This window comes from Sorghum bicolor, chromosome 5 (genome assembly GCF_000003195.3).
Source record: "Sorghum bicolor cultivar BTx623 chromosome 5, Sorghum_bicolor_NCBIv3, whole genome shotgun sequence".
Taxonomy (NCBI): domain Eukaryota; kingdom Viridiplantae; phylum Streptophyta; class Magnoliopsida; order Poales; family Poaceae; genus Sorghum; species Sorghum bicolor.
This window is the reverse complement of record NC_012874.2, coordinates 14,503,121-14,572,250: the sequence shown is the minus strand read 5'-3', so window position 1 is coordinate 14,572,250 and position 69,130 is coordinate 14,503,121. Positions and strand designations below refer to the sequence as shown.

The 69,130-nt window shown below is 41.0% G+C and overlaps 4 protein-coding genes and 1 pseudogene across 16 annotated transcripts; 1 reads left to right on the top strand and 4 right to left on the bottom strand.

The window, feature by feature from the left end:
* LOC8071583 (putative disease resistance RPP13-like protein 3) lies at positions 272 to 7,002 on the top strand. Of its 4 annotated transcripts, none has more exons than XR_002453419.1 (5): positions 273 to 916; positions 1,245 to 1,354; positions 1,493 to 2,431; positions 2,907 to 5,075; positions 6,578 to 7,002. XR_002453419.1 is itself a non-coding variant. In XM_021461366.1 (4 exons), the coding sequence occupies exons 3-4, from the start codon at positions 1,656 to 1,658 to the stop codon at positions 5,020 to 5,022; spliced, it is 2,892 nt and encodes a 963-aa protein (XP_021317041.1). In that variant the 5' UTR covers positions 272 to 916; positions 1,245 to 1,354; positions 1,493 to 1,655; the 3' UTR covers positions 5,023 to 5,160. The 4 variants fall into 4 exon arrangements, 1 of the variants encoding a protein (XP_021317041.1); XR_002453420.1 differs by having other exon boundaries at positions 1,245 to 1,381; XM_021461366.1 differs by lacking the exon at positions 6,578 to 7,002 and having other exon boundaries at positions 272 to 916; positions 2,907 to 5,160.
* On the bottom strand, positions 8,499 to 12,677 carry LOC8071582 (annotated as a pseudogene).
* LOC8060023 (histone H3.v1) lies at positions 19,135 to 32,558 on the bottom strand. Of its 4 annotated transcripts, XM_002449284.2 has the most exons (9): positions 32,464 to 32,558; positions 30,994 to 31,533; positions 25,164 to 25,307; positions 24,215 to 24,808; positions 23,942 to 24,110; positions 23,740 to 23,826; positions 23,064 to 23,329; positions 22,812 to 22,980; positions 19,135 to 19,663 (listed from the first exon to the last, which is right to left on the bottom strand). In XM_002449284.2, the coding sequence occupies exons 2-8, from the start codon at positions 31,437 to 31,439 to the stop codon at positions 22,812 to 22,814; spliced, it is 1,875 nt and encodes a 624-aa protein (XP_002449329.2). In that variant the 5' UTR covers positions 31,440 to 31,533; positions 32,464 to 32,558; the 3' UTR covers positions 19,135 to 19,663. The 4 variants fall into 4 exon arrangements, 2 of the variants coding, with proteins under 2 accessions (XP_002449329.2, XP_021317142.1); XR_002453462.1 differs by lacking the exons at positions 19,135 to 19,663; positions 23,064 to 23,329 and having other exon boundaries at positions 22,897 to 22,980; positions 24,043 to 24,110; XM_021461467.1 differs by lacking the exons at positions 19,135 to 19,663; positions 23,064 to 23,329 and having other exon boundaries at positions 22,897 to 22,980.
* LOC8071576 lies at positions 51,397 to 52,914 on the bottom strand. 3 transcript variants are annotated; one of them, XM_021460733.1, is made up of 4 exons: positions 52,618 to 52,914; positions 52,251 to 52,355; positions 52,022 to 52,103; positions 51,397 to 51,832 (listed from the first exon to the last, which is right to left on the bottom strand). In XM_021460733.1, exons 1-4 carry the CDS (start codon positions 52,646 to 52,648, stop codon positions 51,796 to 51,798), a joined length of 255 nt encoding a protein of 84 aa, XP_021316408.1. In that variant the 5' UTR covers positions 52,649 to 52,914; the 3' UTR covers positions 51,397 to 51,795. The 3 variants fall into 3 exon arrangements, with proteins under 3 accessions (XP_021316408.1, XP_021316410.1, XP_021316409.1); XM_021460735.1 differs by having other exon boundaries at positions 52,251 to 52,362; positions 52,618 to 52,863; XM_021460734.1 differs by having other exon boundaries at positions 51,445 to 51,934; positions 52,618 to 52,862.
* On the bottom strand, positions 58,233 to 59,542 carry LOC110435296 (helicase SRCAP-like). Of its 5 annotated transcripts, none has more exons than XR_002452922.1 (4): positions 59,217 to 59,542; positions 58,968 to 59,074; positions 58,683 to 58,824; positions 58,233 to 58,506 (listed from the first exon to the last, which is right to left on the bottom strand). XR_002452922.1 is itself a non-coding variant. In XM_021460730.1 (4 exons), the coding sequence occupies exons 1-4, from the start codon at positions 59,224 to 59,226 to the stop codon at positions 58,467 to 58,469; spliced, it is 354 nt and encodes a 117-aa protein (XP_021316405.1). In that variant the 5' UTR covers positions 59,227 to 59,542; the 3' UTR covers positions 58,233 to 58,466. The 5 variants fall into 5 exon arrangements, 3 of the variants coding, with proteins under 3 accessions (XP_021316405.1, XP_021316407.1, XP_021316406.1); XR_002452923.1 differs by having other exon boundaries at positions 58,998 to 59,074; XM_021460730.1 differs by having other exon boundaries at positions 58,913 to 59,074.

Sequence of the window (69,130 nt, the reverse complement as noted above, 5' to 3'; positions counted from 1 at the left end):
GAGAGCTAGTTGAGCATTTTTTGTGTCATTAGGTCAAATTTGATACATATCTCAACATCGATATGGTGTCAACATGCATGGCGAGATTCAGTTGATTGGCCCCGCCATGCATGGTGGCGGGGCCAAACGGGTTAGTCTTAGAAATAATTTCGAAACCAGGTCAAATTTGAAATATATTTCGAATTTGGGCTAAAAATAAAAAAAAAATCCCGGTTGATGTCAGCGAGATTTAATTTGACAGGCTCCTTACACCAATGAGTTCCCTAATGTTGTTATCACTATCAGCGAGTTGGATATTTGTCGAAGTCCCTTGTGTACAGAATTTGTGCTTTGTTTTTGCTGCACATTGTTTTCTTTTGTTAAGATATTTTACTCGTTGACAGTGATAGGGACTTCATATTGCTGCATATTGGTTCATATTATATAAATCTAGTAAAAGTTAAGATATTTTGATAGGGAAAAGGAAGAAGACAGGGGTATTGTTGTCCTTTGTTGAAACTTTAACGGTGTTAGCCCTCCCCCTCACTGAACCAAGAGACCATCATAGCAAATGAGTGCTTTCTCCCCCAAGTCCAGTCAAAGTCTCCTCCCTCACCACTTCACTGGCGAGCTCCAGCTGCAGCACAACTTCAGCAGCCCGCTTTCAATCGATGAGGCCTAACTAAGCATCGTGTAGCTGAATTACTTCATAAGCTGGTTTAGATTCTCCTAATCTGATTCTGGCACAGCTCTTATCTTAGGCGTATTGTGGTGTAGTACTGCTCTGTTTTGGAGTCTTCTGCCGTGCTGCTCATCTAGATCGAGATCTCCAATCACTATTTGGTCATCGGCTCTTTACCTTATCCATTTGGCAACAAACTTTTGCCCTTTTGATCGGTTTGCATCTTTCCGAGGGAATTTCCTCAATTATTATAAGGTAAAGATTTTTTTCCCCACTTGATTCAGCCCATCATTGGTTGATTCTTAATGAGTATCTCCCACCAGGGCTTACCTCAGTATATCAGTTACATCCCCCTCCACATAGCACAATTTCATCTTCTTCCTCTTTCCTCTCTGCATATACAGCAAAAACAAAGCTTTTTTTCTAATGATTTATCCTGTCTGCATATACAGCAAAAACAAAACTTGAATTAAACAAAGCTGGTGTCCCTTGTACACAATTTGGGCTTATCTCAGTATATTAGTTTTTGATCCACAAAGCTTGTTTCTAATGATTTATCCTTGTCGCAACTTTTTGTTTCAAGGGTTATAAAGGGTGAATATCAGTGGTCATACCGATGTATCAGCACTGCTATAATTTCTTTGGAAATGTTCACTACATATAACCTCTTCATTTGTGTGCTGGACTCTCAAGGTAGTACTGTCTTTTTTTGAAAATAAGGTAGTACTGACTAGTAATTTAATGTTCGTATTCTGCATTTATATGACAAATTTAGTGTAAAAAGTGCTGCGAACAATATTAGATATGCTAACAAATGCTATTTACTGTCAGATGAAAAGAAGGATGTGGTCATCTCCCATGCTATAAGATGCTCCTTAAGTTTAATGTGCTCTCTTGTCAGTTTTATTCTACACATCGTCTGTATGTGCAAAGGTGGGTGCACTTCATCTCCACAACACTAGGAACCATCAGCGCCTAACAACCATTGTGATCGATGGAGGACCCGGGCCTGTTGAGCGCATTTCTAGACAACCTCGTGTCAAGATTGTTCTCGCTGGCGGAGGAGAAATACAAGCTCTACAAGGGCTTTGATGGAGATCTGGCTTTTCTGAAGAGTGAGCTTAAAATGATCACTAGTGCCATTGATGAGCAGCTCTTGGGGCAGGATGGTCAGATACTACGTCTGTCCGTTGAAGAGTTGCGCCAGCTAGCTCATGAAATGGAGGACTGTATAGACCACATCATGTACGATGCGTCATGGGAACAGCAACAACCATGGTACTGTAAAATGGTTAACACTGGGAAGAAGAGAAAATCACGTTCACAGATAGGCGAAGAGATGCAGCAACTAAGGTGCAGATTGGAGGAAGCACTCCAACGACAACAGAGGTATTCAGTGTCCCGTCCATCCACATTTCAGCCAGCAGAATCATCCTTGAATCAGCATATCCTTCCAGCTGAGTTGGTTGGCATCAAGCCACCCCTTGAGGAGCTTCTGGAGCAGTTGAATGAAATTGAAGGTCAACCCAAGCAGTTGAAAGTGATCTCAATAGTTGGCTTCTGTGGATTGGGGAAGACCATCCTTGCCCGGGAGTTGTACAACAGCATGATCGGCAAGCAATTCGACGAAAGGGCATGGGTTTCTGCAGTGCATGGGGATCCGAGCAAGCTCTTAATAGAGTTACTCAAGGAACTGCATAAACCACCACCGGATACCTCCGATGTCTACCAGCTTAGTACTGATCTAAGGAACTTCCTAAATAACAAGAGGTAAGAAATTTTCAACCACCCCTTAGACAACAGAAGACAGTTGCCTACTTAATAATTTTATGAAAATCTTTCTCTAAAGCCAACTTTAGACAGCATGCAGAGACTTTAGTTACAAGAAAGAGATCCTAGTCAGATAGTTTTGCCGTAAAAAATGTATTTGTGGATTCACAAATGATTTAGTAAAATTATTCAAATATGTAAGTAATTTTACCTACAGCTCTTATAAAACTAAGGAGATTAATAAAAGAACTGCAAAAGCCACTCTTGGAATTGTGGCCTCCATATATACTGCACATGCTAATATATATACCACAATAAGGAGCAATTACTCTTTTTAACTGTAGAATACATGTATTTATTTCTGAAGGAGAACGATGTCAAATGAAAATAAATGATTACCTTTCCTTCACGCATTGATCACTATGGTGTTGGCGGTTTTTGTTGATTTGTGTATTCTCATTTCACAATATTCCAGGTATTTCATTGTAATTGATGACATGCGGTCAGATCAATGGAGTACTATAAAGTCTGCCTTTCCTCGAGGTGTTAGCAGCAGAATATTGGTGACAACGAAAATCAAGTCAGTGGCTAAAAGTTGCAGCTCGACCAACGGCTATATTCACAGAATGACAAGACTTGACAAGAAACATTCAAAGCAATTATTCCTGAAGGAAGCTTGTCCGGTGGAATATTCAGAGTACATGGGGCCTGATTTGGCAGCAATTTTGAAGAAATGTGATGGTCAACCACTCGCTCTGACTACCGTTGGCCAATTCATGGGAAAAAAGAGTTGGCCAACAGGACATGACTGTGAAGATGTGTGCAACCAGGAACGGTTTTACCATCTGCAGAGTGGTGACGATACTTTGGACAGAATGCATAAGGTGCTGATCCATGACTACACCAGTCTGCCTAGCCATGCTCTCAAAGCTTGCTTTCTGTATTTTGCTATGTTTCCAAGTGATCATCCAGTAAGGGCAAAAAGGCTAAAGAGGCAATGGTTAGCTGAGGGATTTCTGCAGCCAACAAATTTATGCACTGACCTTGCAGCTGAAAATTTCGAGAAACTCTTGGACCAGAACATCATCGAACCCATTGATGTGAGCAACAACACAATTGTGAAAACATGCAAAACTTATGGCATGATGCACGAGTACATTACGCTCAAGTCTCTCTATGAAAACTTCATCACTTTGTTTGATGGAGGGGAGCTCCACCCTAAAAATGCCCGTCGTGTTTCTCTCCGTCACAACACTATTACAGATGATGCCACTTTGAACATTGATCTCTCTGTTATCAGATCTCTGATAGTATTTGGGGAGGCAGGTAAAACTATGTTGAATTTCAACAAGTACCAACTACTAAGGGTCTTGGACCTCGAAGACTGTACAGATTTGCAAAATGATCATCTCAGAGAAATATGCAACTTATTGCTTCTTAAATATCTGAGCCTAGGAGAAAATGTTACCATCCTTCCCAAAGAGATAAAACAACTGAAACTTTTGGAGACACTCAACCTAAGGAGAACGAATATAAAGATACTTCCAACTGAAGTTATTCAGCTGCCCCATATAATTCATCTCTTTGGAAAATTCAAGCTTCCAGATAAAACCATAAATGATGAACTGCAGAAATTTCTTACTTCAGCCAAATGTAAAGTGCAGACACTGGCAGGATTTCTTGTAGATGAAAGTGACGGATTTGCAGAACTTATGGGTCATATGAAAAAATTGCGGAAGGTAAAGATCTGGTGTGAGTCATCTGCAACTAGTAGTAAATTGACCATTCTTCAGAAGGCCATACAGGAGTTCATTCATGACGACAAGGATGCAAGCAATGATCCTCGTTCTTTGTCACTCCATTTGGACGGATGCTCTGAAGACTTTCTGAAAGAACTGAAAGCTCCCTGCTATCTTAGGTCGCTGAAATTACAGGGCAGGTTACTAGAACTCCCTGGGTTTGTCACGGCACTGCGCCGACTCAGGGAGTTATGCCTTCAGTCAACTAAACTTACAGCTGATCTTCTCTCAGCTTTGACAAATTTGAAGCATCTGCAGTACCTTAAGCTGATTGCTGATGAACTTGAAGAAATCACCATTAAGAACAAGGCATTGCCAAGGCTGCTCTGCCTATGTATTGTGCTGCAGCATCCAACATTCCCAAAGATCGAAGAAGGCGCCTTGCCATTTCTTGAATCTCTTCAGCTGCTTTGTAAAGAGATGGATGGCCTCTCTGGAATCCAGATTAAAGGTTTCACACGGCTGAGGGAAGTAACTCTTGATATTAGAGTCAACAATAGTACTAAAGTGAACTGGGTGAGGGTGACTAAGGAACATCCGAACAAACCAAAAGTTCTGCTGCTCAAAAGGGCTGTACCAACTGAAGTTTATCTTGGAGGAGCTTCTGCTTCATTTGGGACAACTGAGAATGGAATTGTAAATTGCTCTGTTCTGTCAGAGGGACAACAAGTACAGGAAACTGACACCCAAATGCCACATGACGAACCAAATTCTGTTTTCAGTAATATAGGACATCCAGTGGTTTGTGCAGCTGGTTCGTCCATTGCTGGCAATGGCACAATGGCTTCTTAATTTTTCATTTCTTACATGAATGATGACGATCAGATCATTGAGGGAGCATCATGGTCAGCTTTATGTCCCTTCTCTTTTGCATATCATGTCCAACCATTTTTTCACCAATAAACATCCAATATACCATGGACTTGTTTATATCCACTAGAAATAATAGTTATTCTAATGGTCCGAATGACAGGTCACTCTAGTTTTATCTTAAGTCAAACCAATATTTATGACACCAAATTAATATAATATATTTCCATTATATACTTGTTTGGTGTCATAGATGCTAGTACTCTTCATTATAAGGTTTGTCAAACTTAATGTAGTTTTACTTAGAACAACTCAAAACTTTGATTTATTTTGGGACAGTTTTATACAAAAATATTATTTTTATACTAAGGAAAATGTTCCCTCCAATGAAAATGACTTTTTGGCTAGGACATTTTAGTGAAATATGTTATAAGATGAACCTTTATGAAATTTATTTTCGAGTTCAATATACTTGTATTATTTGAATATCAGAACTCCATATAAGAAATTGGTAACCATAATTTGAAATAGTTGACAGAGCTAAGCCAAAACAATCACTTATTTGTGACTGAGTATTAGTTGCTAGAAGTTATTATTTGCTTTAACAAAAAACTAACAAAAACAGGTACAGGAATCTAAACCTTACAAATCATGCTCATCTAGTTGGGGAACAGTTAAAACTTTCTCTGTTCTTTTCCTCGATGTCATTTGCTTTTGGCAATCATTGATGTAAAAGATAGAAAACATATTTTTGTAAGTCTATACTACCTGTAATTTTGAAAATGAAATATTATCGTAGTAGTTCTCATAGGAAACCTAGTTGTATAATTAATCTGCATCCTGTCAATGATAGTTCCAAACAAACAAATGGTCAGATTTCAGAGTTTGACCATGTGGACTATAATGAACAAGAACATAAACACATCTATGATATGGAGCAAAATACTACTACTTGTGCTTTGTAGGAGTACTGACAACTTAGTTCTTGTTTCCTGAAAACATCTTCTCAATTGCTCTTGTGTTTCCTATCCAAAACCATGATCATTTGCATAAAAGAAAACCAAACGTTCATAGAAATTGCATTGGTTATACAGTAGTGATGTGAGCTACCTTTGCCACCTGATATCACCAAATAATGTTAACGAAACTATTGAGTTGTATAAGTCACTATACATTTGTATCCATTGTAGTTGCCACTGTTTTTTTTCCAAAACACCCACTAGTTGTTTGGATTTAGAGATAGGGGCTTGGGCTACTTGTTTCCTAATTAAGGTTAGGACTATCTGACTTCATGTGCAAGCTGTAATCCTGCCCCTTATCAGAAATAATGTATAAGTGGGAATTCTTGTTTTAGTCTTGTAAAACAATTATTCTAGAATTAGCAATTTATCTTTGTAGCTACCTGGATTTCGTAGTACTATGACAAAATAACTGCAAATAAAAGAGATGAGAAAATAAAAATTACTACAAATTGCTCACTGTACTTTTACCCAAAGATAAGTCACTACTGTTTTATGATGTTCATTTCTGTTTTCAGCATGAGGTGAACAATTCAGATCAGGATTACTATTAGTGGGTAGAGTTGCTACTTCGGTTTGTCAGACAATGGTGAAGAATGTTCCATTTCCTGATGGGTGGAATAAAAAGGAAAAGCTATTTATGTGGACACGAACTAAACTGTGCTCCTGATGCAAGTCCTCCATTATGGAATCTCTGAACTATCTCATCTAATAATTTTGTTTTACTCCAACTGTCTAAATGGCTCCACTCTAGAGTCATGGCTACAATCATTTGCCCATTGTATCTGAATTTAGTACTCAGCTCAAAATGTCAAATGGTACGTACACGCAAGTGGTGTATTCACGTCCTCCTAGATCAGGAGTCTTTCCTGCAGTCTGAACTTTGTTTTCCCTTTAGAATCTGTATAATAAATGTAGATGGATCCTTTGATGATTTGCTCTAGAGATTTGTGATGAACAGATTGACATTAGAAAAGCCTGACACCTTCTACGGATTACTAATCACTGCAACATAATCATGAGTAACGAAATTGGGAAACATTGCCCTTTTGCTTGGGCAAAGCCGCCACGGATGGTTTGGAGATTTGTTCTGGGAGATGGTTCTGGGTTCAGTAGTGTTTAATTGGAACCAACGCAAAAGGAATTATACTGGAGAGACCAGAGATGGGAGTTGGCAATCACCTGAGTTCCAAGCCATGGGGGTTCAGCGTCGGTGCTATGCGGCACGCTTGGCCGCCTGTCGTTCCAGTCCCCTGCTGCCAGCCCGGCGGCTGCGACGGCGGCGATGCCAGTGCCCAGCGGCTCACCCCATCGTCCCTGCGTCATCCTCTTCCTCCGTGCGCGTAATGTCCCCGCCACAGAGCCATGCGCCGACGCCCCTCCCCGCCGTCTCCTCCTTCGGCATCAAGGGCTTCTTCTCCAAATCCAATGCTAGAGGTGCAGAAGCAGAACCTGCAAGCGGTGAAGACACCTGACGGGTGACGGCGGCGGCGGCAACCGCGCGGAAGCACCCCCGCAGGCATGTGTGCCCCAGCCCCCAGACTCCCGGCGCCATCTTGGGCCGCCGCTATTGGGCGCCAGGAGATGTGGTAGCCTCGTAGGTACAGTGTATCACCGACTCGGTTCTTCGACAAAAAAGGATACAATATAGAATCAGTATCATTTTTCTTCGAGGAGTCAAAACGGTTTAGAGTTTAATAAAAAATTATATAAAAAGTTATTCATATTTTTAATAAAAAAAATTAATAACATTAAATTAATTATAAAATATAGTTTAGTTGTAAATCTAGTTGAAAACATAAATATTTTGTGGCGCGCAATATTAATACCATTTAGCTTGTTTGTTCATGAATTGCATATAGTTAGATTGATTTGTATAAATTTCATAGTTATATTATTTTGTAGACCGAGGGAGTAACTGGTTAGATCGTTTATTCATGAACTGCGTACAAAATATTGGTCGCAGCAGATTAAAACTGTGTTGTTTTCAGGTCGCGTAGGAGATAAGCTGATAAGGTAATGCGTGGTAGGTTGGTAGCTGCAGTTGCAACACTAGAGCCCAACGTACATTTTTTAATACAAACACATCGAATGAGAATCTATATTCCTTGCTGCTGCTACTACTACTACAAAAGCATCATCTAAAATTTTGTAGCCTGAGATGCACGAATTCAACATTATCCGTTTCGATAGATTTTGAAACAAAAATTCAGCATTGTATTTCAATAAATTATAAGAAGAGCTCAAGCTTTCCCCAAAACTTAAAATGGTCAATAAACACCAGTCAGCACTCTGCACCCAAGCCAATGTATCACCAATATGATTTTTTTTCCCGTTCTCATATACAACATAGTTCTAAGCCGATCAGACATGTGATGATATGGGAATCCATAATATCTATAAGGCATGTAAAAAAATCAAAATGCATGGCGATGCAAGTTTGATCATAACATCATTTGCATAAAGTTCAATACAGAAGGCAAATGTTTCGAACGAACAAGTATTCTTAAAGCAACAGAACCAACACAACGCAAAGAGTACATGGGTCCAACGAAGCAACTCAAGGCAAGCATTTGAGTCTACAAGTAAAATCCAGATATAACAACAATTCATCATGGCTTTAATGGAAGAAAAAATGATTAAAAAAGTACAAAAAAGAAACATAGTACAACAATTTACAGACACACCATACAAGCATAGTACTGTAGAAATAACCATCGTCCTAGAGGCGAATCTCTGGAACATGCTGCATCTTCTGGTGCATCCCATTCGTTAGCCACTGTGTTCTAAACTCCCTGTGCAGGTACAGAAGCCAAAGCCTCTTGAGGGAGAGAAGCGATTCGATGCCTTGAGGGACCTTATCCAGCTGCGTTAAGGAGATGATGTACAGACCTTCGATGCATGGAAGAGCACCATTTCCAATCTCCAGCTGCTCGACGTTAGGAATTTTCTTCAGGACGAGTGTTTTCAGGTTAGGAAAGCACCTTGCAAAAAGAACCAAAGTGCTTGCACTCTTCACCCTGTTAAAGCTCAAATATGTGAGGTTTGGCACGTGTGGAGCAAGGACCCCCAATGGATCTTCACCAAGCTGACACCAGCTAAGCGCTAAATATTTTAGATGTTTCCCATGGTGGAGAAATATTGGATATTCCAGTGTCTCATCAGCCCAGTGCCCCCTTACAATTAGTCTGTGGAGCTTGGAAAATTCTGGTGCAAGGGCTTCAAGGCAAAGTGTCTCATTCACATCTCTTGCAGAGATTAGGAGGCTGGAAAGAAGTGGCATTGTCGAAAGGGTTGCAAAAAGATTAGCACAATCTTCAGTACTAACATTGTCGATCCATAGGGTTCTGAGCTGCATCAGTTTCTTCAGCTGCTCAGCCAAGTCCTTGCTTGCCTGCACTGTCTCAAGAGTCTGTAGTTCTTCAAGGTTCAGCAGACCTTTAGGTGCTTCCACTCCAATGAAATATCTGAAGTCTGACTGCTTCTCATCTGCAAACCTGTCAGCCAAAAGGTGCCTTAGTTTCTTGACCTTAACAATCCCTCGTGGCAGCTTTTCTATTTGAGTTTGTTTAATGTCCAGAGTGTGGAGGTTGAAGAGCTTCTCGATGGACTCCGGGAGTGACTTGACTTTGGTGCGCCTTAACCAATATACCGAAGGTTAAAGAGGTTTCCTATAAAAGTTGGAACCTCAGTGATCTCAGAATCTTGCAGCTCAAGAACTGTCAAATAGCTTGATCGAGACATAATTGAGGATATCATGTCAGGGGAGAATGAAATTATTCCCTGAGCCACAAGAGTTCGAAGACATGGAAATTTAACCTTAAGTGCCGCATTAACATTCCACCCACATAACGACAAGCGACGAACATTCTTGTCCACCTGTATCAGTTCACCATACTCATTTGCAGAACCAAACTTCTCTTCTTTGGCAACACAAAGTGCCAGGTCCCGCATGATATCATGCATCTTGCAAGTGCTAACCCTGCCAAGCTCATCATAGTCTACAACTTCAAGCATATTACGGTGGATCAGTTCCATGAGATTTCCCTCAGCAACCTCCTCTGGTGTATTCTTTTCTTTACTCAGAACAAAACCTTCTGCAACCCAAAGCCGCACAAGGGTTTCGCGTGACATGGGGTAGTCTTCAGGAAACAAGCTGCAATACAAGCAGTTTCTGAGGTCTCCAGATAGGTCATGGTAGCTTAGATTTAAGATTGCTCGGACATGATCATTAGTTGACAACTCACTCCGAAGCTGGTTGTATGTTTGATTCCAAATGTTTATTTGTGGTCTTGATGACAACAAGCTGCCAATTGTAACAACTGCTAGCGGCAGACCATGACACCTTTTCACTATTTCAACAGCAACTTCCTGAAACTCCTCGGGGCATTTGTGGCCCTTCTTGCTGTGAAAAGCCCTTCTACAAAAAAGTTCAAATGCATCAGGCCCACACAACGGTTGGAGCTCAAGATGGTGGCCAAAGGAAGCAATAGCACTAACATGGTCCTTCCGCGTTGTAATGATGATGTGGCTTTCTTGGAGCGTCTGGAAAACATCATGTATTTTGAAGTATACTTCTTGCTCCCAAACATCATCCAATACAATCAAGCATTTTCTATTCTGGAGTTTTCTCTTTATTTCTTCCTTCAAGTCATGTACATCCATTTTGTCAATATCTTTTGGCACTGGTGGTTCCATATGCCCAATCTTCCAGAGTAGCTTTCTCAGCAGAGACTTGACTGTGTAGATCTGTGACACAACAATCCAAGCATGTACCGGGAAGTTTACCTTTTCACGTTCATAAATATTTGTAACCAGTGTAGATTTTCCCAGTCCTCCCATACCAGAAACTGTTATCACTGTGCTAGCCTGCTCTTCTGAGTAAATCCATCCAGTCAGCAATTTCCTATTTTCTTCAATTCCTACTAGATCTTCATTTTTGACAAATTCTGGGAAGCTGTCTTGGGAACGCTGTCTTTCGATCTCAGCGAGTTGGTCACGGTGAGGGACAAGCTGGGATGGCTGCAACCACTGATCCTTCATCTGAATAACTTGCTCAATCTCCCCTTCTATCTCTGCTACCTCATCAACAATTTCACTGAAAACACAAACATAGTGGGTACCCTTGACGAAATACTTCTTCAGGAACCCTTCTTCCTCTAGTTGAAGAAGATGGTATGAGTATTTGTCTACTACATCCTCAACACGGTAAGCCACTTTCCGGACCTCCCCAATCCAACTCTTGACAAGCTCATCTGTAAGGTAGACTGTGCCAATCTGCTGTATAACTTTGCTCATGATTGTCAGTTTCATCCTTATTTGATCCACTTTCCGTGGGAGTTCCTTCAGAGCTTGAACTTTTTCAGACAGCTTATTTATAATGTCCTTGGCAAGTTCATCTCCAAGAATGGAACCAATCTTAGTGACTGCAAGGAGCACTGCTTCTGCCATAAGTTTGTGCTGAACAACAAAGACAGCAGGTCATATTGTAGGTAAAGCAAATTTAAATTGAAAGATACCAGCTGAACTCATGCAGTCACTCATAGGTTAAAAAAAACAATTCCCCTGTTCTTGTTGATTCTACTCTGCCTCATTATTTTTCAGCAAATGGGTTTTATGTTGGCAAAACATAAAGCATATATGACAGGAAACCTTAAAGTATAATGTATTGCACATGCAGGTAACATGTATCAGTACCATATGCAATTTCCAAATGGGTAAATGGACCTCATCAAATATAATTTGGCAAAGAAGAGAGATGTTTCGCTCATTTTCCTGAAGAGGTAATGAAAATAGCAGAATCTAATAGTACTTACTCTTTTTAATATAATCTAACATGTATATCAGCATATAGTATATCTTTTTGATATAATCTAACATGCATATCAGCATATACTATAAATGAAACATTGTGCAACCAACGGGTCATATAGCAAGGCAAAAACCATATAAAGAGCCACTGGCAGGACGCAGGACACTTGGACAGAAGCTCCAGTTGCTACCCCATTTTCTAGACATCCTCAACTGTAACATATATGTTTATTTGCTCCCAAATTTTCTGAAGCATAAACAGATCCCGGCAACCATGGAAGGGCCATCAATTGATGACCGGGCTAGTTTCAGATCCAGGGCGACGTTTCCTAAAGTTTCTCCCAGCCTAGTGCCTAGACTCAGTTAATATGCGATCAGGAAAACTGAACTCAACGTGTCTAACAGAGAGCGTAAAGCTAGCCCAATAGGATTGCTGAGAACATGGTCCCTAATGTGCATCAAAATTTGCATCCACAAAAAATAGGGATAGTGTTGGGTTGTTTTACAAGCCAATGCGCACCTGCTGGAACCTTAGCCCAGAGCGGGAGCGGAACGACGGGATGGATCCGGCAAACCTGCGGCATTAAACAAGATGACGGAGGAGGTGAGCAGGCAGCGAAAAGTGTAGAGGTAAGAAGAGTAAGACGCGATTAGGGCATGAGAAATGCATGCAATCTCCGGCTCTCCGCTATCATGTATACATTTCCCTTCGACGCACGCGCTTGGCCGCGCCGGCGCGCAGCCGTAGCCCATTGGTCTCGGCGGCGCATTTCGTCGACCAGGCGCAGCAGGCACCGGATGAGTGGATGACGCAGGAGTAGGACGCCAATCGGCAAGGATGCTCATCATGTGGGCCAGCAAAGAGCACAAGGGCCTGATTCGGCCCATAGATGGGCTGCCACAGCACACAGCTGACCAGCAACGTGCGCCAGTGCGTGCACTGCACTCCCACACGGTATCAAAGTATCAATTACTCGGGATATTTAACTTTTTTTTCCACGGTTATAGTTGGCACGAACTCATTTGCCCCTGTTGTAATCTTAATTTTTTGCCCCAAAATTGATCAAAAGTTCTCGTTTCTAGTCATTTTGGCTGTAGGACACGTCCAATCAGCTTGCCAGCGTGGCGGGTGCAGGCAAGAAGACATCGCTGACCCTTTCCTTATACCTTAACCTTTTGGGCTCGTTCCCCATATCCCCCACTCGCCCCCGTTATGCTTCTTCCTCAAGCAAGCAGCTCGATCGAGCTCGCAGCACGCGAGATCTAGCCCAGCCGCTCGCGTGCGAGCAAGCAGCAGCTCCAGTTGGTGGCCGGTCGTGGCCGTAGGCACGTGTGTGGGAGATGGAGATCAGATCAACCAGGCCGGTTGACAGTTACCTCTCTTTGTGCTCCTGGATGTTCTTCATCTACGAGCGATAGTGGTTCTCGATGAACTTCTTCGCGATGGCGACGCGCTCCATGGTGAGGGTGGATCCCACCACCTCGGCCGCCTCCGCCCCCGCCTCCCCTTCTCCTTCCTTCACCACTGCCACAAGCGGCTCGTCAGCAGGGATCACTGCCGCAACCGCCACGTCCGCCATCTCGGTCTCCACCTCCCACCACACCCTGCACCGCTGGCGGTCCCTCTCTCTCTTTCTAGTTGTCCCTCTCTCTTTCTCTCTAAGCAGCGGGTGTTAAGGGATAAGAGAAAGGGTAGCAAGGTCTTTTTGCATGCACCCACCACACTGGCAAGCTGACTGGGCGTGCCTTGTCGCCAAAATGACTAGAAACATGAACTTTGGATCAGTTTAGGGGCAAAAAATTAAGACCGCATACAACAGTGGCAAATCAGCGCGTGCCAACCATAAGAGTGGCAAAAAGGTAAATATTCCCAATTACTCTCTCTATTTCTAAAAGCTAACTTCTAAAGTTGTCCAAAGTCAAACTTTTAAAATTTTGACCAAATTTATAGAAAAACACTAAGATTTAGTACCAAATTAAGACCATTAGATTTATCATAGAATATATTTTTATAAGATACTCATTTTATGTCATAGATATGAATGTTATTTTCTATAAAGTTGGTCTAACTTAAAAATTTTGACTGACACATATTCTAGGAGGTGAAGCTTTGAGGATAAAGGGAGTAGTATTTAACTAATTTAATTTAGAGTTTCTAAAAAACTAATTTAATTTTGAACTTCCCCATTAAATTAGAGTTACTTTATTTCTAAGCTAAACTTATATAACTTTGACCAAGAAAATAAAAAACACATCATTAACTACATCATCAAATTAGCTGCATGAAACCCATAATAAAAATATGTCTTATTACCTAGTAAAAGTTAGAAAATCTCAGGTTAAGATAAAACTAAATCAAACTATTCCAAACAGATAGTTTTAAAAAACATGTATCATTGGCAGATGCGTGCAAACCCCATTGTGAAGCAAAAAAATATATGGCATAAAAATATATGTGATTTTGAGCAATATATTGCATGACAGCTACCGTTCGCAATCAAGGTCGAAAGGGCAGTGATCTTGAAGTCAGATGCGGACCGTGATATGCAAAAGTTGTAGACTTTGCATTAGAGGACTAGGCCTTGTTTACTTTAAATTTTTTTGCAAAATATGAACAGTAATACTTTCATTTGTATTTGACAAATATTATCCAATCATAAACTAACTGGACTTAAAAAAATTCGTCTCGCAAATTATAAATAAACTGTATAATTAGTCATTTCTTTTACACTAGTACAGAGAGATATTATACAGGCGGTTCGCAACTTCTTTGTACATGCGGATTGACGAACCGTCAGTGGCTATAGGCCTGTGGAAATAAATGTTTTCACAGGCGGTTAAATGAGAACCGCTTATAGAAATGCATTTCTACAGGCGGTTCGGTTATGTGAACCTCTATAGAAATCAATTTCTACAGTAGAAATCAATTTCTAGAGGCGGGTCTCATAAACAGGCGCACCGCCTGTGGTAAGATTTTCTAATTTAACCCAATTTCTAAATTTTTCCTGCAAACCCTATTTTTAATATGGAAACGGCTAACGCACGGCCGACCGTGCTATAAGCATGCGGAACGCACATTCCATTTACGCAAAGCATATATTACAAGTTAATAACCATTTCTATTTTTAGTAAATTTTCTTTTTCACTCGTTTTTTTCTCTCTGCTTCCCCAACAGTCTCGCCGCTCTCTTAGATTTATGAGGCATCTTTTCAGTCCACATCCCACATATTAAAAAAAAATGGATTCACTCAAGCAAACGAAATCAAGTACAAGTTATTCATCACATGTCATTCTGGGCATCTTGAGATGTTTTGTATAGCATCTCAGACATCTTAGAATATATAGGCAAAAAATATAAAGCATTTTAGAACATAATGACAGGCAAAAATAACACAGAAAAATCATGCATTAGGCAACTTATATAACACGAAGTGACAAGCAGGAAAACAAAATATCATCAGCCTTAGAGCAAAACACACAAATATAGAAGCTAGTTACACAGAATTTCATGTTGCCAAAAAATTACACAATGATTAGAAATAGAACAAAGCAGATTTGTTCTTACTAGTAATACATTATTTTCTATTACCTGATAAGCAATTCAGATTATGCTCTTACTAAAGATCTATTATTATTACTATCATATGTTGTTCTTACTAGTTAATATGCATATGTGAGGTACTACTACTCCTGTAGATACACATCTTGCTTCAGTAAACCTCCTTGTTTTGTTAACATATCTACATCCTGCTCCACCATGCATCCCGTGATGCTACACATGGTTCTCTTTGTTCATTTGATCCCATGTTGATGCTTAAGACCATCACACCTGCAATTAAAATTGTTGACAGATTTAGGGTTGCAGCAGTCAGATGTCATACAACATATATAAGCACTGAAACTTGGTGTATATAAATGCATTGAAACATGAGGCACATAATAGCATGTTGCTGAACAAAAAATTGCATAACCTTGTACTTTTTTTTTGCCTAATTTAGTACAATATTATTGCCTAACGGGTTTAACTAAGTTGCCTACATGTCATGATATAGCAGCACACATTTGTACTTATTATTTTGCATGCAAGGAATCATCATATAGGTGTCAAAGATAGATCTTAATGAGCTACCTCCAGATTTGCAAAAAAAGCTAAATTGCCTATTTAGAAGCACATTGTTGCCTAACAAGTGACACTTAAATTGCCTAACAAATGATACTTACATTGTCTAAGAATATCATATTGTACAGCAAGCTTATAGAGACGACATTGAACTTTAGTGATTATGATCTTCCCTTTGACAAAAAAATTATATAATTAACTACACAACTATGAGACAGACAACCAATATACCATAGCCCATATTTTACCTTGCAAAGGCCACAAAACTTCACACCTCGAAACACAAAAATCTGTCAGCATGTGGATGCCTTGCAAATTCATTCATGCAGAGGAAGGCACCATCTCCATGCACCATAAGTAGTTTGCAATGGGCTGTGTTACACATAATGCCACAACAGCCAAATATAGCAAGCAGCTGCAGCCTCTGCTAAGCTATAGCAATATTGACAGAAACATTAAAAAAACATGCTGACAGTAGTTGTAGCCTCCAAGAGCAACACATGAAAGATAAATAACTTATACTCCACATCAGACACATACACACAGCGACAAGTAATTCTTTTTTTCTTATTGCTGAATCAGTGAACATCAAATCAAAGAAACATAAGGTGCAATCTTTCTTACATGTAAAGCAAAGCACCAAAGTAGCCTCAACCGAGATATGCATCCAATCCAGGCATGTCTGCGTATTTGACAGAACAGATAAGCATCTGAACAAAAAAGTTTAAGCAAGTCACCTAATATGAATTTGTTGTTCGATCATATATGTGATAAAGGCATCAACCTGCTATCATTTAGGATCCATATATATACACCAATAGCCCCCAAGTATGAGAGTTGCGAAAATCAAGATGAAACTTGTTGCCCAAAAAATACTAAGTTTCGGGGATTCAATCAAATCCGAATACACACAGATAGCTAACTATAGCGTAGCTTAAATTAGGTGACTTGCTTAAACTTTCTATTAATGGAAAAATGGCCTAATGATTTGATTTATGTTGCCTTGTTCTTGCCACAATATTGCCTGGTCATAATACATTTAGTTGCTTATTCCTAATGAAGTTTAGTAACTAATCAATGCACATGTACATTTTGGTTGCTCTAAATGCTGATTATTGACACTCACACGTACTAGCATTCAGTTCATGGAAAAATACAGTGAAATGACTTAAGGCATTCAGATAACTCTCACATGCTTAACTAAATTTACATGCACATTTTTTTGGTGGTACTATCCTGTCCGTCTACACTTTCATCTAACCTACTGGACACTCCACCTTTGCTGCAGGTCAACTTTGTTGTCTTCTCTATCTACAGTAACAACATGGCAGCAGTATGGTAAATAAGTAGTGACCGATCTCAGCCCGATACTACCCAACTGTAGCTAGTAGTGGCTACAATAGTAGCAGGTTCACTACAGAAACACTTTCATCTAGCCTGGATCAGGCTGTGCATCAGCTACTCGTCCACCTCGTGAAAGTAGCGTCTGTAGCGGTAGGACAGCCAGGCGTTGTTGACGAGCGCGCCCACGTCGAGGCCTCGGATGGAGTCCTTGAGCGCCTCCGCACCGGCCGTGAGCCCCTCGCTGGAAAAGGGAAGACGCAGCATGGTCTGGCAGGAGTGCGGGTATGTGAAATTTCAGTACACTGCAAGGTGCCGTCCATGGGCTACCTTTTCAAGCAACTCAATCATCTATGAAAGCATTGTTTAGCACAATTTGTCCTAGAAAAGAAAGGTGACTGGATATCAGAATGTCATTTGGTTGTATATGTTCCATTCTTTTGTGGACAGAGGGGGAAAGCATAGAACACAACTATGATTATCAAATCACATCGATATCTTGAGCTTTCAACTGTGTACATGACTACTTTGCGCCATTGACTTACACGGTGTACGACGTGCGAATTTAACAAAACTTGTTCAGGCACCAAGTAAGCAACCATCATCATGTCAATTGTAACAAAAGTTCCACCATGTAGGGTGGAAGCAGAGTAGAAAAGAGCTATACCTCAAAAGAAAGGCAGCTGAAGCAGCTCGTTCAGAGCGTTCCCCTTGCTCTGCTTCGACTCGACCTTGTTGTCCTTCTTCGCGTGCGGGAGCAGTGACAACATGTCCTGCATCAGATGCCGATAGCTATGCTGAGCACGCACGCGTGAATGGAATCACCCACCACAGGAAACGATTCACGGCACTGCAAAGGGGGGAAAAACAGGGAACAATCACCTGTATGTGATGCGGTGAGATCCTGTTCTAGAACGGCGCCACGACAGCATCGTCGCTCACGGAGGCGGGGTCGTCCTCGGGGGCCGGGTCCTTGAAGCCGAAGAGCATGCACTCCGGTCGCGGGCTCGTAGGGAGACACATCAGTGAGCGAGGTGCGGCGACGCCGATGCGAAAGTGGCGACCTCTGCCTCGGCGAGCACGATCTGCACGAGCTACACTCCCCTCTGAGTAAAAATTGCCTAGATCAATGGCCGCCTGTGCGACAGGAAGTAGGCGTCGTGGCTGCCTCCATCGCACCCCGAGTGGGTCACCTGTGTGAGGACGGGTTGCGGCAGGCCGGAGCTCTTGAAGAAGGCAATGACCTCCTGGCCGCTGATCCGGTCGACGCAGTCCAGATCCGCGCCGTGGAAGTAGGTGTCGATGGCCACCTCCATGACACCCAGAGCGGAGGCGTGGGGGCAGGCGGCTAGAGAAAGAGAGGGTGGATGAGTGTCGCCGGCGGTGAGGGCCTCCGGTCAGCGAGATCGGCAGGGCACGGGTCGATTGTTGTTGGGATGGAGAGAGGGAGAGGGAAGAAATGGATGGGAACGAAAGGAAGAGGAGGGGCATGGCTGCACGGGTCGACTGAGCGGTGCGCTGCGTAGATGGCCGCGTGTGCGTGCAGTTCAGTAAATGCACGGCCCGCCTGAAAGAAGTCATTAGCGGCTACCGGCTAATGCACGGCCGTGCATGCGTTAAGTAGACCGCACGCACACTCCGTATTAGAAAAAACCGAAGGCAACCTCGCACCCCGTCTAGACAAAAGGCCCACCATAATAACAGGCCCACGCCCACGCCCCCTCCCCTCTCCCCCCTCGCCTAGAAGCTTCTTCCCCTCTTCCCTGTTTTGCTTTTCCCTTTCAACCCTCAAAACAAAAGATGTCCATGGCGCCGCCGCCACCATCTATGCAGCTGGCAGATTCATCCAAAACAAAGGCAAGCTAATACATCCAAAAACAAGCAGGTACGTGTGATTGTGCAACAACTTTGTACTATCAGCTTCTTCTGCTACTACTTTCAACAAAAATAGTCCCAAAAAAATAGATCTAGCCAGATCTGTTACTAGAAGCAATTTTGTTCTCTTGAATCACCTAACTAGCCAGATCTGTTACAAGAAAAAGCAGATCTTATCCTGACTTTTGAGCAATTCACCACTTTTGCATAAGCAAGTCAGTTGTTTTGCATAAGCAGATCTTATCACATAGTACTATAGTTCCTACTACATTAGCAGATCTGATACTACACCACTGTACGTTTTGGTGCCCATTAGATGACATGGATATATGTTGTATGCACCACTCATGCAGATGTACATCTTTCTGCGTTGAAAAGCTTCTTGTGTTAGCTGCTGCACATGGTTACTCCTATGCATTAAACTTTCTTGTGTTAGCTGCTGCACATAGCTTCACACCTGCAAAAATTAAGTAAAAAAGTACAACTGATAAAATCAACTGAGTAGAGGACAAGCAAGCCTCAAATATCAAACTTTCTCTAAAAGGAAGATAACACAATGACACTAGATCCATAAAAAGTTGAAAAAAACTGAGTATGGAATAAACTACAAACCTAAAAAGCATGTACTGAATAAAGCTAGCATGTATTGAAATACAACTAAAAAAGCATGTACTCAACAAAAGAACTGCATAAGTTGCTGGCCTATTTTGTCTAGTTCTGTACACTATTATTGCCTAATAGGTTTGACTAAGTTGCCTACTGTCTTGATATAGTAACACACACCTATAGTTAATGTTTTGCATGCAGATCTCAAAAAATATGGATCTTAACAAGCTGCCACCAAATTTGGATGAAGATTTCTTGGATGCATTTGATTTTGATTATATGACCAGCAACCCTACCTTCTGCACTCAAGTGTCCACAAATCCTGAAATTCCTCAGCCTAACGATGAGCATGTGAACCAACATATTTTGCCTTGTATTTCTGAAGATGGTCATGCTGGTTTAGCAGAGACAGATACTGCAGTTTCAGAAGAGTTTCTTCCTACCATTTCTGAGATCAGATTGTCATTTGAACAGGCAAGAATAGAGGACAGGAATGAAGATTCTTCTACTAATCCTGTAGTTGCTGAAGTAGCAGAAGAGGAGGAAGAGGTGTGGTCTACACCTGAAATGCCACACAATGGGATGTCTTTTGCAACCTTGGACAAAGCAAGGGAGTACTACAACTCATATGCAAAGAGAACTAGCTTCTCGATTAGAACAAACACGTCACGTCGGTCTGTAATCACAAAAGAAAAACAAAAGGTGCAGTTTGTGTGCAACAAGGAAGGCTTTGGTAGGAAAAGGAGAGTTGCTGCTCAGCTTGTTGATGGAATCACTTGCTACTCTGACAATGATGAAGCCGAAGAAGAGGATACTGCACAAGAAGAAGAGGATGAGCAAGTAGAAAAGAGGAAGAAGTTTGACGGATGTAAGAAAAGAAAGAGGGAGAAAATGGTATATACAAACTGCAAGGCAAGGATGGTAGTCAAAATCATTGGCTCTAGATGGCAAGTAATCTATTTTTTGGCCGAGCATAACCATGATCTTGTGGTTCAGCCCTCACTCATGAAGTTCCTAAGGTCCCATAGAGGCATACCGAAGCAGGAAAAGGACTTCATTGTTTTGCTACATGGATGCAACTTGAGCACTGGTAGAATCATGCAGCTGATGAGCGAGTTCTATGGCTCAGCACAGCTGGTGCCATATGACGGCAAACAAGTGTCAAACTTCTGCTCCACCATCCACAAGACAGAAAAATTCAAAGATATGCAAGAAACTTTGGATTACTTCAGAGCATTGAAAGAAGAAGACCCTGAATTCTTCTACAAGATCAAGCTTGATGACAACCTTAGGGTTGAGAACCTATTTTGGGTTGATTCAGCTGCAAGGCGTGCTTACAAAGAGGCATACAACGATTGTGTCTCATTTGATGCAACCTATATGACCAACATATATGAGATGCCTTGTACACCATTCATAGGAATCAACAGACACTGTCAAACTTTTCAACTAGGATGTGCCTTTATAAGGAATGAGAAGATAGCTACCTATGAATGGCTGTTTCTAACATTTCTAGAGGCAATGGATAGAAAAACACCCCTTAACATAATCACCGATCAAGATCCTGCGATGAGAGCTGCCATTTGCATTGTGTTTCCAAACACAACCCACAGGAATTGCAGGTGACATATCATGGACAAGTTTTCAGGCACAATTGGACCGATCCTTGCTAAAAATGATGAGCTGAATGAGGAGTTTGTGGATTGCTTAAACCACACTGTAAGCCTAGAAGATTTTGAGTCAAAGTGGGCTACTATGGTCCAGAAATACGGTTTGGAGGACAATGAGCATTTTCAACACCTATACCACATAAGGCAGAGCTTCATACCAGCCTACTACATGCACAGTTTCTTCCCATTCCTCCAGTCGACTCAAAGGAGCGAGGGGTTCAATGCTTTGTTGAAGAAGTATGTGAACCCAAACTTGTCAGTGCTACAGTTTGTGAGGCAGTACCAGAAAATACAAGAAAAGTGTCTGGTTGCACAGGATGGGCAAGACTTCAGGACCGATGAGAATGAGCGAAGATGATGGTCAAGGCATCCACTTGAGAAGCATGCTTCCACTGTATACACAAAGAATATGTTTTACAGGTTCTCCAAAGAGTTTGAGAAAACTGCAGAATATGATGTGAAGCCTGTAGGGCAATTCCAATATTGGTTGGAGCCCAATAATAGCTTTGTTTTTGGGTATGGAAAAAGGAACTATCTTGTTACAGCAATAGAAGAGGATGAAAGCTATTGCTGCGAGTGCAGCAAGTTTGATAGGGATGGAATCATTTGCTGCCACATTATGAGAGTTATGGTTAGAATGGGTGTGAAATTAATACCAGAAAGGTACATCCTTAAAAGGTGGACGCAACAAGCAATTGCTAGTGATACTAATCAGGTCCAAAATGTGAATGCACCAGTGGGGCTTGTAGCCCGTGGGATGCCATTGACTAGTGAAAAAACTTTGAGATTGACCAATGCAACCACCGCGTTTGCAGCAATAGCAGTGGAAGGTTGTACAAATGATGAAAACTATGCTATTTTGGAGAAGCACATCAAGGAGATGCGATCTGAATTTGAAGAAATTAAGAAAAGGATGATGGCAAATAGGCAAAACACTAGTGGTACAGAAGGTGGTGCTACAGAAGGTGCACAAGATGGTACTGGTGTCTCTACTCTAACTGGACCTTCATTGCAAACTGCAGGTTTAAAAAACTAGACACTATATTCTGCTTTACTTCATCTTTGTACGCTTGTACTAGATTGATTAGTTGCTTATTGCATTTCACATTATAGGTGCAGTGGCTGGTCCAAATACATCAAGTGTAGCGAACCCCCCAAAATCAAAAGCTAAAGGGCGCAGGAAGGAGAAGTCACACAAAAAAGGGATGAATGGTCAAGCGAAGAGGAAGAATAAGTGCAGCATTTGCAAATCATATGATCACAATGCACAGAGATGCCCAGACAAACTCAAAAAATAAATAAAAACAGTTTCTTAGTGGGAATACATACCTAGCAAATATTCATTTTACATCTCCATGCAATATTGTTTTCTGGATGTTGGAGCCATTTGTATGTGAGCATCTTTCGAATAGTTGGCATATCTTTTTCCTTAAACTGTGGCATGTTAATACCATTCCAGTGTTCACAGTGCATTAGCATGTGGAACCCGCAGTCATGACTGCAAAAAAAAGTCATAATCATATGGTGGATGACAGAAACTTTAGATATGAAAATAATATGTATGTTGAACTGTTGACCTACTTGTTTGACAGCAATGGAACATTAATATCAATCAGTTGGTACTTGTCAATATTATTCCTTGAATTAGGGTAATGTTTGCGCCAAAGTTCCTTAATTGCAGTGATCAAATTGTTGCAGCATGTCTTCAAGTTAATGTCAGCGAGAGACCTCGTAGAATCGAGAACTTCAAACCTTTCTTCCCTTAGGTTCAAGACTAGAAGGAAGAAGTGGCCCACTGTTCTATCAAGCCTTTTGAAACGAATATTTTGCAATACAGGAAACATGACCTACAAAAAAAATGCTAGCAAAAAAATGAGAATAGCTACTAAAACCAAAAAAAGGCTTCATAGCATCTATATTGCCAGAAAAAACATAATCCTTGAGTGATATAACAGCTAGCAGGCTTCTAAAAAATAAAAAAATAAAAGATGGTCGTGAATCAAATTGAGATATGGACAATTTAACATAGGCACTACCTGTTGTTCTCTGCCCTACACATGTCATATTTTGTTATTTCTATAAATTGCTCCACAAATTTTAGAACACAAAAACAAAAAGTTATGATGGTAGGACACCCAAGATTGCATTTTTTTTAAAAAAAGTATAGCCTAAAACGAAACAATATTATAGCCTAATGAACATAGTTAAATTTCCTATTTCGAAAAAAAAGAAGAGGATTAAGTGGACGATCAATTACCAATTGAGAACGGTCTAGGTGATGGACGCTTCTTTGGAAAGCACTATTAATCTCCCCATTATCCAGAATCCCATCTTGTAGAAAGGACTGTAAAAAAAAGAATTAAAAAATAATGTTAGAGAAAAAAGTGCTTGTTTGAAAAAAATAAGCATACAAACTTAGAAACATCAGTAAAAGTAAAAAAGAAAAGGGGGATTCTCACGGCTATTCTTAGTGGGAGTATTTGTTTTACAGGGATCTTGGCCTTTCTGTATTTTAATGCATATATAGAAATTTCAGCTACTGTGTTGAATAATTTTCCACCTGGTTTAACTGATTCAGAAAGGTGCTTCAAGCTCACATAGTAATCTGGATAACTGATTATGATATCGCTGCGTACAACATGGATGGATCATAGTTAAAAAAACAAAATACAAAATGAATTCGAGAGTTTAACAGACGGAAAAACTAGCAAAAAAGAAAAAGTTGCACATACTCTCCTTGGCTTGAGCTTTGACTCGAACTCCTGGTTGACCTTCTAGTGGCCGAGCATACCACATCATATGCACGACTTGCAACCTTGCTGCACTTCAAGTCATTTCTGCCATAATCAATATATGGGGACTGCAAAGCACGCCCTGGTCGTGCTGGCCTTCTGGGCGGAGGTTGATACGCAGGTGTGTGTGAAGTGCTGGGAGCAGATTGTAGACCATAGGTTGTAGCTGATGTTGTCTTTTCAACTCTTGTTGGCTTCCTTTCTGAATGTTCAATTGGGTTATCTGTAGGTACAGGAGTTTGCTTAACTGCGCTGCTAGAAAGTGACTTATCTGTCCTGTTCCTTTCTATATCTTCAATTTGGGCATCAAGTTCTTTAAATTGTTCTTCACTTAAATTGTCCCAAAAATAATCATCATCATATTTCCTTGCGTTCCTTTCTGAATTACATTCACTTGGTTTTGATGGTGGACGTTCACGGGGTGTGGGAAAATCAATGAATCTCATAATGTCCATTGGTGGGGGATCAAAATCCCATTTAGAGTGCTTTTCTGATTTTTCATTGTTTTCCACAACACTAGCAGAAGGAGGGAGCCTTTAGCCATGAAAAAGAACAAAAAAATATAATTGCTACCAAATTACAAATAACTTGCCTCGCTAGGCCTTGTTTAGTTCTCAGAAAATTTTGCAAAATTTTTCACATTCTCCATCACATCGAATCTTTAGACGTATGCATGGAGTATTAAATATAGACGAAAATAAAAACTAATTGCACAGTTTGGTCAGAATTGACGAAACGAATCTTTTGAGCCTAGTTAGTCCATGATTGGACAATATTTGTCAAATACAAACGAAAGTGCTACAGTGTCGATTTTGCAAAATTTTTCGGAACTAAACAAGGCCCTAATAAATATTAAGTTGCTTAACACAAAAAAATATATCCCATTTACCTCAGCCTTTCCCTTCTTGATTGAGAAGGAACAACTTCTAGTGGTATTGGTTCTGATTCCCTTGAATCACCAGCCGGTGCATCAACTTTAGTGTGCTTTTCTGATTTTTCATTCTTTTCCACAACACTAGCAGAAGGAGGGGGCCTTTAGCCATGAAAAAAAACAAAAAAAAGTGCTTAGTACTGTTATGTTACTAGAAAAAAACTTGATTTAAAAACAAGGACAAAAAATGCTATCTACTCATAGTTGCAATACTATCTCTCCATAGTCGAGCAACTCATTCAAGTGACATAACAAAAGAGTGATAGTAGTATAGGTGACCATTTAACACAGAAACACGGCTGCCCCATAAGTATAAAAAATAGACACACAAAAAAAATTGCTACCAAATTACAAATAACTTGCCTCACTACTAATATTAAGTTGCTTAATAACTAAAAGGATTAAGTCCATATTTGGCCCCTCAACTATCGGCCGAGTTTAATTTTAGCCGCCAACTCTGAAACCGTCTAGACCTGGCCCCCCATCTTTCACACTGGTCCAACTTTAGTCCCTGAGTCCGGTTTTGGGCAGCGGACCCTGGTTTTGCTTGCCAAGGGGGCAACATTGAACACGGTGGATGCCACGTAGGCTTGCAGCATTGCTTAAACAGGCTGGCCCATTCAGCCCGTCTCTCACCCCACCATTCTGTCTTCCTCCTCCTCCGCCGCCGCCGACGAGAGGCCCTCCAGATCTGCTGTGGAGAGCTCCCCCGACTCAAATGGCGAGCTCAAGCTCTTCCAGCCGCAGTGCAGGCGAAGCGGCAGAGTATTGGCGCCGGAACCTCCAATCCGCGTCCCCCATCCCATACCGTGAAGCTCCTCTGGAGTACACCCCTGCAGTGAACTGTAAATGTGGTGTCAAAGCCGCTCAGTTCATCTCTTGGAGTGATTTGAACCCAGGGATGCGGTTTCAGAAGTGTGCGCATGCTCGAGTAAGTTGAAACTTGGATTTCCTTCAAACTTTAGGTCAATTTGTCTTGCATATTTGTCTTCGATTCACATGCTGTAGGACCCCTTGAGTCAATGGATCTCAGATTTCATTTTTCTGCGTAGGAGGGTGGTTGTGATTTCTACCGCTGGGTGGATGAGCCAACCATGGGGTTCATGAAGCAGTTGTTGCTTGATTTGCGCGATGCAGTCAAGTATTGGAAGCGTGAAACTCTTGCAGCCGAATGGGGACTTGAAGAGGCCTGAACTCATCATGCAAGAGCTTTGGATGCTGCTACCATGGAGAATCAGAGGCTGCAGGGTCAGTTGGAAGCTGCTGGGAGGGAGAATCAAAGGTTGCAGGGACAGTTGGAAGCCGCTATCAAGTTCAATGAAGATAGGAGACAAATGTTTGTTGATGCCAGGAGGGATGTCGCCACTATGCAAGGTCAGATGGTGGGTGTTTTGGATGCAAGGGCTCAGCTGGAATCCAGGATTGTGAAGCTGCAGAAGGAGAGGAAGTTCCTATTGTTTGCTCTTGTTGTGTGCGTTGGATTAGTTTCTGCTTTTTGGAAGCTTAGTAATTAGTATGTAGGATGTATTAATTATGTAATTTCTGTGTGTGGCTGTTGAATGTAAGACTTATTTGGCATTTGTGTACTGTATGCCTTATTCGGCTATGAGAATTATCCTAGTTTGTAGCAGTTCAGTCTATACTTGCAATGCTCATGACTAAATTCATAGACATTAGATGGATGACAGCATCACATGGTTCACCAAACAAATGACAAATTGTTTTAGCACAACATGACATGGTTCACAGCATCTCATGGTTCACCACACAAATGACAAATTGTTCTAAAAGAAAACATAGTTTCCTTGTGACATGACAATGATAGAAATGGTTTATTCTTCAAGGTAGTGCTCCTTGCAGCAGTAAAGTTGGTGTTGTGCCTGATCCTCTTGGTGTTGTCCTTGCACTTTTTTTCCTATGTGGTCCTTTAGCTGAGACCTCAACCTTTGAGCTCGATGGCCCAGATAGTTGCACAGTTGCTTTTGAATGCCTTCCAGGCATACCAGGTGCAGTGGCCTCTAAAGTCACCTTAGCTTGACCTCCTTGCTTGAGTCTTGTGGTCATCTTAGCTGATGAAGACATGGAATTGTTCACAGTCTGCAGAGTACAAATAGATTGTTACCCATTTGGAACTATAGTATCTTCGTACAAAATTGTACTTACTTTACTTACATTGCAATCAATAGACAACTGGGAGCAATGCCTTTTGGTGGACACTGATGTAGAAGAAGTTGTTGCCTTCCTCTTGGAATTACCAGTCCTTGCTCTAGTTGAATGAGAGTCATTTCCTCTAGCTCCACTGGTACTACCTCCTCTTGCATGATGAGATCCCCTAGCACTGCCACTAGGTACTTGGCCTCCACCACTGACATTAGCTCCAGTGCCACTACCTCCACTTCCTGTCTTCCTGCTGCAAGTTGTCCAGTTGTGTCCAATCCCTTTGCAAACTCTGCACCTCACAACTGTACCATGTTTGGATAGCTTACCACGACTTGGCTTTTTTTCTCCCCATCCTGCCTTTTCCTCTCCTTCTTTGGCCTTCCTGGCATTCTAACATACTTTGGTGGCAAAGGCTTAGCCCTGTCTGATACTGGCCAGAATTCCCTACCTTCAACAGGTTGAAGACAGTGGGCATATGTCTTATTGTACTCCTCAACAAAATAACACTTGGCTACATAATCCTCCACAGCCTTGGATGCTACATAGATGCAAGAAATTGCATGAGGGCATGGCAGACCAGATAACTGCCAGAACCTACAAGAACATGTCTTTTCCTCCAAGTTCACAGAAAACCTATGATCCCAGTATGTTACTTCAAAACAGTTTTGGCCATTACTAATTGCATGACAGAAACCACTAGCTGTAATGTAAGTCATTAACTTCTTGTAGGTGTTTGGACAGATTGGACCAGTCCACCTTTCAGCCTTGGTCCTATTTTCATGTATCCTGACCATTACCTGGCGCCTTATGCCTTCAAGCATGCTGATTATTGGCAAGAATCTTGCTTTCAAAATCCAGTGGTTGAAGCACTCACACATGTTATTATCCACTGAGTCACAGCAAGAACCTAGTTTGAACCAGGCCCTACTCCAATGCTCAGGATCTGTCGGCATAATTGCATCAGCACCTTTAGGTGTCTCAGCCCTGAGCTTGTTCAAGTTGTAGTTGAAGAGATTCATAGATGAGGACTTGGCACACCTCCAAAACAGCTTCTGATACTTCTTATTGGTGAATTTTTTCCTCCAATTGGCATAGATATGCCTAGCACACATCCTATGCTCTACTCTAGGAGCCCACTTGTTGACAGCATTGATAAGACCTTTTTGCTGATCAGAAATGAAAACCCAACCAGTTCCATCTCCAAACTTCAGATCTGCACTGAGTAAAGCTAGAAAAAAGTCCCAGGAGTCTTTGGTCTCTCTCTCTACCACTGCCCATGCAATTGGGTACATTTGATTGTTGGCATCTCTTCCTAGAGCACATAACAGTTCTCCATTAGTCAGGCCCTTGAAAAAGCATCCATCAAGTCCAATAACCTTCCTGCATCCAGCAAGGAACCCCTTCTTGCAAGCATCGAAGCAGACATAAAACCTCATAAATGTAGGCTCTGCCTCTTCAGTATCTAACTTAACTACCATAGTGCTTCCTGGATTGCTCCTAAGCAGCTCTAGCTGGTAATCAAACACCATTGCATATTCACCCTTGGTGGCATCATACATCCTCAGCATGACAATTGACTTAGCTCTCTTGATCTTTGAAACACTAACATCAGCAAACATTTCTTCTTGGACTGTTTCTCTAATGCTCTGAATAGACCATTGTGGGTTTGCTTTAATCATCCTCTCATACTTGTCTGCAATTCTCCTAGAAGTAACTAGAGAGTTGTCCCTCCTAGGTGGACAAGTGTGGTTGTCTATTCATGTAGCTAACTGCCAGCTCTCAGCCCTAGATGTCTTGGATAGGAGCAAGACAAATGGACACTTAGGCCAAGTACAAACAACCCTGCACCTCGCAGCCTCATTCTTAACAAACTTTAACACTTTCCTTACTGCCAAACCATATTTGATGATAGCCTCCCTGAATGTAGCTTTGTCAGGAAATGACATGCCAAGACTGAAAGTTGGCACAGCAGCACTACCATCAAACCTGGGAAATTCCCTCTTCTTCCTGATCACCTCACCCTCCTCTTCATCATATGAATCTGCATCTTCATCTGTGTCCACTTCTGTTGAATCAGACTCAACTCCAACCCCCTCAGCAAATGGATTGGATGGCACCAAGTTCTCCACATTGACTTCATGCCCTTCATCATCTACCACCACCATTCCTCTGTCACTCAATTTCTTCTTGAGCTCTTTCAAATCTGCTCTGATTTGGCCTGCCTCTTCATCATCTTCACTACTCTCATCATCACCAGGCAAGTAAGACTGGTCACTATCATCACTATGTAACTGTACCCTTCCTCCACTGGAGCTGAGTCATTAACTGACACTTCTTGCATCAATGACTTTTTTGCCTTGACAACCTCATTACCATCATCACTGTCCCTAATCCAATCAATGTACTTACTATATTGAGCTACTTCTTTCTCAATCTTCTCAGGAGAAGAAATATACGCAGAAAGTTTTTCTAAGTTGACAGATTGCTCAGCATCATCTTCCAAAACACGCTCAACAAATATATCAGCAGCCCCTCCATCAGTAATAGCCTGACACATATCCATGCATGCCTTGTCATCCATCAACACTCTGAGCCCATTTGATAACATTTTCCCAGGAAACAACCAGTGTAGTGTAACAGGGTCACTACAATTGTAATGGTCTTTAAGATGGCCCTGTATTTTGGGCAATGACATCTTGTCAATCTCCACAAATGACATCTCCTCTTTACCCCCAATGTAATGCAACCTCCTCCCATCATTGTAAAACTGACTATCAAAGTGAAATCTAACAGCAAGAAATTCCAAAGGATCCATTCCTACAACCGAAAATCACAAGCTCATGATACAGACCATGGACTAATCTAGGCTATCCACTAATCTACCAAGCTCATGATACAGACCATGATACATACCTGTTGTTTCAATGCATTCGGTACCGAAGGCCGACGCAGGGGAGACCTCAGTGGGGGAATCGCCCGCGGCGACGGCGACAGTGACGCAGACTAACGGCGGGCGGAGGAAGGGGGATGGGGTTAGGGTTTCGGTCGCTGGAGACATGGGCTGAATGGGCCGGCCTGTTTAAGCAATGCTGCAAACCTACGTGGCGTCCACCGTGTTCAATGTTGCCACCGTGGCAAGCAAAACCAGGGTCCGCTGCCCAAAACCGGACTCAGGGACTAAAGTTGGACCAGTGTGAAAGATGGGGGACCAGGTCTAGACGGTTTCAGAGTTGGCAGCTAAAATTAAACTCGGCCGATAGTTGAGGGGCCAAATATGGACTTAATCCTAACTAAAATTGCACGCGTATTTTTAAGTGGTTCTCTACTACTCATAAACACTTAGAAACACATGCACCAAATATGTGCTGTTTTAGGATTCATCTAGCCTGTTGCACACTCTAGCTTTCCTGCATCAGAAAAAAGTTGGCAAAAATAAATCAACTTTGTTGTCAACTTTACTATAACAACATGGCAGAGAAAAAAGCGTGTGGAGCTAGAAAAATGTAATTTTTTTGTGTGGGGTAGGGTAGGAAGAAGAGGTGCAAATATTTGTTCAAAAAAATTACTAAAAAATTCAATCCAATAGAAACTGTAGCATACTTAACACAAAAAAATATATCTCATTTACCTCAGCCTTTCCCTTCTTGATTGAGAAGGAACAACTTCTAGTGGTGTTGGTTCTGTTTCCCTTGAATCACCAGCCGGTAGATCAACTTTGTTGGTTGCATCATCCTCATCAGAGACACTCTCGTCCTCTAGCTCCACTTGTTTGACCACCTCTTCATCCTCTAGCTCCACTTCTTTGTCCACCTCCTCATCTTCCTCGTCCTCGTCCTCATCCTCGTCCTCCTTCCAATCCTCCTCGTCCTCCTCCTCCTCATCCTCCTCATCCTCCTCGATCTCTTCATCTTCATCAACATCCTGCTTGTGAGTATTGGTAGTTCTTTTCCGTGTTGATCTTCTGGGCTCCTCATTCCCTCTGTCTTCATTTGTGTTCTTTTGATCAGGATTGGTAGTTCTTCTCTGTCTAGATGTTCTGGGCTCCTCTTGATCCCTCTTGATCCTCAGAATCATCACTAATTGTGGACACCTCACTTATAAATGTTCCTATCACTTCAGTGAAACCGATACAAGCTTTCTTGACAACTTCAGACAATTTCCTTTTCTTCTGTAATTAAAAAAGTGTAAAAAATGTTAGCTCATAAATGATATGTATCCCTTAATATTGTAACTAGACACACAATAAGCTTTGTGGTTCCTCCCTAAGTAATCCTATCAACCAACTAACATCTGTTTCAGCTGATATATATGCCTATTTTCAAGAAAACTATGTAGTTTCTGAAGCAAAAAAACCTGGAAAAAAGGTAATCTATATAAAAACAAAGTGCTCACACGTCTTTTATGGGTTCCTACACTTCCTTTTCAAGAACACATAGACAATCTCTAATATAGACTTCTCTAATATAGACTTCCTGTGGGTTAGTTCTCTGCTTTTTCCATAGATTTTCTGTGGTTATGTATCTACCTGATACCTGAATGCTACTAGTTACTACATTGATGTGTCTTAGTTCAATTAAAATTCAAGTTACCTGATACCTGAATGCTAACAGATGTACTGTTAAGTTTCAATTCATTTCACATGAATGCTTCAGTGTGAACAACTCAAACATGTTAGAGTTATCTGAATACCTAAAAAATCATTCTACTGTTGCGTGTGAGTGTCAATAATTAGCATTTAGACCAACTGAAAAATGTACATGTGCATTGATTACTTACTGAACCTCATTGGGAATAAGCAACTAAATGTACTCTGACCAGGTAATATTTTGGCAAGATCAAGGCAAAATAATTCAAATCATTAGGCAAATTTTTACATCAGTCTTCTCTAAATCTCACTTTTGTTTTTCTGCTCTTAGATTACATGTTAGTTTCATTTTTCTCTGCTTTCCTCAATGGTATTAAACTGCATCTAGTACATATTTTGTTGCGAAAACATTCAAAAAACTGAAACTGGCAGAAAAAATATTTCAGGACTCCCAAAAAGTGAACTGAAAAACTGAAACTGAAAACTGAAATTTGGATTCTATCATTTCCATACCTTTGAAGACATGGGTGCAGATGCCCTGTGTGAAATAAAATTATCTATGTCTTGCAGATCCCCAAATAAAGAGGTCTCAGTGACTGAACCAACTAGTTTCTTGAGCTGTCACACAAAAAAAAAGAAAAAAAAGATTTCACTAAATTCACAAATGCATATTACATATAAAAATTGACACAGAAAAATATACAAAAAAGTCATACCTTGAGTTTCCCGAATGTGCCATTTGTGTTAGTATCCATCTTTATGACCTTGTTGATAAGTTTCATGTTCCATGCTGCAACTCTTGGCTGTTTTTCAGGGATTTGTATGTTTCCTACCTCCAAAGAGTCCAGGTAAAGTATCTAAAAAAGGCATATATGTAAGGTACCATTAAAAACATGTAAACAAGGAAAAAATGTAGTACATAAATAGAAGATTAAAAAAAGAAAAAGAATAGACACTCACGGAGAGGAAATACAGACAGCCTAAAACAGAATCTTTTTTATGCATCTTTCCCACGTATCCTTTGAGAGTATCTACTACAAATTTGCACCAATTCAATTCCTTAACTTTTGATAGATCAACCAAAGAAGGATAGCACTTTGGGCTGATGCACAAAGCTGTGCTCCCACACAGAAAAGTTGAGATAGCAACCATGAGCCAACACCGGAGGTAGTCATCATTTGCTTCCTTGTTTGCACACAGCCTTTCTGTTATTGTTGTAATTGCAGGAGACCTTCCGTTGTCAAAGTTGCACTTTTCATTGATGAAACTAATTGCACTTCCATTGAATTCATATTTAACCTCATCTTCACCCATAGGTAACCCTAGTATTCTGTTCACAGCAGCTGCATTTACTTTAATCTTCCCTCTTCCAGGAATTACAAGCTCTTCTGATTCACCATCCACATTCTTCACAAGCCATTTACTTAGGGCAGATGACAATCGACCACTTCCTATCTCAAGCAAGCCTCCAAAGCCAGCATCACTAACAAGCTTCCGCTGGGCCTCTGACATTTCCTTGTACAATTTAAACAGTCTAGCAGGCGTTGCTCTATTCCTTACACCCAGAAAAAAATGCAAAAAAAAAGGGAAATATAAAAACAAAAAAATATAAGATTATATACACTTATAAAAAAGGATGATTCAAACATACATGTGTCCCGCTAGTGCGACCACCACCAGCGCCCCTCTTTTTGGTAGCCATTGTCTGTAATTAAATTTAAAAAAAAGTTAGAAAAAAATCATACTGATTCAGAAAAAAGCATACACAACTACCAGCAGGAAAAAATGGCATGCAAAAAAAAGCAAAAATGGTGATGTTGTAGTGGATTGCATTTTCTTAGGCAAAGAAGTGTCATTCATTAGGCAAAAAATGCAATTCAACCCAGAAAACTAGAGTGCAGGTCCAAATGCCTACCTCAATACCTAATAACCAGCCTTCTTAAGCTACAACGAAGATCGAATTTTAGCTTAATAGAATACTAAAATTACAATATAAGCTTCAGCAACCATGTGGGACACCAAAATACGAGTACAAATCAAATTGTGATGCACAAAGAACATATCAATCCAATGGATTAACCATCACAATGCAAACCTGATTACAGTCTAGCTAGCACTTCTTGTACGTTTGAGCTGATGATGTTCGCTTGTTGTTGCACTGCTGCTGAACTGATTAATTAAATAAAATGCAATCCAACCGAGAAAACTGCAAAGAGAAAATGCAATCTAGCTGAACAAGCTGCTTCCACTAGTATGAAAAAGAACAAAGGGTTGAGCTGCGCTAGACTGGCAAACTGAGAAACAAAACAGAGAACTCAAGTTGTTCAAGAAAATCTGAAACACTAAAACAGGAAGAAACTAGGAGAATACAGAACTGGTTCAATCCAAGAAAAATTAAAACACTGGCACTCAAAAAAACTATGTAGTTTCTGAAGCGAGAAAAAACTATGTAGTTTCTGAAGCAAAAAAAAGAAGAATGTGGATGGTGTGTTTGCTTCTGTGTTGCTAAATACCAGGTTCTTTCTTACTAAGCTTACCTAAAGATATTGAAACAATGAACAATGATCTGACTGCAGGCAGCACAGATGCACCAGATGAAGGTAGAAGAGTCCAAAAAGTACCAAGAACTACGGAATGCAGAAGAGGAAGCTCTTGCGCTAGTTGAAATGGAGAAAGCAAAGTGCAGAGCTGCACTTGAGGCAGCAGAAGCTGCACAGAAAATTGCAGAGCTCGAGGCGCAGAAGAGATTGATAGCAGAATGGAAGACAAAGCGGGAGGCTGAGGATAGGAAGAAAGCAACTGATGCACTGAACAAAAATGATATCCGGTACAGGAGATATTCCATTGATGACATAGAAGCTGCTACACATAAGTTTGATAAGGCGCTAAAGATAGGAGAAGGTGGATATGGACCAGTATATAAAGCAGTACTGGATCATACTAATGTTGCTATTAAAATCTTAAGACCAGATGCATCACAGGGACGGAAACAATTTCAGCAAGAGGTAAATCTGATACAGCAATCACAGATTGTGCTAGCCTTGAAATTTATGAAACTTTAGCTAGTAAATTCTTTGCTGATATGGTCAGTCTACATTGCACAGCTTTTCTCATCTAAATATCACTAGAAGAGCATCAAAACACCATTCTGTCTATTTTCAAGAAAACTATGTAGTTTCTGGCACTCAAAAAACATAAAACCTGAAAAGCTGAAAAAAATTATGAAGTACTATAACTTAACCACAAATAAAACAAAACAATTACTAAAACAATCTCTAAACTTATTGTTCTTGAGTTGCAGTAATAGATGAGCTAGGTGGGTAGCAAAACACTAGTACTATACTAGTACCTACTGGAAACAATGGATAGAGACAGACAAACTGCAGTAACTTAAGACAAGCAGGTAGCAGGACATATCCGTGAATATACTTAGTAGCAGCTTAATAACTGTTTGTTCGATTCACTGAAGACCACACACCAACACAAAATCATAGAAGAGCAGAGCAGGTGCTACCTAGGTACTAGCAGGTGTTGGAATCGGCATCCATACCATACATATTGGCGAGCAAACAAGGAACAGTAGGAGCTAAGCTAATAAGCTACTACTTGGTGATGGCGTATATGATGCCGGGGATGTAGGCGAGGAAGGTGAGGAGGAGGCAGATCCAGAACTCGTGTCTGCACCAGAACCACAAATGAATGAAATCTAAAATCAAATGGAAGACACAAATGTCGACAGCACGCACCATAAGCTTTAGTAAATGACGGCTTACGCCTACGCCATCGTCTACGGACAGCAACAAGCACACTCTCTCCCCTCCGTCCGAGCACCAAAGTGTCTGAATCGAGCAGCACAATACAGAAAACAAAGAGAAAGCAAACACTAGAAGCCTGTTATGCAGGGAAGAAAAAAAACAGCCCAACAAGAAAACAGAAGCTGTCCAAAAAAGAAACAAGTCCATTCAAGATAGCACAAATCTCAACAAAATCTCAGCCATAGAAAACTGATTGTTTAAGAGACACAATAACAACCGGTAGATGAATAGAAATCTGAGAGTAGTGCTACCTAAAATTAGAAACTGAAAATACAAAATGAAAAATACTAACTGCAAATTGCTAACTGAAATAGATAGCTGCAGTTGCAATACAAAAAACACGAAGCAGCTGAAAAAAAAAGCTAGGAGACCATGGCAAGCCGCTGCTCAAACTTGAAGCCAACATAAACTTGACTGGCATTTATGGTGACATTTTGGGGGCAACTAAAAAAGAAAAAAAAACTGATATTGTTGCCTACATAAATGATATATTGTTGCCTACCGAATGTTATGTTATTGCCGATTTGAATGCTTATTATTGCCTATGCAGTGTTAAATTGTTGCTTAAATTTACAAAGGTGTCAAACGCATAATCTCAAAATACACCTGCTAAACTACTTAGTCCTCTAGTGTGAGCAAAGCTGAATGATCTTAATCAAGTACTCAATAAGCAACTGCATGCATGTACAAGGGGATGACCAAAATTAACATTTCCATCATTCAATCACACACTTATAAATAAGCACCGGGCACATCATTTAGGCAAACAATGTAGACTAAAAAAGTAAGAATAGAATCTATGTTCATTTGTTCGAAACCGGATCCGCATCACACCACCTCACGCTCAGCCCAAAAACAAAAAGGGCCCTGCTGTAGCAATGTGGCAAATACACCTACACAGGAGCGCCAACGAAAAAATACTCTCTACCGGAGTTGCGGGCGAAGAAGAGAGGGGCGTGCGTGTGTAGCTGCGGCCTACAGCTTGGATGGATGGATGGGATGCCTGAAGAAGAAGAAGTAGAGTACCTACGAGACGACGTCGCAGACGGCGAGGCGAGGATGTCGGCGCAGGAGACCTTGTAGGCGCACTTGGGGTCAGTCGTCGACGGCGGCCTTGGCGCGGGTGACGAGGTCCAGCGCGTCCCGTGTGACAGCGTCGTGTCGGCGCTCGCGCTGTGCTCGTCGTTGGTGCCCGACAACAGCACCGACGCGCCACAACCCTAGGAATCGGAGTGAACTAGACGAAAACAATGGTCAGACAGGGACGGGCGTCAATCTATCCATTGGATCCAGGAGAGGATGAAGGGGGAGGAGGAGAGGATGAAGGGGGAGGGTGGAAGCTGAGGGCGACGAACCTGTGCGGGATCAGGGTCGAGCTGCCTTTGATTCCTCACCCCATTCTCTACACAAAAACCCTAGGTCAAAACAACGAATCCCACCGAAAAAATCAAGCAGAGAAGATGGGGGATCGAGGATGAAGGAGGGAGGAGGGGAGGGGAGGGGAGGGGTGGGCGACGAACCTGTGCGGCATCCAGAGAGAGGACGGCCACGAACCTGTGCAGCAGTGGGGATGAAATGCTGGGTGGAAAAACTGACGGGCGCGGTTACCAACGTTTGAAATGACAAGTCCAGACATGCCAATGACCTGTGAGGCCGCGGTTGTCCGCATGCCGCTTTGCAAAAAGCGCGTGGGAGATTGGAGTGTGCGTGCAGTAAGTTAATGGCGCGGCCGGCCAGAAACAAGTCTTTACCATAAATTAATATTGAAACTATGTTAGGCTAGAGGATTCAACCAATGCAACATGCAATATATTTATATATACAATTACTTTGTATATAAAATTATATTAATTACAAACATCACACATCAAAGTTTTTTGTTTACAGACATATGAAGTTTCACATCTGAAACCTCTGCTCTAATAACCCGATCGATAGCATGTCGTCCTCATATCCTTGGACAAGTGTCAACACTTCCACCCTGCAGTAGTCCTCAGGGATCTCACTACCATGGAATTGACGCCCTAGGATCGCAAGTCCTGTGGCTACTTCCCTTGTACGGTTATTGTTAAAATCATACCTTATGACTAGGGAGCAGCACGATTAGCAAGGATCCACGGGTCATCTTTATATCCCACCTTACTTAGATCAAGAACTCTGACCCCATAATTATCCACTGTGACATGTTTATCTTCAACCCATTGACATCAAAACACAGGGATCTAAAATGTACCATAGTCTAGTTCCCATATGTCCTCGATGAAGCCAAAGTATGTAATAATATCACCAGTTTTGTCATCTATGGCCTCGCATCGAAGAACACTATTTTGTGTCATACTCTTTTGGTCCTTGGACTTGGTATGAAATGTGAATCCACTTATGTCATAGGTTTGCCATGTTATGACTTGGCGTGATGGTCCAGATGCCAAAGCCTTGATGGTTTATTTCTCAATTGTTTCTCCATATGGAATGTCCTGCTCCCTTAGCCATGTATACAACTGTTTCTTGTGTTCCTTCATTACCCAATCCTCTGTTTGCCTAGGATTATGTTCTCGAAGCTCATTCATGTGTTGTTCAATCAAATGCTCCATTATGGAGAGCTGATGTAAGATGCTGTGATGTGCCTCAAGTACTGTATTGTAATCTGGTGGGATGAATGATTTCCATCCAATCCTCCCACATCCATGTAGCCTACCCTCATGTCTTGACGGAGGCAAACCTATTGCAACCTGGTCTTTTAGGACATTATTGTAGAATGGTCCTCCAGACTCAATCGCCTCTTCGGTACAATACCCCTCTATCATGGACGCCTCGAGACGAGCACGAGTTGATACATAGCCATTTAGTATTGACATAAAACGCTCGTATGTCCACATTTCATGCAGGTACAGGGACCCAGTGCCTGTATTTGTGGAACCAAGTGCACCACAAGGTGCACCATGATATCAAAGAATGATGGGGGGAAACACATCTCAAACTGTGACACTGTTTCCACTGCGAAATCCTGAAGGGACTCTAACTCATCACGGTCAATTACCTTTTGTGTGATCTTGTTGAAAAAGTAGCACAATCGTGTGACTGCCATCTTTAAGAATACTGGATTTATAGCTCTTATTGCAATAGGGAGGAAAGTAGTTAGCATGACATGACAATCATGTGAGTTGTAGTTGGTGAGTGCTAGGTCTTTCATTGACACAAAACTCCGTATGCTAGAGCAGAATCCAAATGGGACTTTTAATTTCTTCAACCACTCACACATTACATGTTTCTCATCTATGTAGAGGTTGTAGGTTGCTGCTGGGAGATGGTACTTCCCATTTTCTTGAAGAACGTGATGAAGCTCTTTTTTTTATGCCTAACTGCACCATGTCAAAGCGTGAATTGAGTCCTTCCTTTGTCTTGGTCTTGATGTCTAGCAATGTGCCAATTAGACTTTCGAACACATTCTTCTGGACGTGTATACCATCGATCGCGTGTCGTACATCCAAGTCTTTCCAGTATGACAAATACTCGAAGAAAATGGACTTCTTCTTGAATGTTGTCCCTGGAGTTGATTTGACATCCTTTCTTGTTTTTCCATCCTTTGTCTTCTTTCCAAACACAAATTTAATGTTGCTCACTATTTTGAAAACTCTATGGCCTTTGCTATTACCTAATGGTGCATCTAAGTTCCTTTCATCATTATAGTCAAAGTACTTGTCCATATTTTTCAGGCGGTACTTGTGTCCTTTCGATAAGAAGCGTCTGTGCCTCATGTACACTATCTTCTTAGATGCATTAAGGACACGTAATGGGTTTCATCTATGCACACCACGCAACCAACCTTTCCCTTGAATTGCCCTGATAAAATAAAGAGAGCAGGGTAATCGTTGATCGTAACAAAAATAATTGCTCTTAGCGTGAATGAATCTTTGTGATACTCGTCGAACATTTGAACACCTTTTTCCCATAACATTTTCATCTCCTCCATCAATGGCTCCAAGAAAACATCCATGTCAACTCCAGGTTGGACTGGTCCAAAGATAAGTATGGTTAGCAAAAGGTATTTTCGCTTCTGCATCAACCATAGAGGGAGGTTGTAGATGGTGAGAATCACCGGCCATGTGCTATGCTTGCTGCTCCTCTTAGCAAATGGATTCATTCCATCTGTAAACAGTGTGAACCTAACATTCCTTGGTTTGCTGGCAAAGTCTCGGTGGTTGTCATTGAAATCTTGCCACTGCTTTCCATCGGCTAGATGGCCAAGCTTGCCATCATTTTTGTGCTCATCAGAAGCATGCCAACTCATAAGTTTTGCATCCTCAGGGTTAGCAAACAAACTCCTCAGTCGATCTACCACTGGAAGGTACCATATCACTAAAGCCGGAATCTTTTTCTGCGCATAATAGTCAACCTCTTCTTTATGTTTGCTCATGGGTTTTGAACTCTGTTGGGTGTTCTTTTGGGCCTTCTTTCGCTTCTTCCCTGCTTTACACATGGAGGCAGCACAATCCTCTCAATAGTCTTTGTTTGTCTTGTACCGACTTACACCGCACTTTGGACAACTATGCAAGTCCTTGTAATCATCACCTCGGTACAAGATACAATGATTTCTACACGCATGGATCTTCTCGACACCCATAGTCAGCGGACGATCAGCTTCTTTGCATAGTACGTGTTAGCACACACTTTGTTCTCTTTTGGAAGCATATCACTGATAATACTTAAGAACACATCGAATCCAGCATCAGACAAACCATACCTGGCTTTTGCCATCAACAGTTTTAGCACAGCTCGCAACGTTGTGTACTCTTTGGTACAACCTTTAGACTCATCATACAAAGGCTCTTCTGCTGCCTTCTTCAAGGCCTCCATCCCTTTCATTAATAACATTGATGGTTCAGTATGACGACACAGCATTGCCTCCAAGAATTATGCATCTTCCGCAGCCGTATCATTTGGTAAGACATGAGTTCTTGCACCATCATTTCCCCCCAGCAAATCAACCAGCGGTAACATTTGGCACAACATGTTCACTCTAGGGTGTGTCGTGGAAAAACTGATCAGTAGGCATGCCTAGACCATCGGTGTCGATGTGTGCTGGGTCCCCAACTATATAAGGCGCTGAGCTACCCTCTCCATGCTTTGTCCATATCAAGTAATCCTTCATAAATCCTCGGCAAATTAGATGAGAAATGATTACTTCAGTATCTTCAAATAGAAGAATATTTCTGCAGTCGTAGCATGGACAATATATATGCTTCGTCTTTGTTCTCAAAGCATGGTTCTTAGCGGCATCAACAAACCTATGCACATCGGGTATATATGATAGATCTAGTCTTGATAAGTTATACATCCATAAGGATCTCTCCATCAGGACCTGTTGAAAAATTAGTAAATTAATTGAAATATTGTCTAGGAATATTTGTTATCAAAAATAAAAGAACACCTAACAATTAAATAAAATTGAAAAAGTAAAACAAGTATAAAAAATAAAGACAAAACCCTAAATAATAATTCAAAAAAGAACACCTAACAACTAAATCAAATTGACAAGGTACAAAAACACTGTTGATTAAAACTAAATATATATCGTTATATCACTAAAATAAATTTGAGAAGGAAACATAGAAATGGTGAGAGGAGAGGCAACATCTTAAGCAACCTCGTACATGAAAAATGCTTATTGCATAATTAAATCAAATTTACATAAAAAATAACATCCTAAACAATATAATTTAAAAAACTAAAAAGAAAACTTATCTTTTTCTCTCTTTCCAAGCATGGAAACACCATTCATGGAAACTACTACATATATATTTCTTGGATTCACTAATTAGAGAAGGAAACATAAAAAAGAAGAGACGAGAGACATCATCTAACCATCTTAAGAAACCTCATTTGAGCAAATATAGACCATACCTAGCTATTCTACTCTCTCCCTCTCATGGTGAAACCCTAGATCAAAAAGTAGCTCAAATTGAGCAAGAGGGCACAAAAAGAAGCATTAGAGGCATCAACTAACCTTTCTTAGCCACCTCCTTCCAAGAAATGAAGATCAAAACCTCCCCCTTGTATTTTGGAAAAATCTGGACCTCCAAGATGGGCCGCAATGGAAGGTGGCTGCGAGCTACAGTTCTGCCCGAGGAGGAAGAAGCAGGGCTAGGGGTATTTTTAGAACGATCAATCTCAGACGCTATGGAAGGTGACTCCGATGTGCAATTCTGTTCGAGCAGGCGGTTCCCATACTAGGGGCGCCATCAGAATGATAAATCAAAGCCGTTCAGTTATGTGAACCGCCTGTGTTAATACATTTGCACAGGTGGTTCGCATAACTGAACCGCCCGTGTAAATGAACCATTTACACAGGTGGTTTTCTTACAATAACCTCCTGTACTGAGCCTTTTATACAGGTGGTTTTCAATTCTAGCCGTACAAATTTACAACACAGGCGCATTATAATTAAAACCGTATGTGCAAATGTTTTACCCCGCCGGCTTAGAACTTCTGTGTACTAGTGTTATTTATATTTAGTGCTTCATGTATTTGCCGCAAGATTCGTGTGATGGAGAATGTGGAAAATTTTGTAAAATATTTTGGGAACTAAACAAGGTGCTAATGAACGATGAACAGTGCTAGATGAGCAGAGTCTGCACACACACGACCTGTTGAAGCCGTGACCAATTAAGAACAACATCAACAAATAAACAAAAGACATGCGAACTATGGCTGAAAATACTGTTCGCTGATTTATCGTGGAAGAAAAACACTGTCTGACAAAAAAAATATGGCTGATAAGACAAGCGAACGGGCTCGGTCCATGAGTTAATTAGTTGTAGGCAAGTACACCTACTACATACGCACCTGCAGTTGATCGCAGCAGATTTGCCGTGAGAGCTATTAGCAAGCTAGGCCTCACGCTTTGAGTCGGAGCTCACTCGTGAGGAGATGGGAAGGGAAGACGACCATGACTTGGAGATCGATGCCATTCACAGCATCTGTCTACACAGTCTAGAATTGCACACTCTCTACTTCTTTATGGGCCAAGTCTTTTGCAGCCACCTCCCATTTCGTAAGCTAAAAAAAAATATCCTGAATCGTTTACGGAGACTTGGCAAAGTCTACAGGCCGACCAACCACACTGGTGGTACGTGGTGCCGTCGCCGTCGGCAACTCGGCACGTTTGTGTGCATGTGTAAGGACCAATGAATGATATTGTTCGGTGTGGAACCGGCCGGGTCCTACATACCAGCGGTTGCTTTCAGGAACAACCCCTGATTAGGATGTGCTTTAGTGGCTTCATTAGTTATTTCTATTAAAAATCAACTGGTTGTTCTTGTCAGTTTCATTCCTTGATATTTTTGCGCGAGTGGTGAAATTATTTTGTGTGTATATATTGATGTTACTTATATATCTAGTGTGTGTTCTCGTTTAGATTTCCATCGCCTACTTTTATGGCTCCAGTTTATTTGTTCGGTAATGCTTACTGTAGGGCGTCCGTCCATCCGGACGGATCCGTCTGCGCGCCCCCCGCGTCTCGTGCTATGATCTTTTCTTAGTTATCGTGACTTTTTTTTATTAATTTATTTCCAATCACCAATTACTCCTCTCACCACTCGTGTCCCCAGAATATGTTGCTGGTGTCTTGTCTACATCACATCCCACTTGTGGTCTCGGTCTTTTTCCTTGGTCCCCATGCTATAATAATCTGTCAGGAGCACAACAATAGTCCACCACGTAGGTTATGCTGACAGTATTGTGTATGGTGTGTCCTATTCATATACAATTGAGAGTGATGCCATACATATGCCGTAATAGAGTGAATGGAGTTCGTGAGAGGAGCACTCACATCTGCAACACCATTTGCTTCTTAGATGCTCCCTCGTGATCGTAGGCATCGAGCTTCGTACCGGTCTATGCGTTTGATGTTTTATGTGGACGTTGTGCATAGTCTGCTCTCTCCGTTCCAAAAAAATATCGTTTTAGGTTTTCGTGACACAAGCTTAACTCGATTCATAGACAATATGTGCAATATTTGTATCTTTAAATAAATTTGTTAAAAACTAGACTTAAAGATCTTTCCAATGATACTAATTATGTACTATAAGTATTAATATTTTTTAGTATATATTTAGTTAAAGTTATTTCTCGAGAAGCGCAAATAACACTTATTTTTTAGACGGAGGGAGTATGTTTCAATGGCTATATTTGTATGTTGTAGTTAGAGCTTCCAAATGTTTCAGCTGTTTTATTTAGATGTTGCACTTTTTTATCTGGATATTGCATATGTTGAAGTGCCTATATACGTATGTTGCAAATGTATGTTCAAAATGTTGCGCATGTTTTAAGTGTGTTTAGCTAGATTTTGCATATATTGCAATAACTATACGTGTATGTTGCAAGTGTTTGTTCCAAAATGTTTCACATGTTTTAGATGCATGTTTGACTATACGCGTATCTTACAAGCGTTTGTTCCAAATATTTTTACCTGTTTTAGTCGTATGTTACAATTGTTTTATCTGAATATTACATATGTTGCAGTGACTATACGCATATATTGTAATTGTTTGTTCCAAATGTTTCACCTCTTCAGAGTATGTTGTAGTGGCTATGCATACTCTGGATGTTACAGGCATTTTATTCTAATTTGTTTCAGCATGTTGCAATAACAAGTACTACTCTCTCTATGATATAACTCGGACATGCACAGGCTACAGGCATCTAGACACGTACAGGCTACAGGCATCTAGCTAGTACTACCTATCTCTATCATGCGAGCCAGCTCCAACATACTTGGATATGTGTGCAAGGGACACAGAACCAAAGGATGGCCCTCTATCAGGTCAACACATGGATATGTGCATGACCTTTCTTCTCTTTCTTTCACATGCAGTTGGAGCAGTGTCTCAGTTCTATGGTCCTATGAGGCAGCGTCGTAGGGCACCTAGTGCTCCCTCCTTTTCTCTCACATGCAGTTGAATGGGCCCTACGCATGTGCTAATACAGATGTAACCACAAAGAGTAGCAAGCGCAGAGGTCAGTAGAAAAGGTACAAGGCGGCGTCGTAGGCACAGCAGTAGACGAGCGTCCGGACGCGCGTATCAGTTTGGACGTCCGGGCGCTAGTATAACCGTTGTTTGTTGGTTAATTTAGTGTTGTTTAGTCTTCCAGAAAGGACTCTTCGATTCGGTTATTTAGGCCTCGTTCAGTTGGAAATTTTTTTTGGTTTTAGGTACTGTAGTACTTTCATTTGTATTTGATAATTATTGTTCAATTATAGACTAACTAGGCTAAAAAATTTCGTCTAGCAAATTACAGACAAACTATACAATTAGTTTTTTTAATATATATTTACTGCTCCATGCATGTACCGGAAGATTTAATGTGATGGAGAATCTAAAAAGTTTTTGGAAACTAAACAAGGCTTTAGTTCGTTATTGTTTTATAAGGACTGAATTTCCAAATTTACGTCTTATTGTTATGCTTCCTATTTTACTTCACACAAACCAGAGGCTTAACAACGCCACATGTTTTATTCCACTATTCAACTCATATTTGGGTACCTATTTTATTATATGGAAAAGTTCAACACAATTTAAAGGCATAGTTTTCTTTTATGGATTGTGCTCATTTCTTAATGTAAAGGCTAGTCATGAGTAACTTGGCAGGTAGCCACATTATGTGGCTGTAATGTTCATTAATACTATGAAGGACCAGAAACGAGGACCAGAGGAGGGTGAATGGAAGCCTCAAATTTCTTTTGAAACTCTTGATCCTTGGCTCGCAAACAATCCAAAATAAACACTCATCAAAGATATGAGATACACGTGCTAACTAGTAACAAGATACCACACGTGAAGTATTAGGCACACCCAAAAGTAATCGAGCACTCATGGAAACAAACTCTCAAAGAAATGGATCGAAGTGCACAAAACTTTGGACTCTGTAAACCAATCACTATGCTATAAAAGATAATCATTACCTGACTATCACTCTGCCGGTTACTTTTAGAACTGACAGTGATAGGAAGACTACCACTACCAGTTCGTGGCTTCCACCATTAGTGATAGCCCATTCTATCGTGAGTTGGAATCCTAATGATGGGAGGTTCCAACTCTTGTTTGCTTGTTCTGGTATTATGAACACCTAAAAATTCTTGTCCCTATATGAAGCCAGCCTCTGTTGGTTTCTAGAAAAACTAAAAAAATAAAAACATCATCCCTATGTTAAGCCTACCACTACTAATGGTTTCAGAAAACCTAAAAAAATAATAAAAAATTGATATACTTTTAAGACTCAATCATATGGCCTACTTGTTAATAATAACACCTTCCTGTCACTACACCACACGCTCATTTGTAAGTATATATCAGTGCTATTTTGAATACCATTTTATAATATTGTGTTGAATATTTTTTGCCTACCAAATGAACTCAAAAGCAAAAAGTTTCAATTTCAGAGTTATAAATCTTGTTAAGCACTACAACTTTGGTGTAGGATGTGTCTCCATCCAAGATTGTTTGAAGATTTCAAAATTTTGAATCTTAAAATATGTGAATTTAAAACAATTATTTGAGACACAAAAGAATTTAAATAAGAAATTTATTCATCATTGAACATCTAGATCAGGTCGGCCACTACAATTTTATTATTAACTTTGTGAACATTGAAAGTTGTTTGGAAAATTCTAAATTTTGAATTTGGTATGACCTTAAAACACTATGACATTAAACAACTATAAATAAAAAACTTTTCAACTACAAAGTTATAAATTATATTAATAGATACACAAAAGAATTATATAAAAAATTTATCAACGGTAAACATATAGATAAGGTTGGCCACTACATTTTTGTTATTAACTTTGTGAACATTGAAGGTTGTTTGGAAATTCTAAAATTTGAACTCCAAAATCTTTGAACTTAAAACATATATACGAGACTTTGAACAACTTTAAATCAAAAAAGTTTCAAATACATAGTTATAGATTGTATTGATAGCTACAAACTATAAGCCGTGTCAACATTCAAGTTTGTTTGAAAATTTTAAATTCTATATTTCATAATTTATTAACTTAAATAATATTTTGAGACTTTAAATAGATTTAAATAAAAAAAATATTAACTACAAAATTGTAGATCATGCTGAAAGCTGTAACTTTGATATAAAGTTTGTCTTGATATGAGTTCATATTAAAAGAATAATTTGTTTTTTTATGCAATTATAAGTTATAATTTTTTTGATGCAACTTTTCAAGAGACGTGTCTCTGATGATGCCCACCTCTGCCAAGATATCTTAAGATCATGCCTCTATTAATCACAGAGGCTGTTTTTGTGGTAGTGTAAATATGCCAGTTAAACCAACCCATTTAACTCGAGTGTTTTTTTACTTATTTCATTAATGATCTCTTATAACTGTTATTGAGCAAAATAAACTAGATCACGTTAGTTGATTGTCATGGATTGACCCCACTTGCATTAGTGCATGCCTAAACAAACTTGCCATATGCATGAATCAAAAGTTTTTGTTATGTGCACTTTTCACATATCAGGTTAAAGTAATGCCACACACTACTACAATAAAGCACAACAGGGGGGCTAACTAAGCACTGTAAGGGCGGTTGGCATAACCGCCCTTATGCAAAACCTTCTTACAGTGGATTCCACTGTAAGAGCGGTTCAACACGAGCTCCCCTTACAGTGGTCCACTGTAAGGGCGGCTGTGAACAGCAGCCGCTCTTACTAGTGACCACTGTAAGGGCGACTTGTGTGTCCAGCCGCCCTTACTGTAAGCATTAGTAAGTTTGAACCACTCAAATTTTGAATTTTGAAATTTTCACACATACATGCTAGTTTTCGAAACCCTAAATGGTCTCAACTCGAAAAGTCATGAATACCAAGATTACTCCACTCATTAAGATCTACATTTTATACATAGGTCATTTTTGCATTTGACAAAGTGTTAAGAAAGTGTGTTCTAAATTCACAAGTCTCACATATAGTTTCATAAAGTCTATGTGAGATTCAAGACTTTGTGACTAGTGTTTACTAACACTTTCTCAAATGCAAAAATTAGCTATGTATCAAATGTAGATCTTGATAATTTCTAACACCCTTGTATTCAAAAGTTTTTTATTTGAGGTCATTTGGTGCCTTATTTGACCAAGTTTGACCAAGCCACATCTTGGATTTTTAAAACATGTGACTAGAGTTTACTAAACCTTTTCTAAATGGTAAAATTAACTATGTATCAAATGTAGATCTTGATAATTTCTAACACCCTTGTATTCAAAAGTTTTTTATTTGAGGTCATTTGGTGCCTTATTTGACCAAGTTTGACCAAGCCACATCTTGGATTTTTAAAACATGTGACTAGAGTTTACTAAACCTTTTCTAAATGGTAAAATTAACTATGTATCAAATGTAGATCTTGATGAGTTATAACACCTTTGTATTCAAAATGTTTTTATTTGAGGTCATTTAGTGCCTCATTTGACCAAGTTTGACCAAGTCAAATCTTGGATTTTAACAAAAATACACTTTATCTGAACCCTAGATGGTCTCGAATACAAAAGTAATGAATACAAAGAATATCAAAATCATCGAGATCTATATTTGGTATAATGGTCAACTTTTCATTTGACAAAGTTTGAACCACTCAAATTTTAAATTTTGAAATTTTCACACATACATGCTAGTTTTCGAAACCCTAGATGGTCTCAACTCGAAAAGTCATGAATACCAAGATTGGTACACTCATTAAGATCTACATTTTATACATAGGTCATTTTTGAATTTGACAAAGTGTTAAGAAAGTGTAGTTCTAAATCCACAAGTCTCATATAGTTTCATAAAGTCTATATGAGATTCAGGACTTTGTGACTAGTGTTTACTAACACTTTCTCAAATGCAAGAATTAGCTATGTATTAAATGTACATCTTGATAAGTTCTAACACCCCTGTATTTAAAAGTTTTTCATTTGAGGTGATTTAGTGCCTTATTTGACCAAGTCACATCTTGGATTTTTAAAACATGTGACTAGAGTTTACTAAAACTTTTCTGAATGGTAAAATAAACTGTGTATCAAATGTAGATCTTGATAAGTTCTAACACCCATGTATTCAAAATTTTTTATTTGAAGTCATTTAGTGCCTTATTTGACCAAGTCACATCTTGGATTTTTAAAACATGTGACTAGAGTTTACTAAAACATTTCCAAATGGTAAAATTAACTATGTATCAAATGTGGATCTTGATGAATTATAACACCTTTGTATTCAAAATCTTTTCATTTGAGGTCATTTGTTGCCTCATTTGATCAAGTTAAATCTTAGATTTTAACAAAAAGACACTTTGATTGAACCCTAGGTATTAACTACAAAATTAATGAATACAAATAATGTTAAACTCATCAATATCTACATTTGGTTTAATGGTCAGCTTTTTATTTGGCAAAGTTTGAACCACTCAAATTTTAAATTTTGATTTTTTTCGACGCTACATGCCTGTTTTCGAAACCCTGGATGGTCTCAACTCAAAAAGTCATGAATACCAAGATTGCTCCACTCATCAAGATCTACATTTGATACATCGACCATTTTTATATTTGACAAAGTGTTAGGAAAGTGTAGTTCAAAATATTGGATTTTTTAAAAAAGACACTTTGACTGAACCCTAGATTGTCTCGAATACAAAAGTCATGAATACAAAACTATGTATCAAATGTAGATCTTGATGAGTTCTAACACCTTTGTATTCAATTGTTTTTCATTTGAGGTTATTTAGTGCCTCATTTGACGAAGTTTGTCCAAAACTAGTGTAGGGGCGGCTAAGGATTGAGCCACCCTATGACTAGTGTTTACTAACACTTCCTCAAATGCAAAAATAAACTATGTAATAAGTGTAGATCTTGATGAGTTGTACAATTTTAGTATTCAAAAGTTTTTCATTTGAGATCTTTTAGTATCTCATTTGTCCAATTTTGTCTAAAACCACTATAGGGGCGGCTGATGATTGAGCCACCCCTACAGTAGTCCACTCTAAGGGCGGCTAGTGATTTAGCCGACCTTACTGTGACCTACCACTGTAAGGGCGGCTGATAATACTAGCCGTCATTACTGTGGCCACTGTAGGGGCGGGTGACTAGTTGGGGCCCATCTGAGCCACTGTAAGGGCGGCTCCAAAGCCAGCCCCCCTACAGTGGAAGGAGGTGGCGTTCTCTTAGTGCTTTTTTCACGTAGTGACGTACGCCCTTTATCTTTGAATTGATTTTAATAGTTTGCAAACAAAATCATTAAAATCACACATATAATGTCATAAACATATACATTAAGCAAACTGTAGAAACGCCGTGTGTCGTCCCATTAAGCACATAGTTTGGGCCTGTTTGGAATGCCAACATATTTGTAATCCGTAGTGAATAGTAGGATTTCTATAGAAATATTATTTTTTGTGAACCTATAGAAATATTAAACGTTACCACATTGACAGCAGAATCATTCATCGAGGACGTAAAATTATAAAAATAAAAGCATATAGCAAAAACATGGATCTTTTTTTTTTGTTGAAAGAGAGTTGAAAACCTCCTCATAAGAGCAACTCCAACAGATATGCTATCCATGTTATCTTGGATATTTTTACATTTTTAAAGTAAAAATTAAAGTCCAACATGTATGCTATCTGGTTAGTTTGCTATTTCTAAACTTTCGTTTGTCATATATAGTATGTCGTCCTCACTAGCTATCCTATACAAAGGCTGTTGTGGAACTCTATGCTTTGAGTGAGTTTTTTATTTTATACAATTGCTAAATCTTGTAGTTTAGAATATAATTTTATCTAGTCTCTTGGAGATGCTTAAGTAGCTGACTGCATGCTACTAGCTAGTATGCAATTTTTTTTAAAAAAAAGGAGGGATAAAATTTTTCCAAAGTTACAAATGCATAGTTCGGTTTAAATACGTAACAAATATATCTGAGAATAGGGGAACAATGAGAACACATATGAAGTAATCAAGAAAGCAAAGTCTATTATTTTTTGTTCGTTCATCAATTCTTGGCAAAAAGATCTTTCTCAGAAAAGGAATTTTATTATTCCAGTACATGCATAAGTTATGCACTTAACCATCCGTTATTTCAGGGTCAAGCTTATATTCAAAGAAAGATCTCCCATACCACTTCACGTTGCAGTAACGCCTTGCCCCGCAATCAACATGTTCCTCTAAAGAGAGTTTGCATAAAGGAAGCATACTGTTTTTTTTCCTTAAAAATAATATCATTTCAGTTGCCCAACAAACAACTTCTATATATCCAGAAACATATTTATTTTATCTTTCCTTCCTATGCCAGCAAGCCAACTTACAAGGATATGAGATGCACAAATTGCTAATACACAAATATCTTTCATGGACAATTATACTAAGTAAACTCAGCACAAACCATATTTGCCAGCTTTGTTGCTGATAGTTTCTTAATTTACACCACTTAACATATGAAACCCTATTCATTGAGTTTTTACAAGTTCATTGGGTACGAAGCCAGTTAAAAAAGGGTCACTTGGTCCTCGTCATTTATGTATGCTTTGATTAGGTTAAATGGTTTAGATGTTCCAACGCAGCATATGTACAAGACTGAGTCACCTGATAGAGCTTCAAAGTTAACTTGACACATGTATATATTTGTATACACGAATGGCAATTCATGATTCATACAAGTTCACAATAGCCGCAAGCAAAGTAAATAGTAATATACAATTACACATTGACATTTTTTTTTGAAATGAAAGCATATCGTTTGAAGGGGGGAGAGAATAATTAAATTAATCAGCTGGTTAGATCTATTTGAACTACTACGTGACGATGTTATGGATGCACAAGGATGTGTATAAATAAGTGATCAAAAGTGGAACAATGAGGAAAGCAAACAAGAGTAGCTTCCAGAGCACAACAAGTTGCAATTCAGATACATTTGATTTGATTTGTAGAGCCTCATCCCAAATTTACTCCAATCCTCCTGTGCACAGTTCATAGCAGGGCTGCAGGAGGCACTGCTTGATCTATTCCGCAGCTCCACCGCCGGCGAGGCACGGACAGCTGCAGCCCGGAGACGGAGAAGAAGGAAACAGATTAGCTAGATACGGGAAGCATTGATCAGTCGGCAGTTGCTACGCAAGAACGTCGATGTAGAGTTGTGAACTGGATATATATATGGTGCGTAATAATTAGTTATTAAGTTCCTTGTGTGTACTATATATAGTGCTAATAGTCAGAGATTAGGATTACCATTTGGCCAAGAAGCTTGGTGTGCTGTGCTTAGTGGTGGTTTGCTGCTTGTGATGGCTCTCCGGACGCCCAACGAAGTAATCTTACATTCGGACAAATTGAACAATTAAACGGGCCCAGTTTTAATTTGGCAACAAGACAGGACAGGAGATAGCAAATCGAACACACAGGAGATAGCAAATCGAACACGAATGAATTGAAGCGGTCAAGCGGCAGAGAATGAACCTACCGCCAGGAGTTTGCGCGGTCGCCGGGTTCTGCTCGCCGGCGGCGTGCGGTGGCTCTTCCGTCTTGTCGGCGGCGTGGTTGGATGGACGGCCTACGAAGTAGCCTCCTGCACGCTGACAGAGGATTAAAGGAAAACAGAGTGTACTGTATCTTCACCGTAGGAATTAATTCAAGACAGGGCAGGGGAATCAACTCGACGATTTGGCCACAGGAGTTGAAGCCAGTTAACAAGTGATGATATATTGATATATAATACAGATGCACCAGAAAGAAAGGGTACTCGCTATTACTCTCGCTGAAGTGGATGGACAATCGATCATCATAGATAGAAGAGCCTGGCTAGTTTCAGAGAGAGAGAGAGAGAGTACCAGGAACATCGCTCATCTGATCGCTGCTCATGGCGGATCTGCCGGCGGCCTCTTCCGGTCTTCCCCGGCCCCTAGCTAGCCTAGCCTCTCCCGGCGCGGCTGGCAAGACACGAGGCGGCCAACAATGCCGCAAGGACAGACGAGACGACCGAGACGGCTACAAGTCAAGAAGAGAGAGAGAGAGAGAGACTTTTCAAAGAGGGACAGAGAGCTCTCGCGGCCAGACTGGCCAGCAATGATTCAGCTCCAGCACGAGCACAAATGACCTTGGGCTAAAAAATAATAATTATCCAACTAGCTCTGCCTGCAATGGTTGCGAAATTGAGATGGCAAAGAGCCAGAGGCTTGGGGCGTGTTTACGAGGGTGGCCCACCCTCGGGCTGCAATGTACGTTGTTTGTGCAGTTGGCCCAAGCCGCAGTCCAGTCTCGCACAGCCAAAAGGGGCGCGCGCCTCCGCCTGGCCTCAGAGAAACACCGCTAAGGTTCGTTTCTCTAGAGCTCGGCTGGTCACGGTGCGCGGCGGGCGGATTTGGGTGCGATTGGCGGGTGTGAGGGTGGCTGAGGCGGGCTCGCACGGGAAGGTGAAACCTCCGCCCGCGCTTTCCACCCCGGCGAAATCGGTCGCCTATAAGTATTGCTGCCCTCCTTGTGGACTCCTCCTTCCTCTCTTCGTCGATTCGCCTCCCTCTTCCCTCGTGAGACGGCGGTGTTGAGCACTGCTGCATGGCGACGGGGTAGTCCTCCCGTGGTCTTCTCTCCATTCCCCTTTGGTACAATGTCGGCGCGCAGCTGCTGTTGCCGGGACTCCGCGGTTGTGGTGGCCTCTTCCGCCTCTTCACGTCGTCTCCTATCGGATCTGCTTCCCCTACATCCAGATCTACTTCCTCTTCGCCTGCGTGGTTACGACCCCGAGCCCAAGGTGAAATCCAACTGCAATCTTGTTATACATTTGTTAGGATTCGGTGCAAAAGCATGGTCTTTATGATTTCTTATACTCTTTCTTGGTTCATGTGTGATTTCATACTTATTTTTGTTCTGCCCGGTTAAGATGATGTGAAAATGGTTATGATTTCGTACTTGTTTTTGTTCTGCCCGGTTATGATGATGCGAAAATGGTTATCTTGTTTTTAGATTGGGTCGATGATGTTGTCCATTTATAGCACAGGGAGGCATCACTTGTATGATGCAGCCGTGCTTTCCTTCTTAGATCATTCATTGTGCAAACATGTTGATGCCCGGCAGGGCTTATTTAGCTGAATAGATATCTGTTTTTTGTATGCATGTAGATGGATCCCTCTTTGAGCCGTGACATGTTGTGTAGGCAGCTGCTGCCTTGACAGTAGTGATGGTTTCTTTTGTTAGTACCAGGCTGAAGAGAAAAAAGCCTGAACCTGAAACTGTCCCTGACCCTTTGGCACCTATTATCAGAGAACAAAATGAACAACACAGACAGAGGACATTGAGCCTCATTTACCACTCCACTGATGTAGACTGTATTTCATGCTTAGAATGAGGAGAGCACCTTTTTTTACTTTGTGCACAATTTTTAGAGAGAGACAACTAGTCAATGATAGAGAAGGGGTCTCTATAGAGGAGCAGGTTGCCATGTTCCTCCATGTAGTTGGCCACAACCAAAGGTTTAGAGTAGTGCACAGTTCCTTTAGGAGATCCATTCAAACAGTACACAAGCACTTTCATCAGGTTTTGTATGCTATTGGAGAGCTTAGGAGTGAAATCATCAAGGGACCTAGCTCCACCACTCACCCTAAGGTCTTGGGAAGTCATAGGTGGAATCCATACGTAAAGGTAATTGTTTACTTGGGGTTCATTAGTTGTTCATACTCTATATTTTCTGTCACTCACTTGTCTGGTTTTAGGATTGTCTTGGTGCCATTGATGGCACCCATGTGCTGGCAAGGGTGCCTAGGCACATGCAGCAAGCTTTCAGGGGTAGGAAAAAGGATCCCACTCAAAATGTCATGGTTGCTGTTGACTTTGGTCTCAAGTTCACTTATGTACTAGCTAGTTGGGAGGGTTCTGCCCATGATGCTCTGATTCTGGCTGATGCCATTCAGAGGGATGATGGGTTCACTATACCTGAAGGTAATTGCACAATCACATTCATGAAATTGTACACCTAAATAATATCACATTGCCTGACAGTATATGTGCCATTGTAGGTAAATTTTATTTGGCCGATGCTGGGTATGCATGCCGCAATGGTTCCTACCCCCTTACAGGGGGTCAGGTACCATTTGAGTGAGTTTGGCAGCAGAAATCGACCCACCAATGCCAAGGAACTTTTCAACCTTAGGCATTCATCACTTAGAGTCACTGTGGAGAGGGCTATGTGCACTGAAGAATAGGTTTCGTATCCTTGACAACAAACCCTTCCACAAGTACAAGACACAGGTAAAACTTGTGTTGGCTTGTGCCATCCTCCACAACTAAATCATTGGCTTCGACATTGATGAACATGTCCCTGCTGAGGAAGGATTCATAGGGAGCCTTCCTGATCCAGTAGATAGTGTTAGCCAAGAACAAGATTTAGTTGTCATGGCTCAAAAGAGGGATGCAATCTGCAATGCTATGTGGGAAGGGAGGGAAACCTCAAGGGTGTGATGCTTAAAAACGTTTTGCTGGGTAGCCCTGCTATGGAACTCTTGTTTGTACTATGAAACTATGATTTATTGCTGGACATGGCTGAGACCAATTTTTTTGTTTGACATGCTTCTTAATAACATTTGTGTGCAGTTGCCCTTACTTATTGGTTTTCATATTTGACTTGTTCATGGTATTTTGCTTTGTTTGTTATTCCTGATTTTGACATGGACAACACAGCTAGGATGCCTTCACTGCTTGAGGTTGTGGTTGGTGCTGAGGGTGGTTTTGTTGGAGCTGCTGATGTGCTTGATGAGATGATTAGGACTGGGTCTGCTGCTGCTGTTGTACGAGGTACTGGAGGTGGTGTTGTATTAGATGCTGCACTACCTACTGGTACTGCTCCAGCAACAACTGATGATATTCGTCATGCTTCTGGGGGTGGTAGAGCTATGAGGTGGAACAACAACACCTCAGGTTTTGTGCTTAGGAGAATGGCTCAACTTGTAGGGGATGATAGCAGGCCTGACAAGGTCTTCAAGGATAAGGATGTCAACCATGTAGGGGATGTTGTGTACAAAGGCTACAAGCCTGGAGTGTACAAACACTGGGCAGACTGCAATGCCCAGGTTGCTGGTTTTAAGAAGAACTGCTACTAGAGGTTTCCAACAAAGGAGGCAGTAGCCTCTTTCTTGGAGTACATGGGCTGTGATGAAGATGCCATGGAAATCAGAGTGTTTCCAAATCAATATTGCATCAATGAGCCCAAGAAAGTTGTTGCTACGATGAACATCTTCCTTCCTATTGCTATATCTCTATTTGTGCTTTTCCTGGCCATGCTATTGTATGTATCTAAATCTGGTTGCACTTGTCCTGCAAATAAGTAGGTCCTGCAGCTGTTCCATGATGACCTGGTATGTTCTATACCGAGGTAAGCACCCAGGTGTATACTCTAATTGGACAGAACTATGTCTTGCTCTGGCTGGAGGGGAGAGTAACTTGTATCAAGGTTTCAAAAGTAAAGATGAAGCTAATATTGCTTTTCTAGCTTTCAGATTGACTACTGTCTCCTGAATTTGCATGAATTTCACTGGCCTATGATGTTGTAACTGAGGCCCAAATCTGATGTTGTAATAGGGCACAATTATGTGTGGATCATGCATTTCCTTGACCAGTACATGCTTTATCTACAAGCATATGTCCACTAATGACTCTTGGTGCTGCTCATTTGGTTTGTATTATATTGCTATTATGGATGCCTTTAAGGGAACATTAAGCTGATCGTCTAGCCTGTGATGTTTCAAGTAATGTCAATAACTGACTTATGATGAGGCTTACAAACTGAGGCTTTGAATTGCATTGTGTCTCATATTTCTGCAACCTATGGGCCTGGCTGTGACCTGGTGCACAAACACAATCTCATTTTAGTAGTTGGAGGTAGTTGGATGATAAGCGAGGCTACGGCTTGGTTGATAAACACAAACTCCTCTGGACCAGGCTGGTTTCGTGCAGAGGCACAAACAAAGCTGGTTGCAGCCGTTTGGACTGGCTAAACCCGGCCTGGGCCTTGGGGGCAGGCCTGGCCGCCTCCGTTCAACCTCGCAAACACGCCTCTGGAATCTTGGTTGGACACAAACACAACCTTGTGCCTGTCCCAGTCTCAGTCAAGGTCTTGTTTACTTTTGAAACGTTTTTGGATTTAACTATGTAGTATTTTCGTTTTATTTAGTAGTACTTAGTATCTAATTATTAACTAATTAAGTTTAAAAGATTTATCTTTTGATTTACAGAAAAACTATACAATTAGTTTTTATTTTACTATATATTTAATGCTCCATGTACGTGTTCAAATATTACTTTTGATGGGTTAAACGTTTTTGGTCGTGGAACAAGGCGTGCCTGTAATCACAGCGATAGTCGGCATCACCGTCCCGAAATATCAGCGGATATTGTGTGACAAACCAACCATGGCCCTTGTTTACTTTCCAAAATATTTTGTAAAATTTTCCACATTCTTCGTCACATCAAATCTTATGGCAAATGCATGAAGCACTAAATATAAATAAAAGAAATAACTAATTACACAGTTTATCTGTAATTTACGAGACGAATCTTTTAAAGTTTATGATTAGATAATATTTGTCAAATAGAAACGAAAGTGGTATTATTTATATTTTGCAAAATATTTTGAAAGTAAACAATGCCCTAACCGAAATATCCTACACACGATTTGGATAGTTTTTACTATAATTTCAAAAATATCCTTGCACGGCCGGACAGCACAGTCAACGCTTCCGTACGGGCGATGGTGACTACTGTTTGGTCTTGTTTAGTTTAGAAAAAATTTAGATTTAACAATTATAGCATTTTATTTGTATTTGATAATTATTGTTCAATTATAAATAAATTATAGATGAACTATATAATTAGTTTTTTTTATATTTAATGCTCCGTACATATGTCATAAGGTTTGTGATAGAAAATTTTGAAATTTTTTTGGCAACTAAACAAGGCCTTAGCCCCATTCTCCTACGTGGTAACGAAATAATATTACACACACAGCAAGATTCTGATTTTTTTCATGGCGAATTTTTCATGTGCCAACACTGTTGATCCTATTCTTAACCAATTCTCTTGAATAGCCTAGGCTTATTAACTCAAATGAAGATTTTTTTTTGAGAGTTGGAATTTTAAGTGCAATGGTTTTCTTATTGGAGAAAGTTGTACCTACCTTTGGGTAAACTGAAATATAACTGTCATCTTGAACCTAATAAACCAACGAAACTAGTATAGTGCCCTGTTTCACCAACAAAGACGATGTTGTGGAGGAAAAAACTTTTTGGCCCGGTCCCTCGCCAAGTTGTTTTTCATGGATTCCACCACGGCTTCTGTCCATGATTAACTCAGATGATCAAGTGAAATCCGCATTTAATAAATAAAACAAAGCGATATATAGCTAAAGCATTAGTCCTAGAAAACGTCAATAGTCTACAAAATACTCCAGGAAGCAACGTAGTTGAATTTGTAGTTCCATTGAATATTCAATATTTCAGAATCAATGTAAACAAAATCCAAGTGTACAAGAGAAAAAATATCAGCTTCTTTCATATGAGTACAAGACAATAATGCAATGAAGCTCCCCCGATCCCTCCAGAAAACTTCAATTGTCGTCGTCGTCGTCGTCGTGGTCTCTCTCTCCCGTTGATTTCGTACGATCCGCGGCTGGAACTGCTCTCAAGTCTCAATCTTATTGCTCGGCAACTCGACTACCACCGAAGCACGGGAAGCTGCAGCCGGAGACGGAGAAGAAAGGGATTATATATCATCCATCCATCACTAATCAATTTCAGTACTACTAGTAGTGTAGAAAAGAACAAATTAGTTTATGCGAGTTCGAATGGTAACCGTAGGTTGGTAAATTAAGTTGCTCTGATGGGTGATGGCGAATCAGTCGAACATTTACCATCTGGGCAGCAAGCTTGATCTCTTTGTTGTGTGACCATGAGCAGGCAGCGGAGATGGAGCTGGCTGTGCTGGCTTTAGCGTCTTCTCAGGGCTCACCGGGTGACCCACGAAGTAACTGTAACTGTGCGTTGCTCCTGCGACTGCGAACAGCCCAACACGAGGTTTAGTTAACAAGAAACAGAGCAAGTCGAGAGACGATATAGCAATCCGAAATGAATCGCCCTTAACTAAGGTCACAAGCAAGCATTGGTGCCGTGGACGGACCAGGAGTTTGGGTGCTCACTGGGATTTGCTCACCGCCGGCGGCGACTACCTGGGGTGGTGCTTGTTGCGTTCCCGGTGCCGGCGCCGGCGCCGTGTACGTGGTTGGGTGGCCAACGTAGTAGTCCGCTGATGAGCAGGAACCAAGGAAACAAATCGAGAAGGTATATCTCACTCTCAGTAGATGATGATTAAGAGGAGTTGAGTTGACGAGATCATGAGAGGGAGACTGATCGATCGCCTAGACGACAGAGAGGGAGGCATCACTAACCGCTGCTCATGGCGGAGATCGATGCCCAGGCGATCAGCTAGCTAGCTAGGTGCCACCGCCCCTCTCCTTGCCGACGGCCGATGGGCGATGGCCACGAGCCGCACGGCGGAGCCGAGAGGAGGAGACGACCAGGAAGGCCGACGAGGCGGCCGGCCGGTCGCCCAGGTTGGAGTTGTTTGGAGGAGAAGCAGAGGAAGACGCTTTGTCAGCAAGCTCCTCGTGGTCTACCAAGTTCCGCCGTCAGCGTCCACACGGTAGCTTCCACCTCTATCTCATCTTGCGTTGCTTGTGTGAAACCGCACGCCGCCCGGCTACACTCTGTCCGCGCTTGGAAAAGCAACCGGCGGAGGAGGGTGGGCGCCCGGGCGATCCCCTCTTTTGGCATTTCTGTCTCACATCCGTGAGCATCTTCGAGCGACTTTGCAAATGAATTTTGCATTTGGTGTTATTTGCAAAGTCTCAAACTCATTTGCAAAGTCTAAAAATAGTCCAACTCCAAGGGACTTTGCATTTAGACTTGACAAACTCAAAGTGTAGACCCCACCTCCGAATTTTTTTTCACCGATCGTGCCCGCGCGTTTTTTCCCTTCGCGCCATTTTGACGTACGTCGTGCGTGCCAGTCGCCGCCCAGGCCAGGTCACCGCCAGTTGCCGCCCGGCCCAGGTCTTCGCGCCAGTCGCCGCCCAGCCCATGCCGTGTTCGTCGTTCGTCGCCGTCGTCATTCGCGTCAGTTCGGCTCCGTCCACCTCCGTCCTCCATCGAGGGAAGGTCCCCGCGAGGGAAGGTCCACCTCCGTTCCCGCGCCGTGGCAGCGTACGTCGTCGTCCAGACACCTTGGCGGCGGAGGGATCCTTCCCGAGGAAGCTGGAGGGTGGGCGCGCACGGCAGCTAGAGGGACGGTGAGCACACGCGGCAGCTGTAGGGCGGGCGAGCGCGGCAGGGAGGGTGGACGGGCGTAGAGAAATCGCGCGAGGTGGGGGAGGCGGGGGGACGGAGTCCGACGTGGAAGGCCGAAATTGTAGATACAAAGTGGTGGGAAGGTTTGCATATATACAAAGCCTCAACCTCTATTTGCAAAGTTAATCAAATTGTAAACCTTATTTGCAAAACCATTGGAGGGATATTTTCTACTTTTTTTTACAAATAGGGTAATGCAAAGTTTGTTTGCAAAGCCCTTGGAGATGCTTATAATACGACGACTGGGCCTGTTTGGTACAGATGTGAGCTGTTTTTTTTTCAAACACTTGTTTCTAAAATAGTTTTATTGGTAAAGCTATTTTTCTCACAAAGAAGTAATTGATGAAGCTGAAAAAAGATATGAGTTCAGATGAAGCTGAAAAAAGTAGTGCAGGTCTTTCTTATTTCTCTGTCTCATGTAAGAAGTAGTTGGTGAAGCTATTTTTTACCAAATACTTTTTCTAAAATAGATCAGCTTCATTTAATAAAAAGTTACTTATAAAATTATTTTTTAAAAAAACAGCTTTACTAGTGAAGCTAAGCTATGTCAAACAGGGCCTAATAAGTTTGTTTTTTTCTTAAGTATACGATACGATAGCAAAATCAAGAAAATAAAGTTTTCTATATAATATTTTCACCATTATGGACTGTCGACTTGTTGTAGGCAAGAAAAAAAACAATGATAGACCATAAGCTAAGAGAAAAAAAAACTTCCACAGATTTCACTAAGGCCTTGTTTAGTTCACACCAAAAACCAAAACTTTTCAAGATTTTCCATCACATTGAATCTTGCGACATATGCATGAAGTATTAAATATAGATGAAATTAAAAACTAATTACATAGTTTGCTTGTAAATCGCGAGATGAATCTTTTAAGCCTAGTTACTCTAAGATTGGACAATACTTGTCAAATAAAAATGAAAGTGCTACAATGTCAAAATCCAAAAAAAAATTTGATTTAAACAAGGCCTAAGGATACTCGGGTCAATCAATAGGATAATGTCATCGTGTCCAAAATTGTTACGCCACAGCAAAATGTCTCTAGTTTCATGTCGAGAGACAGCACCTGTAATAGTTTCTCCTCCATTCGTTTTTTTATAGGGGCGAAAGTGGTGTGATAATTTTCCAAACCGCTCAAATCCAAATCCGAATTTCAAAATGTCACTAGTTTCATGTCGAGAGACAGCAACTGTAATGGTTTCTCCTCCATTCGTTTTTCTTATAGGGGCGAAAGTGGTGTGATAATTTTCCAAACCGCTCAAATCCAAATCCGAATTTTGAAGACATGGAATTTTTTTTTAATATTGTGCGGATACGATTAATTTGAATCTGAATGTCTACGGATACGGGTAGAACATGGAATAGGCACTAGTATAGGATTTTTTTTGCGTGGCGTTAGGGTTTTTTTTATGGAAGTGGGCACAGTTTTTGCCCGCCTCCATTGTTCCCAGCCAAGCGAGCCACGGCCGACCCCAAATAGCTGGCCTCGGTTAAATGTTAATGGAGGCGGTCATCTTAAAAAGTCCAAGTCCACCTCCATTAATCTATATCAACAAAGGTAGTCATCTTAATGTGTCCACCTCCATAAATCGATTTTTGGAGACGGATACACTATAAGGCCTGCCTCTAAAAAACAGTTGAGGCCCAACAAGCCCAATCGAGGCCCAAAAACTGTCTTGAAGTTAGGGTTTCTTCTTCACTTACTCTCCCTCTCTCATTCTCTCCCTCCTTAGAAAAAGGCGGCGCATCTCCCTTTTCACCGAGCGTTGCGTCGCCCGCGGCCTCGCTCCCTCTCCACCAAGCATCGTGCATAGTCCAAGGGAGGCAGGCCTTCCCCTCCCGCCAGCGGCCATCCCTCCACCGTGCGCTTCTGCTCGGTGTTGAGACGAGCTCCTGTCACGCCGCCGCCATGCGTATTTGTGGCTGGTGAATCTGATTGATCCAGTAGGTTTGGCAGTGAGTGGTAGGGTTAGGTTAGGGTGCCAAGGAAAGACCGCCTTTGATACCACCTGTAAGACCTGTGGCCGCCGGGGTCACTGGCGACGTGAGAGATACCACCTGTAAGACCTGTGGTTCGCCGGAGTCGGCCAACGGAGACGAGGAAGACCTCGCTCACGCCTGATTGTTTTGATAAATAAAATGTCGATAGTCTGCTTACAGCAAAGTTCAGAATATAAGGCACTTGGCCATCTGACTATCCGACCCCACTGGTCATACTCTAGCTATTACATAAATGGTGAGAGTGCTCTTCTGAGAGGCGTACTGGACTCTGTCTTCGTCTTGTGCCGTGACACGGAGCATGCTGCGCAAGCATCTGATGAGATCCTAGCAGCATTTCGAGAGATACCTAGCTATGGATTGGCCCATGGTGATATGCTAAAGGCATATCTCATTCTTAGCGGTGACAATGGCTGCCGGGTAAGATCTCTTTTAAGACTACCAAAGAATTTGAGGAAGGACTGGCTGCTGATGGAGATCAAGGCGGATGATGCTTATTGATCCATTGGATCTTTGTATACTGTTTATGTCTAATAACGAGTTGTGTGCGTTGGGAATCATGAATTTGTGCTATAATGCTTTTGTGAGTAAGGGTACAACACTATGTACGTGCTCTCTAGGATTCATTTTGGATTGTGCTGGTTGATCACTAAGGCCCTGTTTAGTTCCCCATCCAAAAAATTTTTTATCCATCCCATCGAATCTTTGGACACATGCATGAAACATTAAATATAGATAAAAAATAAACTAATTACACAGTTTAGTTGTAAATCACGAGACAAATCTTTTAAGCCTAGTTACTCTATGATTAACCTTAAATGCTATAGTGTGCTAATGACAGATTAATTATGCTTAATAGATTTGTCTTGCAGTTTCTTGATGAGCTATGTAATTTAATTTTTTATTAGTTTCTAAAAACCCCTCCCAAAATCCTCCCGACATCAAAAAAAATCTTCATTTCTAATCTAAACAGGGCCTAAAGCCAAGCTTGAGTGAAGTTAATGTCTTAGCAGAGCACGGGAGGAGCATCCCCACCCAAAGGCTGCTGTTAACTCTAATATATAAAGGAGCGAGCATCACGTGAGCAAACATTAGCATTCGGGTTATGTACTCTAGTTTGATGCGCTAGATATAAATCAGCAACTTGTGGAGGAAATTCTTCTAACCTCAACTATAAATTCCTTAAATTGTTGTGAAGTGCAATTCCTTTGTCTGATGGTTCTTGGTGGTTTTGTGGCGTGTGTCTATGACTTCATCCTGCGGTTAAGCTGTGCTATTTGAGTTCGCTGATGTTTCGTGGGCACTAGTACACAAGTGCTCAGCGTCGGCAGTGGTAAAACCTTTCCACAAGCGGTTTTAGTTATCATGCGCATGTGTTATAAAAACAGTACGGCAAGAGATAACAACTGTTTGTGTTAATGGTATAACATAGGCGGTTAATGTAACAAAACCGCTTGTGTAAATCCTTCATTTACACTAGCGGTTCTCAGTTACTCGTTTGTGAAAAAAATTATTTCCATAGGCCACCAGCACAGGCGGTTCGCCAAACCGCCTGTAGAAAAGGGTTGCGAACCGCTTGTATAATACCTCTGTTGTACTAGTGGGGGGTGTCTATAACTTAATCTTGTGGTTAAGTTGCGCTAGTTGAGCTCGTGGATGATGACTCCAAGCATGCTCCTGTGACTGTCAAGTTAGTGCCGCATTGGTGGAGTGGTAGATCGTTTGCGGCCTCGGGTGATATAAGGCTTTAGTTCCGAATTTTTTTTATTTTGGGTATGTAGCACTTTCGTTTTTATTTGATAATTATTGTCCAATTATAGACTAACTAGGCTCAAAAAAATTCATCTCATGATTTATATGCAAATTGTGCAATTAGTTTTTGTTTTCATCTATATTTAATGCTCCACTACCAGGCTGATGTTTTTTTACTGTCGGCCAGAAACCGTCAGGAATTAGCCGAAAACTGTCAGGAATGCTATTCCTGACGGGCAACCGTCAGGAATCCACCGTCACGAACAACTCGATAGGAAAACTGATTTGTTCCCAACAGTCAACCGACAGGACTCAATTCCTGACGGCCTTCGGTTTACTGACGCAACCTGTAACCCTATCAGCCTGCCGACAGGAATTTCCCGCCAGGAATCCTGACCGACAGGAATTTGCATCAGAATTCCTGTCATATAGCCATCAGGAAATAATAAATAGAAAAACAAGATGGAATCCCAATTCCTGTCATGCAGCCGACAGGAAAATAAACGACAGGACACATCCATCCATTTTGATTCCAGAAAAAATAAAATATATCATTTGACACCAGAGACAGATTACCACACATTCAATATCCAAATTCTATATTACATTTCAAACATGTTCACAGGTCCAAATTCACCACATTTGAAACTGGTTAACAAGTCCAAATCCAAATTGCACATCACAGACTATTTAGGAAGCCTTACTGAAGCGCCCCTGGTAAACCAGGAACTCAAATGTGATACAATACTAGTCCCAGGAGGCTAGTAACACATTTATTACATCAGATAAGTTTCAACGCAGTAGTCTTGGTAAGCGTAGACAAGGAAGGCACGCTATAATAATAAGATACCAAAATACAACATAGGTCCAAAGGACCCAGAAATAAATGATATCACAATCGAACATCTGACGAGTCCCAATGCCACAGGCTTAGTTGGGTGCAGACACGACCTTACTCGAACGCCACTTCGGGATCGAAGTCCGGATCCTCCTCTGTTTAATAAAGCAAGGGTGAGTACAAAGTACTCAGCAAATCCAACCTTACCCTACGGAAGAGGATAACAATATATATGCATATGTATAAATCAAGAATGAGGCTTAGTTTTATTTGCATAAAGCTATCTTTTTACACATGTAAGGTTTTATTTCACAAATACTGTTGTAAAAGAACTCTTTTTCCACATATGATAGTATTTCTGAAAATGGGGGTTTGATCAAAGTTTTAAGTGTTGTTGAACCCTTGTTCCCACAACACAATGGCAGTCAACCATTTATTTCCAAAATCACACTCACTCTCATGTTTTCACTCATCCCAACCCATCTAGTTGTTGAAACCAAACCATAACCCGTCCGAGACCGCGGACACGGCTATCCAGATAGATTTACACTCTGCAGAGGTTGTACACTTTTCCCACAAGTAGGATACCATAACTTACACCGTCGTGCAAGCACAGATTCATCAAAGTCATTACCCTCCATAGCTAAGTAATGGCACTCACCACGGGAACACTAAGGCCACATCTCATGATACCACAATAATTCACAAAGCTCTTTTCATATATTCCACAATTTCATATACATCACTTGGTGTCCCGTTGCACACCTGCCTCCAGGTGATTGTCATACTAACTAGAGGGATTTAGACTAAGCCTTTTCCATGCAAGGCGAGTGGTTGTACGATAAATGAGTTAGGCAAGATGAATCATCAACTCAGTCCTTAATCAAGACAAGGCGGATATCTTCACGCTTACCCCGCAAGGTATAAGCCACAACACCAGAGCATCCCCAAAAGAGATCCCATCCGCCCCATCTCCATAGTAATCACATCTATAACTTGTTCGTTAACCCTTTCACAATACCCATAATTTATTTTCACCACTCACACCTTTTACCTTTAAAATCATTATATTTGAGAAAATATAGCAATGAGTATCCAGGATGAATAACAAGTCCTAAGCATACTAAATAATAATATTTCTGTTATAGCATATTATTTGTTCCTAGGTTAGGTAATATCAACTCAAGGATGGCTATTCAACAGGTTTTAACTAAGCAGCAAAAATACTTCGTACATATATCGTACATGCAATATTTAAAACGGCTTCTACGGGTTGTGTTTAAAAATAGGATCAATATGCATCAAAGGGAATCGGTTGGACTTGCCTCCGTCGGCGTCCTCGGCAAACTCCTGCTGACAGTCCGGGTCCTCAGCGTCAAACTCGCGGTACTCGTCTCCAACGTCCGCGTTTTCCGACTCGTGCACTCCGTCAGCTAAAATACGCAACGACCGACACAGACAACAAGCATAGATAAATAATCACATAAATTCAAATAAGCTCTAAAAATCATGAAATTAATATGGGAGGTAGATCATGATTTTAGATGAATTTAGGAAAAAGAATTATTAAAATCAGAGTTATCATGTGGTATTTATGAAATGGCCGGAATTTAATCATGCGAAAAAGGCTAACGATGATTAAGGAATGGGTGCTTCACGTGGGTATTTGCTTGGCTGGTAGTGCATGCATGCATGTACTATTTGGTGGAGTTAATGCTTATGGCCCGCGCATGCATGTGAAGTGATAAATTAGCAGGGATCATTAGAGCTCTTCTGTATGTCATGGTTTAGTTTGTGGAGTTCTTGACAGTGAATCGGTATAAACAAATACAAAGAGAAATACAGAAAAAAATACTACAGAAAGACAGAGAAGAGCAAGGAGATGCTCATGAGCTGCTCACCTCGTCTTGCGACGACAGTCGAGCTCGACTTGTGCGTATGGCCGTATACGGTATACGCAAAGAGAGAGCGAGTGAGCGAGTGAGTGAACGTGTTTCTCGGGTGGTGAGAGTGAGCACCCGAGAGTGCCTTTTTATAGGCCAGAGTGCCCAGCTCGTTGCCATTAAAATGTTACTGTAGCGCATGGTCGGTGCCTAATTTGCATGCACGATGCATGCAAATGGACAGTGCCTAATCACACAGTGTCCTTGCATGCAGGTGTATGCAAATGGTCGGTGCATGCTTGTCCTGCATGCATGCATGAGATATATTCATATGTGTGGGTGCACTGCTATGTTTTTTTGCATGTAAGCTTGCTGGTACTTACTGTTATTTGTGCGCGAAAAATATAAATGGTGCCCAGTTGTGCGTTGCGACTTGCTATCTTTTTGTATAGCAAAAGAGGAGCAGGAAAAAGGCAAGAGGTAGGGCCCACATGTCGCGGTGCGCGTGCGAGCGAGTGCGCTGCGGCGCTAGTGGTGGTGGGGTCGGCGCACGCGCCGTTGCCGGGTATCGGGCAGAGCGAGCGAGCAAGAGGGATGAGTAGCGGACATGCGATGCTGATGCCATGTTGTGCAGGTTATATTTAAAGATGGATAATTAGGATGGATGGAAAAAGAATTAGATGGAGATACTATAGAGGTCAAATGATTTATAGTTTTTGAAATATATTTTGAAAATAATTTTTAATGCGAGTGATTTTTGAATGTGAATTTTTGGGATGTTACAAACCTACCCCACTTAAAAGGAATCTCGTCCTCGAGATTCGGCTGGATTCTAAACAGGTGAGGAAACTCTTTTCTCAGGGCATCTTCTCTTTCCCATGTTGCTTCCGCTTCAGTGTGTCTACTCCATTGAACATGACAAATTTGGACTATTGTCGTTCGAGTTTGCTTGGTGACTGTATCTAGGATTTTTATTGGCACTTCTTGATATCTTAGGTCATCTTGTAAATCCACTGTATCTAGCGATATTTGTTCCTCTGGTACTCTGAGACATTTCTTCAATTGGGAGACATGAAACACATTGTGTATATCTGATATTTCTTCAGGTAGCCGAATACGATAGGCTACAACACCAATCCTCTGTAATACTTGATATGGTCCAATATACCGAGGTGCTAGCTTGCCTCTAACTTGTAACCTTCGAGTTCCTCGAATAGGAGAGACTTTGACATACACAAAATCTCCAACTGCAAAACTTAACTCTTGCCTTCTTTTATCAGAATAGCTCTTTTGACGTGATTGTCCCTCCTTCAATTTTTCTATGATTTCAGCTACACGATCTTCCGCTTCTTTTATAAGGGCTGGTCCAAGCAAGGTTCGTTCTCCAACTTCTGACAACATCAATGGGGTTCTACATTTTCTTCCATATAGGGCCTCAAAAGGTGACATGCCTAAACTAGCTTGGTAACTGTTATTATAGGAGAACTCTGCATAAGTTAGGCTTTTCTCCCAATCTTTACCATATGTGAGCACACATGCTCTTAGCATATCTTCCATAATCTGATTTATTCTTTCATTCTGACCATCTTTTTGAGGATGATAAGCTGAGCTAAAATCTAGCTTGGTTCCCATAGCTTCATGCAACCTTTTCCAGAACTTAGAGGTAAATTGGGTACCTCGGTCAGATACAATCCTACTTGGCACACCATGCAATTTGACTATGTTATCCACATATAACTGGGCTAACTTGTCTCCACTATATTTGGTGCGCACAGGTATGAAGTGAGCAACCTTGGTAAGGCGGTCCACTATTACCCATATTGAATCATTTCCCTTCAGAGTTTTGGGTAATCCATTCACAAAATCCATGCCTATCTCATCCCATTTCCAAACAGGAATAGGCAATGGCTGGAGCAAGCCTGCTGGTTTCTGATGCTCTGCTTTAACCCTTTCGCATACATCACATTGTGCAACAAATCGTGCCACATCAGCTTTCATGCCATTCCACCAATACCTTTCTTTTATGTCCATGTACATCTTGGTGGCACCAGGGTGGATAGAATAAGCTGAGTTATGGGCTTCATCAAGGATTAATTCTTGAAACTTTCCCTCCTTGGGCACACAAATCCTGTTTTTATACCACAATACTCCTTTGTTATCCACTCTAAACTATGGAGCTTTATTTTCTCTAGTTTGCTCACGAATATTCATCAGATCCTTATCCTTATGTTGTGTCTGTTTGATTTCTTCCACAAGAGTTGGCTGCACCATCATACTGCCACTTTGAGGTTGGCGTACTATATGCATGTTCAACTGTGCTATATCTTCTTGTAGGTGAGTGTTCTTAGGCACCAACTGCTGACCATATGACCTTCTGCTTAGGGCATCTGCTACCACGTTGGCCTTTCCTGGGTGGTAATGAATCTCAAGGTTGTAGTCCTTGATTAATTCCAACCATCTTCTTTGCCTTAGGTTCAAGTCTGA

Coding starts and splice junctions, on each gene's coding strand:
- LOC110435296 (XM_021460730.1), bottom strand. Junction 58,825..58,912: donor AATGCTTGCTTGTGACCTTA/GTTAAGGGCGAT, acceptor GGCTGTTCGCAG/TCGCAGGAGCAACGCACAGT. Junction 58,507..58,682: donor TCAAGCTTGCTGCCCAGATG/GTAAATGTTCGA, acceptor CTCCGGCTGCAG/CTTCCCGTGCTTCGGTGGTA.
- LOC8060023 (XM_002449284.2), bottom strand. CDS start 31,439: ATGATTCTGAGGATCAAGAGGGATCAAGAGGAGCCCAGAACATCTAGA. Junction 24,809..25,163: donor TCAAGAAGGGAAAGGCTGAG/GTAAATGGGATA, acceptor TCATGGCTAAAG/GCTCCCTCCTTCTGCTAGTG. Junction 24,111..24,214: donor CAAAGCTCAAGCCAAGGAGA/GTATGTGCAACT, acceptor TGTTGTACGCAG/CGATATCATAATCAGTTATC.
- LOC8071576 (XM_021460733.1), bottom strand. CDS start 52,648: ATGAGCAGCGATCAGATGAGCGATGTTCCTG. Junction 52,356..52,617: donor TCAGATGAGCGATGTTCCTG/GTACTCTCTCTC, acceptor GTCAGCGTGCAG/GAGGCTACTTCGTAGGCCGT. Junction 51,833..52,021: donor CCAAGCTTCTTGGCCAAATG/GTAATCCTAATC, acceptor TCCGGGCTGCAG/CTGTCCGTGCCTCGCCGGCG.
- LOC8071583 (XM_021461366.1), top strand. CDS start 1,656: ATGGAGGACCCGGGCCTGTTGAGCGCATTTCTAGACAACCTCGTGTCA. Junction 2,432..2,906: donor AACTTCCTAAATAACAAGAG/GTAAGAAATTTT, acceptor ACAATATTCCAG/GTATTTCATTGTAATTGATG.